Below are 70,343 nucleotides of genomic sequence, written 5' to 3' on the forward strand. Positions count from 1 at the left end.
CTTAGTCAACTAGAAAATTTATATTTTTTTCCGTAAAGAGGGATATGCTTTCATGTTATTAAGTTTTCTTATCAAATGTTGAGCATATATTTTTCATTCATAAAATCCAGTAATTCATGATAATTAAAAAACTATAAATAATGGTTTTATGTGGCTAAGATGTGACTTAACAAGGGGGAGAATTAGGTTCTTTTCGTATTTACTAACTATAATAAAGGTAAGTTAATGAGTTATAGAATGTTTTTAGGGTTTTTGCATCACTGATCTAATTTATAATTAAGAAAAAAATTCCACTTACCCTTATATACTATATAGGGTAAGAGAGGGGTGGATCCACAGGGAGGCGTAAATTCAATTTCAGAATTTTTCTAAGCTTGGAATGAAATGAGTTCACAAGTTAAAATATATTTTTTAATTTTATTTGGATTTTAGAGTCTAAAAATTAGCCTGAAAATATATTCAGGTGGAAGTGTTTAAATATAAAAGAATGGTGAGATGGGATTTTCAAATTATGGACCACCAAAAAACTTATAGATTAAAAAAATGAATATTTTAGTCATTAAAAAATAAAACATATCAGCAAAGGTGAAATCCATTAAATTAAAGATAAAAATATGAGTCAAAACAGGTATGCATAGAAAATATGGCGAAATTTAAAAATGATAGGAAAAAATTCGTTCAGTCATAATTATGATTTATCCAAGTACCTTTAACTCCCCATAAGATAAAGTCTATAATTACAGTTATCCATGAATTAAAATTAAAAATTATAAGCTAAAAAATGAAACTTCTAGCATTACTTTTTGGCCAGTCTCCAGGTGGATGATAAGCTGTGTCCAATATTTAAGTAGATTTATCCCATATGTGCATGAAAAGAATGATACAACAAACTAAATGAGACACAATAAGGAATTGATAAATTTAGATGAGACCATGGAGCTATCAAGATGATAAGCGCACTACATGGATATTTTTTAATTTTAGCCAGTCTCCAGGTGGATGATAAGCTGTGTCCAATATTTAAGTAGATTTATCCCATATGTGCATGAAAAGAATGATACAACAAACTAAATGAGACACAATAAGGAATTGATAAATTTAGATGAGACCATGGAGCTATCAAGATGATAAGCGCACTACATGAGAAAATATAAGGATTCGGTTTGTCTTAGATCTGTAAAAATATAATTTAACTAAAATGAAATAAATAAAGGCGAGAGGCCCATCTTTCATGTCACCTGAAAGGTGAGAATTGGGCATTAAATGTTATTCTAAGGTTGAAAGTCAAATTTTTATTGGTCAATTGTTTAAGTTCATTAGACACCATTTGGTTAGCGAAACACGATGGCAAACCTTGAGTTATTGGCCTATCTTACATATTTATATCTGAACTAATGGATTATTTTATAAGAGCATATAATATATATATATATATAGATAGATAGATATAAATATATATATATATATAGATATATATATATATCGATGGATTTGTGTTGTTTAAAAGAAGATGATTTCATATACCTAAAAAAGTAAATGATATTTTTATGTTAAATTCAATGAGTAAATGCAATTATTGGTTTTACATTTTATGGCTTATGAAATGATTGGAAAATTCATAATTATGTCACTTCAAAATTGGAGCAGGTATTTTGTCCTATTTTATCTCTCATATTAAATACACTTGATTGTTGGCTTTATAAAAATTACATACTTTCCCATTTTACTCTCAAAGCCATATGTGCATATTTAGCCATAATATCACATAATTTCTTCTCTATCAATAAAAAATGTAGTACAAAAATAAAGCATCAGATGTGGACTGATGTAAATATTTACAGGATATTTTGAGGAATTTTTGAACCCAAATTTATTTACAAAATCATCTCATATCCATAAGATTGAGAATTGTATTTTTTGGTGCAGGAGTGTAGAATTTTTAATGAGAACAAGATTGTGCCCCAGAATTCACCCCTTAGTGAATTATTTGTTGGAAAAAAAATGTAACATCTGTTGGAAAAAAATTGAATTATTTTTTAAGTTTTATCAGAAAATTGAAACATTTATACTGTTACTCAAGATTCACGCTGTAAGTAACCTTGTCATGAAGGCCATCCTTTATATATTTTTGGTAACTATTTATGGATTTTATTGAAAGCAAACTTTATTTCTAACATTCATAGAATTTCATATCATCTAAGTGTGCCACTTGATGTGGTATTGAAGAAGGTACACAGGAACAAAGGAAATCATTATGAAATTCAGTAGAGAAGGAAATACCCAAATTTCAGGATGGATCAGCATTTCCATCAATAGTTATTGCAGTTTATGATTGCAAAAAAATGTCATTATGGTGATTCCAAGGTGAGTAGTTTTTATGTGTTGGGTCATTTCGGCAATAGAAAAAATATGCGATTTAAATCATGATAAATGTGATTTTCCTGTGATAAATTTCTTGCAACTCAAAGTATTGCTAAAAAATATGTCATTGAGTCTTTGCTGAAAAGGATAACCATGTTGACATAGCACTCGCGACATGCATTGTGATGACTACGGACTCATTCTGTCAATCATGAAAATTATATTTTAACTTTGACAATAATGTGGTCTCATATGATTTGATAAAAAGAAAATTTGTAGATGTGGAATTCAATGACACAATGCCGCATCAAGCATTTCATATTTATTTTTCTTATACACATATCTCATTTTGCACTGGAAGGGGGGGATTTTCCGAGCCATAGTTTGAGGACACTAAAAATATGACCCAATCATTTCCAAATTATCTTCAGATAAGCTAATGCCATTTAACTCTAAAAATGATACAGCAGAGGCACAAACAAGGAGAGAGAATATTTTATTTAAATCAAGCCCCCAGATTCCACAAAATTTAAACCTTGATACAAATGATCTTGATGAACGATTGAGCTTAAATTTTAGGGAACCTTCATACATATCCCCTTTTTCCATCCATGCCCTCATATCTATAAGATGATGAGCCAATATTTTAAAGATCATCTTTAAAATTGCTTCCTACATCTGTAGGCAGTTGAAAGATATTGAGTTGATAGATCCATCAAGTTTTCTTCTTGGTGTCTTGGATGATTGAGAAGAAGAAAGAGAGAAGAGGAGCTCACTTGCATCTGCAAATTGTAATACTTACCGAAAAACATAAGGAATGAGGGTAGTATGCTTATGTTACAACATTATTTCAAATTCAGCATCTCAACTAGGTTAGCTCCAGCTCCATTTCCATATCATCATTTCTCCTGACATTTATCACTTCTTAAACCTTTCATATCAACTTGTAATACTTATCGATGAAGATAAGGAACTAGGGTTAGTATGCTATTGTTACATTATTTCATTTTCATCATCATTATTAGTTTAGCTCCATCTCCATTTTCCATGCATCGTTTTCCCTCACATTCATCACTTATTAAACCTTTCCAGATCACTTACCCATCTCCTTTCCACCTTCTCATCCCCATCATCACCTCTTCACTCTATCATCCTCCTCTCTATTTCTCATTCTCTCTCACATCAATATTTACTTTATTATATATACTTCATATTCATCATCTTAGTATATAAAAATATCAATTACATTCTTCCCACCTTAAAATCTAATATATTGAACTACACAACTCATATTTTTCATCACAATGTAAAGAGTATGAAATCGATAATGATCATTCCTTATGTAGAAAAATAGTAGGGGTAGAGAGTAAATATGTGCTCCTAGCTGGCTTTCATGGTAATACGAGCTATCATAGAGAGAACTCATCCAACCATATTATTTGAAAAGAGGTTGCCGATCATCTCACATTCTCTTTTCACAGATGATGTTATTATTTTTCTTAATGGATCTAAAAAATCCATTAAGGGGCTTATGTGTGTACTCAGTGCATACGAGCAAGCCTCCAGCTAGCTTGTCAATGCCTCAAATAGTAGTTTTATGGTCAGACCATCCACTACCATAAAGCGCTCACATATCGTCTAACAATATACTCGATACTCACGAGGATGCCTTCCTTTCGATTATCTATGATGTCCCATATTTCTCGGCCCCGCACGACATCACTATTTTGATGCTGATTGCGCACGCCATCGAGGATCGTCATCAACGTCATCCGCGCCACGCGCCCGCGATGTTGAAGACCGGGTGATCTTGCTTCGGTTATCTTTCCCGCTTTTCGTCTATCTTTCTCTCCTGTTTTGCTTTTATCCCCTTTTTGTCCGTCTAGTTTTCATTGTGTTTTGTTGCGCTCGCGACGTTCATCCGTCTGTGTTTTAGTCGGCAAGGGGGAGGGCGGTCCTATGACCCTCTCCCCTTGCCTGTCCCCCTTTCCCTCCCTTTTCTTCCCCCTTAATTTCCCTTTGTTAAGTGTTTTTTCTTTTGTTTTGTAATGGGGGAGCCCATTTATAAGGACTCCCCAAAAGGACCCCGTTTGGCCCATTAGGGGCCCATCCTTCCCCCCTTATAAGGGAAAGGGTGGGCGCCCTAATTCCTTAGACCTGTTTTTTTCATTGAGGCATTTTCTCGAGCAGAATACAGGTCTCCTTCCTCGTTTGAGAAGAACAGAAAGAGAAGGAAGAAGAGGAGAAGAAGAAGGAGAAGGGAAGAGGAAGAAGGAGAGAAAGAGGGAAGGGAGGAAGAAGGAAATCCGCCGCCGACGCCGTTGAGCCGGCCGCCGCCGCCGATCGGGCTGCCAACCACCGCGCCGGCCGACCACCGTCGCCCGCGAGCCTGCGCTGCCGCACTGCCGTCTACCGTGGCAAACACCCGCCGCGACAGGGCTTCCACGCCCGTGCCGCTGCACCCGCGCCGCTGCGCTGCGCCGCGCAAATTGCCCGCGCAACTGCCGCCGCAGCGCTGCCGCCAACCGCGGTAGTCGCCCGCCGTACCCGCGCTGCGCCTCACCTTGCCTCGCTCGCATTGCCCGTGCCGCGCGCCTCGCCCGTGCTCCTGCACTGCGACGCCACCGCGCCGCCCGCGCCGCCCGCGCGCTTGCGCCGCGCGCGCCGCCGCGCACGCGTCGCCGACAACCTCCCTCACTGTGCCGCGTGCTCCGCCCACGCGCCAGCCGCCTGAAGCCGCTGCTGCCCGCGCAGCCACTCTGCCCGCCTCCGCGACGCCACCGCGTAGGCTCGGGACGTCTGAGACGCCCACCGTTGTTTGAGATTGCCGCTCCAAGACGTTTTTGTCGTGCCCCCGAGTGTTGTACCATCGGGCTGCTCGAAACGTCCCCTACGACCGAGTCCTTAACGTCCGATTTTTAAGAAATGCTCCGGCACCATCTGCTGCACGTCGAGCCGTCGTGATCTCTCCGACGCCCTTCATCAAAACCGCTCCGACGCCGACCATCGACGAAGCACCGCACTACGAGCCACGCCGACAAGGTACGACGTACTCACCGTCGCTTGTTTATTTACTCCTTGTAGTGTATTTTCGTTCCGACTCCACTGTGCTCGGGCTAGGTAGGTGAGTGAGGTCAAACGAGAGAAGAACTACGTCTTTGAGTGTCTTACCGATATGGATGAGTACGTCCATTACGTGCAAGTCCAATGGATTGAGTTCGTTCGGCCGTAGACGCCCTTGTCGCTCCGATGAGGTTTGAGAGGCCCCTGCCGCCGTCACCCGGTGACTCCCGTCCAAGCTTGGAGCTCGACGCCTCCCTCGAGTCAGAGCCTGCATGTACGACACATAGGGCATTTCACTGCATCGTAGTTACATAGCCGTTAGGGCTAACCGTTGGACGACGACACCGCCGTTATCCAATACTTTATCATTTATCGGTACCGAGCCATAATACTCGGTGCCGACCGGACAACGCTCTCGACGTCGTCCTGCATCAGATGCCTTGTTGGCCAAGATGAGAAAGAAACTAGATGGATGGAAACTTCACTTTTTATCCCCTTGGTGGCGCATCCAAGTCATACAACACGTCCTCATGAGCATCATATTGCATACCCTAGCACTATAATCATCATTGATCTCTGTTCTTCACTTTGTGGAGAGCCTATGTGCTCATTTCTTATGGTCCGGTCACCTTGAGGAAAGGCATAGACACCATTGGGTCTCTTGGCAAAAAGCATGTTGACCGACATATGAGGGGGGTCTATGGATTGGGGACCCTCAACACGTCCAAGACATGGTTCAAAAGAAGCTTATGTGGCATATGCATAACACAAGCTCCCTGTTAGGAGCTTCATATCGCCCGAGTACGGCGAGTGGGCTCGTAGGGAGTTGAATATCAATGCCCAAAAAAGGTGGCACAATTGGAAACGCCATTGACTAGATATACCTAATGTGACATGTCGACACATTAGACATGGCACAATCAGCACTTGGTATGATACTTGTCTCGCTGATATACCCTTAGCTTGCCACCCTAACTTTGTCTACCATAGCCAATGGTTGTTATGACATAGTTACTTACCGGGAACATCCTGTGGGAGCAACATGGCCTTCAGTTAGATTCCTTACTACAGGCTATGGATACTGCAATAGGGACCTCCCTAGATCACCCTATCTAAACACTTATACTTGAAAGGAATTTCTCATGTCATTCCTATTGGGATCACTTTCGAGATAGATTCCCTACACAGATTTGGGGCAGATGCATCTAGCATCCAATGATTATTACTCGCGTCTCATTCTTCTTTTTGAGATTCACGCTCCGTGGCCTCCATATTGATGATTAGGTGACCCATATTGGTCACTCACTTAGTTCAAATTGCCATTGTTGCCCAATATCTCCTCAGGTTGAGACTGTGGAACACCTTTTCTTCCATAATGAGATTGCTATAGACTACTGGCCAATTTACTCACCATTGGTGTCCTCACTTACGCACAATGAGCGCACTGGACGTCACGCAATGCGTCAAGCAATGGCTATGGAGAACACACCATCTTGTATCGCCCATTGTCAGTCCTCCCCACTTACAGACAATTTACCTGGGGAATCCTGACGGCCTTGACTTCCATCACAACTCGATTGCAGATTGTCCACCAGCATCCACCGTCAGTATGCTTTCTAAAGTTCAATGTGGATGGTGCGGCCAAAGGAGCCCGGACCCAACAGGTGGAGATGGTATCCTACAAGACCCCACAGGGAGTACCATTTTTGCTTTCTCATCTTTCTATAGAATTTAGAGTAATACAACAGTTGAAACTATGGTGATACGTGATGGCTTGCTCCTCTACGAGCAGTGAAACCTTCACAGGATTATCCTAGAATCAAACTCTCAATTGTTTCTCAACATGCCCTGTGGACGCTCATACTCCCAGTGGCGTCTCTAGAGAGTTTGGCAAGACATCATGCGATGTTGCCCAAGCTTGGCCAACATTCGTCATCGATTACATGAGGGGAATCACACAACGTATGCCTTTGCCAACTATGTATGCTCTCACACCCCCTAACTATTCATCACTTAGCAGGACCTTCATCAGATGGCTTGCGGCTGCCATCGCATTGAGTGTCTTGGCGTCATCTCAGGTGGCTTTCTCGCTCACTGCACACATTGCATCCTATTAAATGATAGCGCTCTTGAGTGACGTATTACATGGAGCACTAGAGGCGGGAGTGTGCAACCTCTCGTCTAAGTGTTGACCCTTTACGCACCTCCACAATGATATCTAATGATGGCGTTGGACCGCTTATACTCCATGCATCACCACCTCCATGGGACCTGTGCATGCTATGGGCTCTCGCAGCCTTCTCTAGGAGCTGCACCGGTATCACCTTTGTATCCTTTTCTTTTTTGCAACATGGGCGTGGGCGAGTAGGATCTGGATATAATTGGGATGTTTACGCTCACTCCACACCTATAAACACTTATAAGCACTTCACTTAATATATAAAATCTCCCAAGGTGGCGTCCAAGGCATGGTTGGATCGAGCTACGGCCGTGTCCGGCACCTTGTTTTTTGCCAATAAAAAATATGAGAGGGGGATAGAGTTGACAGAAAGAATGAGAAAAGCAAGAGGTGATTAAGGGAACTCAATTATTTCTCATTAGGGTATTGAAAAGCTCAAACTTAGGGTTTAATTCATTATTAGTATTTTTTATTTTAATAAATAAAAAATATGAACCTGTTTCACTTATATAAATTAGTTAGTGATGAATAAAGATCGTCTCCACAAGGTACGATGACTAAGGATGTAATATTCTACCATTGTGATTCTAATCTCCATCATCGTTTTTTCTCTCTCATCATCATCGATGTCGAAACTTCCTCGTTTTCCATTGGCAATTGAGATATCATTGTCAGTCATTTAATAATTGGAGCAATCTCAATGTCTTTCACAATCGCACACTTTGAGAATTCCATGTGGTTAGAATTCCATCGTGTTTCACTTAGGGTTTAATTTCTAATTTCCCGTATCATCTCATGCATCAATAGGTTGTCATTGAAATCGATATAATGTGTGTTGACATTCATTAGTTCTTGAACAAATAAGTCATAAAATAATGTCATGTTTTAAAATTTTAGTAAGAAAATAAATTATTTTAGTCTAATAGATAATTTCAGTCTTTTCAATATTACCAAATGCAGAAATAGGTAGGTTACTAAATTAGTCCAATAAGTGAATGATTGTGCCGCATCAAGCGTTATATTATATTCTACAAAACATGTCTGTATATAGTCAATCAAGCGCTGGATTTCATGAATTTTAGATTTGGAGTTTCTTGACATTTAGTTTTTCTTCATTTTGCTGAATCTTCAGATAATTTTCACTTAATGTCTACATATTTTCCATAACCTTTTAGATTATTAACATCACGATTGAATAGTTTAGTAACTGTTCAAATATGTGTTGAGAATGATATATTTCTGAAAACAAAAACCAAAATAGGCGAGTTACCTTAGGCGACTATGATAACCTAATCAGCTAGCTCAGCCTAGATCACAACAGCTAACATGGTACATGGGCCAAAGGGAGAGTGAAACACCAGGCATATTTTAATCTGTACCTTTTATGAGAACCATAGTTAATGTATGCAATCATGTTCACATTATTTGTGCCTTATTGGTCAAATGAGCAAATGAATCCCATAAATTTTCCAACAATATTAGTACTCAATGATGCACAAAGACCTGACCCCTACTTGAATTTGAAGGATTTCAGCTTTGTTATTGTATGCTTCTAATCATGAAGTTTTGGAATTACCTCATCTTGATGGTTCTCATCCAATACTCATCGAAATAATTAAATAAAAAACATTTAAACGCTTTTTGATATCATCATTAGCATCATCTTTAATTCCCTCAATGAAGGGTACCAATTAAATCTAACACTTAAATAAATGAGCCGCTGATACCTCTGGTATGGTTCATATCCATGATGAAGACGGATTAAATTTTAATGGGTACCCAAAATTCCTTGATACACGCCTTGATACCCATGCCACTTTTTTTTTCTGGTCATTCCGCTATATCAGAGTCTGTTTACTTCGTAACGCTCCTAATGTCGTGCCTGCTTCCATTTAGATTCTCCTAAAGTGGAACCTTGTGAGGGGATTAAACATGATGCTGATGATGGAGATTGATGAAGGTGTCTGATTAGTCATAATCAGTGGCTGTAACTTGTAAGCAAGATCTGGAGGATAAATAAAAGGGTTAATAGCACAAAATATCCCGAATTTTTTCAAAAATCTGAGATATAACCTAAACTTTTTTTTGGCACGGTATATCCCAAATTCTCTAAGTCGACGCCGACATATCCCATATCCCGGTGATGACGTGGAATCCATCGTGGCTGCCAGGTGGATTTTCAGCCAGATTTTGACCTGGCGGAATCCACCTGGCAGCCACGATGGATTCCACGTCATAACGGGGATTCCACCTGCCAGGTATTTTCTGATAAGAGAGAGAGAGGCATACTAGAGAAAGAGAGAAGGAGAGAGAGAGAGAGGCATTCTGGAGAGAGAAAGAGAGGCGTTCTAGAGAGAGAGACATTCTAGAGAGAGAGAGAAAAGGGAGAGAGAGGCATTCTAGAGAGAGAAAGAGAGGCGTTCTATAGAGAGAGAGAGAGGCATTCTAGAGAGAGAAAGAGAGGCGCTCTATAGAGAGAGAGGCATTCTAGAGAGAGAGAAGAGAAGAAGGGAACGAGCAGGGAAATGAGAGAAAACTCACAGAATCGGACATGAAAGCGCGGTCGGGGTCGTCGATGATGGGCGAGAGCGTGCCATCGTAGTCAAGGAACAAGGCCACTCTCTCCCTTTCTCTCTCTCTCTCTCTAATGCGCCTCTCTTTCTCTCTCTAGAATGCCTCTCTTTCCATTTCTCTCTCTCTCTCTAGAATGCCTCTCTTTCTCTCTAGAACACCTCTCTCTCCTTGTCTCTCTCTCTAGAATGCCTCTCTCTCTCTCTCTTATCGGAAAATACCTGGCAGGTGGAATCCCCGTTATGACGTGGAATTCATCGTGGCTGCCAGGTGGATTCGGCCAGGTCAAAATCTGGCCGAAAATCCACCTGGCAGCCACGATGGATTCCACGTCATCACCGGGATATGGGATATGTCGGCGTCGACTTAGAGAATTTGGGATGTACCGTGCCAAAAAAAAGTTTAGGTTATATCTCAGATTTTTGACCCTAAAAATTGGGATATTTCGCGCTATTAACCCTAAATAAAAAGAAAAGTGTAGTAGTGGGCCAAGGGGCAGCCCAGATGGGGTCTAATATCTTTGGCGGGTCCTTTAAAAAGGGCGCCGATTCCGACATCTCGAGGGGCAATGGCCATGGCGTCGACCAACAGAGCTTAAAGCGCCCCGTCGGAGTTTCCAAAGGTCCCTCTCTGACCCCTTTGCCCGTCCCCCTTCATCAGTTCTTCTTGCAGGCGCCGAGCTCAAATTCCCAATTTCTACACCGCTGGAGGAGGCAAAGATTGAAGTTTTTACCGCCCAGAATGGCCCTCTCCTGCCCTAAATCTCGTCTGTCTCCGTCTCCTTGTTACCCTCCCCTTCGCCGCACCCAATTCGCTTCTTCTTCCTCTTTTAATTCCTTTGGAGAACGGGACTGGCCGAGGAATCGAGCCCGCTGCTCTTCCCTCGTTCGCATGCAAGAAGGTGATTTCTTTGATTATTGAGGGAGAATTGGGCTTGAATTCTGCTTTTTTTGGGGGGTTTTTTGGTTTGATATGCTGAAAGGGTTGCTTCTGGGATGTGGCAGCTGCTACTGTGCCCGCACCGTCGCCGAAGAGAGCTCCTTCCAAGAAATTTGAAAATGGGTCGTTATTGTCGTCGAAGGAGAACTACGAGATGGCTGGAGGAGATTCTGACTCGGGTGGAAGCGAGTCTACCATTAGCATCACTGTTATTGGAGCATCCGGGGATCTTGCCAGGAAAAAGATTTTCCCTGCAATTTTCGCCCTTTATTACGAGGGCTGCCTTCCAAAGGTGCATCCAACTCCCTTGGATTTTATAATTTAATGGTTGTTCTTCAGTCTAGCTGAGGAGTTTACCCGTTTGATCTGCATGTTTGCAGCACTTCACTATCTACGGTTACGCTCGAAGTAAGATGACTGACGCTGAGCTGAGGAATCTTGTCGGTCAAACTCTCACCTGCAGAATCGATAAAAGGTAGGATAGAAATTGATTCATACGTGAATTCATTCGATTTTTTAATCCACGGTATAACAAGTCGCTCACAAAGCGTAGGAACTCTACCAAAAAAAGCAATGAAGATTTAGTGCTTGATTGAATTGAGGAAACGAGAAATAAGTAATTGTCGAGTAATTGGACGGAATTTCATTGAAGTAAAATCGTAGGTCCTCCATCTTTTTCTCTACTTTTTGGTAGTCTAAGTAAGAAATGTAGTAATGCCAACTAAAAATTAAAATATGAAACGTGACAATGTTTTTTAATGTATTCGACATCGAGTTAGTTTTTTTACATTTATTTTCTTGAGCAGGGAGAATTGCGGAGATAAAATGGAAGAATTTCTGAAAAGATGCTTTTACCATTCGGGCCAGTACGACTCCGAAGAGAATTTTGCCGAGCTGGATAAGAAACTCAAGGGGCATGAGGTGAGCACACAGAGTTCTTGATACGAGCCCTCAGCGAGCTGAGATAACCAGCTTACCCCTATTAGAGTATGGGGATCGTATCAGGTCTTAGGCTCTGTAGACAGACCCTTTCTTCTATATTGTGCCTTCATTTGATCTGTATGAGGCCATATTGAGTTACCTGAAATCTCTGATAAGAAGATCCCCATAAAATATGATTTGTTAGTTTCATATGTTTTCAAAAATAAAAATTATTTGTTAGTTTCATAATCGGATTCGTTTGTAAGCAGGCCCATTCAACTCTATAGACGTATGGTAATTGTTTCTGCAGGCTGGGAAGGTAGCGAACCGCCTCTACTACCTCTCAATTCCACCTAATGTGTTCATTGACGTGGTGAGGTGTGCCAGCACATCTGCATCTTCTTCTAATGGCTGGACGAGGGTTATAGTGGAAAAACCTTTTGGAAGAGACTCAGAGTCCTCCGCCGCGTTAACCAGAGGCCTGAAACATTACTTGGTAGAGGATCAGATCTTCAGGTGACCTTCCTTTCTTGTATATTTTTTTCAGGATTGAATGTTTTTTGCCTTAATTGTTTCCTTTGCAATCGCTGCTACCGACCGCAGGATTGATCACTACCTGGGGAAGGAGCTGGTTGAAAATCTCTCAGTTCTTCGCTTCTCGAATCTTGTATTTGAGCCACTTTGGTCCAGGCAGTATATAAGAAATGTGCAGCTCATTTTCTCAGAAGACTTTGGCACAGAAGGGCGGGGAGGGTGTGTATGTTTCTTTTCGAAAAATATATATGTGTGTATCTATATATAAATGCCTGACAGTGTCTAACTGCGGCTTCCTTGATCTGGCCAGATACTTTGACAGCTATGGGATCATCAGGGACATAATGCAAAATCATCTTCTTCAGATTCTTGCATTGTTTGCTATGGAAACCCCAGTCAGCATGGACGCAGAGGATATAAGGAATGAGAAGGTTGGAGTTGGATTAACTCAACCTTAGACCATTAAAATTTAATTACAAATAGAATAAAAAACAACAAATCATCAACGTATTGCTGCTATTTTCTTTTTCAGGTGAAGGTGTTGCGTTCTATGAAGCCGTTGCAGCTAGAGAACGTGGTGGTAGGACAGTACAAAAGCCACAGCAAGGGTGGCATCAAGTATCCGGCGTATACGGACGATGTGACTGTTCCAAAGGACAGCGTGACGCCGACGTTTGCTGCGGCAGCGCTCTTCATAAACAATGCTAGATGGGACGGGGTGCCCTTCCTCATGAAAGCCGGCAAAGCTTTGCACACCAAAAGGTAGCTATTTGATAACAATCTTATGGGGAAAGCTATATTTTTTTATGGGTTTTCTTGTTCAGGGCGGAAATCAGAGTACAGTTCAGGCATGTTCCTGGTAATCTATACAAGCGCAGCTTTGGCACTGATTTGGACCGTGCCACGAACGAGCTCGTGATACGGGTACAGCCCGATGAGGCTATATATCTCAAAATAAACAACAAAATTCCAGGCCTTGGCATGAGACTCGACCGCAGCAATCTCAATCTTCATTATGCAGCAAGGTATGAGGGCTACTAGTACTATTGTCTGCAGCTTGATATTTTTTTTTTTGAAAACAAATTTGCAGCTTGAGTTTAGCAGGCAAATAACAATGACAATTTCGCCATGCCTCTCATCATTTGACTTTAACAGAACAGGAGTGACAAGAGACTATGCCAAGAAAAAAATGTCATTGCCATCCTATCTGTGGACAAGAGAATATATTGGGGAGCATGAACGATGGGAACAATGACTGGTCACTGATTGTCATTGGTGCATACAATCTCTTACCAATGTTCTCTTTTCACTCTTGTCTTTTGAGTGAGGTTAACTTAGAGAGCAAAAAGAGGCAATGGCAAGAAACGATGATGATGATATCGCCGTCCTTTCAGGGGACGATAGACTATGAAGATATTGTCATCTTCGTCATTGTGGCGAGGATGAATGATGGGGACAATGACTGCTCATCACCTTCATTGGTGGCTTAGATCATCGTAGTTTACCAAAGGCATTATGAAACACCATAGTGCACATGAATATTTCACTGATATCTGCTCCTTGTCATCAGATATTCCAAGGAAATACCTGACGCCTATGAGAGGCTACTACTGGATGCAATCGAAGGGGAGAGGCGGCTGTTCATTCGATCAGACGAGCTGGATGCTGCATGGGAGCTCTTCACACCATTATTAAGAGATCTGGAGGAGAAGAAGATTGCACCAGAGCTCTACCCATATGGGAGCCGTGGGCCGGTGGGTGCCCACTACCTTGCCGCCAAGTACAACGTGCGGTGGGGCGACCTCAGCGCCGATGAACCCCACTGACGGAAGACGATGTTCATGTATCTGCGCTTTGATGTGTACCCAACCAGGTGAGTAAATAAAACGCATCAAGTTGATATACTTAGCTTAGAAAGCAAGGCTCGTGAGTTTCCTCCGGATTTTGATGCAATTTAGATGACTTTATCACATAACTATGCTGAGAAGTTGATGGAATTTTCATCTCAAGCAACGTCTTTACCGCTTCCTGTTGTTGGCTTATGATTGGATATTACCATGGATGAAGCCCATAATGTGGTTGTGCATTATCATCTACTCTCATCTCAGAGGCAGAGAAGCAGCGAATGTTTTCAATCGTGCGAGTAGTGGCCATGCATAAGACGAAGAAAAACCCTGGTTCATCTCGACTGCCAAAGGGGTTGTCTGGCCTTGTCCCATCTCCAAAACCATAGTTCCCTGGCATTGAATTTTCCTAAACTATAAGACAATAAAATTTGAGCGAACCCAAGACAAGAGTTTGAATGAATACCTCGAATTTCATCAAGAAAAGCTGGAATCCTTTCATGACATCTCTCATTTTTGAGGAGATTGTTTTGTCAGGAGAAGAAAGAGCAGCGGTGACAGCCCCTGGAGAGTGGCCAATCTCCTTCTCTACTACCTGATGCAAAGTTTTCTAGCTTTCATTCACGAAAAATATGAAACAGTGGCGGGCTTTGCCAATGAGAAATTTACTCGGTGATCAATGAAGATCTCGGAAATGAGGCTTCCATCATCAACATAGACTCGAAGCTCGTAGGAGCTCCGATGCTTGAAATTAAAACTTTTTACCCCCGTCAAGAAGCACTGCACAAGAATTAATTACCAAGAAACACTCAATGAGCAAAAGACTCCAATAAAAAAGAGGGCCGTCAGAAGTAAATTCAAGTTAGCCGTTTGCATTTCAAGCTCTTAGTCTTAGATGGGGATTTTTCGGCATGGATATGGAATTCCCAAACAAAAAAAAAGTAAAATAATAATGCCTCAAGGAAAGAGTAATGCCATAAACCTTGATTTTCCCCCGGACAAACGATAAGTTATCGCCCTTCGCCGCCCTCTTTGCCAAGAAACAGGCCATGTAAGTAAAAGGAGTTTCTCTCTCTTCACTTAAAATAAGAGGATGACCAGCGTCAACAACCACATCAACTCCATCCATGCCAGAATGATCATTTGAACTTAGATTCTGCACAGAATCAGTGTTATCTCCTGCAACAGTGCTCGGGGAGCGATTAACTCTCTGATAATCGCCCGTCAAGGAGTTCCCATCCACAGCTGCTGCATGAAGCTGATCCACGTTCCTTGTATTGACAGAAGCACGCTCTTCTGAACTGGTCACCCTGATGCATGGAACAGAAGCATGCCCGTCCATCTGGGTGATGCCAGTACCTCCACTTGGGGTGGCGAAAGTAGCTGATAAATTAGTATAAAATTTAGATGAGAGTGCCAAAACATAAGATGAGACAAAAGCAAACCAAACATGAGGGCATAAATATCAATTACATGTTATTGTCTTTCCGAGGGAAGAGTGAATTATCAGGAGATTCGAAGTCTACTTCAAGTGGAATAAATAATTTTCAGGAGACACATGCCCATATTATATGTCTCCTGTTCAAAATAATCTTCGGAGATGTATTATATTTTTAATTATCGTTTTAGAACAACTCACGTATCTGGTGTCGTTTCTTTATAACTCACCATTTGAGAAAGCTATCCACATTGGGAACTAGGTTTCAGAAAATGGCCCCTAGTATCCTTCATTTGACTCTTGTAAGACAGGTATTTTCTTAGAGGACATTTTAGATGTGCCAGACCAGTCTGACACACCTTTTATCAGAGTTTGCTACTGTCTGACTAGCAAGAACTGCCAACATTGCAAAAACACATTCTCTATGATCGTTTGGGTGAAAGGGACGTTCCTTTTAGTCTAATTCTGCTCATTTTGAGTTTCTTCTTCTGGGAGGTTATATAAAACATAAAGTGTATCTGTTAAGGCAGACTTGATTAACTTTCTTCCGTTTGAGAGATTTCTTCTCTTTGAGTTCTCTTTCATTATGACAGAGTTCTCTTGTGCTTTGGGACCCCAGTTCAGGTCTATGGCAAGCGTGAGTTGGACCAGGCAGGTGCAGAAATAGGCCACCATTCGTCATTCCTGGCCCAACATGTCGGGCCATGTTGATACACCAGCAGAGTTTGCATAGCCAGAAAGAGAATCTTACGTGAGTAGCCTTCTTCATCCACGCTATTTTATCTCCCTTTCAGTTTCCCTCTTTATCTCTGCTGAATCACAAGAACATTTCCTTTTGAAATGTTAAGATATTTCATGCCACAAGCATGTTGGGGCTGGGGATCCTATCAATGCCTAGCTTAGACACCATCTATTGGAAGATAGAACTAGGAAATCTATCTGTGAATGAGATAAACGTTCGTTGAAAACTTACCAAAAGAAGAAAAGAAAGGTCGGGACCCTGGCACATGCGAACTAATCCCACGTGCGGGATGGTTTGAAATAAGGTGGGAAACGGGCAACTCAGATGAGGAGGACACAAGGCTATAAATAAGAGGAGAATTCAAGATGAAGGCATCAAGAAAGTGGTACCTGACTTCGTCGACGGAGATTCTCCATCGCGCAGGTGCTGGACCGATCCGGTCAGAACAGTCCCCTCGTCACAGGGAGATCTATCCCCTTTCTCTGCGGATTTCTCTCCGTTCTCTGTTTCTTACACAGTTATCCTGCCCGTGGTTATCCACACCGTGGATCGTGGGAATTTCAATCGTATTATTGTATTGGAGTCCTAGAGACTCTTTGAGGATATTCTCAGCTTGAATTCTCTAGTTGGATCGAATTACATTTTTACTAGATCTATCTCGACACGATACTCAAGGAGATTTCTTCAGTATCCTAACAGAATGTCAGCAATTTTCAGAAATGTTGTTTCAGTACAGCTTAATGTTACGATCCACTCCGTCTAATAAGCCCACGAGGGGCATTATCGCCTAATAAGAACGTCATGAAGACTTACCAAAGAAAGAACAAGAGAAGGGTCGTCACACGTGCAGCTCAATAAAGTCACGTAGGAAGATTTGAATAAAAAGAGCAGGAAAGGGAGCTATAAATAAGGGCCGAAGCCAAGAAAGGGAGGAAGAAAGTTGAAGTCGCTTGGGCGAGAAGGCTGGCGGGAGATCCTCCTGGCTAGTGGAGCAAGAACCAAACCAGTCTTGCTCTGGTTTACTCTTTTCTTGTTTCAGTTCTCTCTCTACTTCCACCTCTGTTCTAGACATTTACCCCTCATTCTTCTATCATTCTTCCACTGGATCCAATTGTTCTTACTAGAACGATATATTTTTGGTGATCTTTGGTTATTCTACCTGCTACGCCAGCGGGATCTTATCCTCTTTAGCATTCCCTCTGCATTTCCCTTTAAATATGTATCCCCCTCGTTGGAGGCAGGACATGAGTTGCTAAGTTGTAATTTCCTTTCGGTAGTCTCTCTCTCTCTCTCTCTCTCTCTCTCTCTCTCTCTCTCTCTCTCTCGATGATGTCCACTCTGTCGAGGCCCGTTCTCTTCGGCGACGCCCACTCCGCCGCTTCCCGCCCACTCTCGTCCCCTCGGCATCGTCCACTCCGCCAGGGTCAACACATTCTCGATACGATCTCGGCTGGGATCCAATCACTTAACACTCTCTGGAAGAGAATTCTTGAAGTCTTAAAGGACATCCATGGTCCAGAAACCCTCCCAAATACATCGGGTCATTGATAAAAACCCCTTCCTCTGCTGTGTTCCTCCGGGTTATGTCGTTCCCTCCAATAAAAAAGAAATAGCCTCATGTCTAATAGCATTCAGCAACAGATCTTGATTAGTCAGCAATAGTGAATACTGTCATTGAATTACCTCCTCTTTCCGTATAAATATATATATACATATTCATATTCCACTTTAGACATCGCACGGGCTAATATAGGGTGGGCCCTGTAGCTCAGAGGATTAGTTCACATGGCTACGAACCACGATGTTGTGGGCTCAAATCCCTCCTTGCCCACAACTGACGCAAAAGGGGAGGGCTTTTCCATTACCTGTGGGGTAGCAAAATCATGATTGCGATAGTGGACACAAAACTATGGAACTTGGGTAAGGGTAGCACCAGCTCAAGATGATATGGATCAACTAGACATATGCCAAACCATGCGAGCGGATCGCGCTCGTGCGGTTGGCCGCATGTGCGAAGCGTTTGTGCGATCTTTCGCACACAAGTTTCGCACACCGCACCGTCCGTCGCACAGGGGTCAGTGCGGTGCGAAAATTTTGCGTTATGCGAAAATTTTGAAGCCCCCTCCACTGGCCCGCCGCACCGCCGCCCCCCTCCCCCCCCCCTGCCCCGCCTCGCGCGCCCGCCCCAACCCCACCAAGCGTCTGCCGGTCTGCCCCTCCGGTCGTTCGGCTTCCCATCCCCTTCCCCCGCCCCTCCTCCTCCCCTGCCCCCACCTGCCCCACCCCACACCTGTCCCCGCTGCCCCTGCCCCGTCTACCGGTCGGCCGCCCGCCCCCCTCTAGCCTGCGCCCCCTCCGACCGCCCCCGGCCGTCTCCGCCCCTCTCCACCCCCCTGGCCCGCCGCACACGCCCCCCACCCCCCACCCGCCGCGCCGACCCTCCCCCTCCCATGCCCCGCCGCAGCCCCCTCTTCCCCTCCCGTCCCCGCCGCGCCCCCCACCACCCCGCCACCTGCCCCCCCCTTTCTCCGGCCGCCCGCGCCCACCCTACCCTCTCCCCGCGTGCGCCCCCTCCAACCCCCCACCCTCTTCAACAGTGTGCGAATAAGTGCGGTGCGCTATTGCGCACAAAAGCGCACCGCACAGCCCAATTTGTGCGTGCGAAAATTCACACACTCGCTGCGAATTTTTGCACCACACCGCACGACCATGTCTAGGATCAACCCGTTCGTATTGCACCAAAGATCTACCATTTCCAAAGGAACTGTAGCTAAATGTATTTTCAATACTTTATGGGTCGCCTGGAGATGTCTCCTCGGCTCATTCATTACTTGGCTGAGTACTGTTTACACAAACGAGATAATGATTCAGGTAGATCAACATCCCAATAAGACACTGTGACATGAACCCCCCCACCTAAAAAAGCTCCAACACATCTTTGCAAGGAGGAAGAGAGGCACCATGTGAGACTCACTTCGAAGGTGAAATATTATAGAAAAATATGCCACCAGCTGTTTGAGGACAAGAAAATCAAGAACCAGGATTTGAATTCTGGCAACAACTTTGAGAAGATTATTTCATGTCCCCCTGAAAATCCAATCTGGAGCCTCAGGCCTCAAATTCTTCCAAATAGTGTGACATTTCCATGGATTTTGAAATAACCAAGCGCCTCGTACAATGAGAGAACCCCTGAAGCCAAGCCTGAGGTGGGTCCTGAGACCAAACGATCCCTTCTTTAGCCTGCCTAATAATCCTTGGTCTGAAAAATTGTAGCCTTGGAGTGTAGACACGGTCACTTTCTTTTCTGAGTCTCTGAGGAAGACCTTCTTTACATCAAACAGGTAAAATTACCACACTTGACCAGAAACTAGTGAAAATAGAATTGGTTGCACTTCAAGACATTGTTACAAGTTCTTCAAGGATCTTTGAGTACAAGTTGGACTTAACAGTATAGTATTTAACTCAGAAACTGATGGCAATCTCTATAAATAATCTGTCATAAGTTTCAGGTGAGATTGAGTATACCTCTACCCTGTACCCATTTTCCGCCCACCAGTTTCTCACCAGATTGTAGTAGTACTACATCGCGTGTACTGTTTCAGAGTGGCTTGACAGCTAATAAACATGGTTTGTATCCTTTTCACTGTAGCTTCCCCGTTATACTTGAGAGTATATACTGTGCCTCCCTGTCACTATAAGACCTTGTAATAACAATAATTTGAACTTGTTTTGGCTGGATTGATGCCAGATACTGGGGATTTCCACAAGAGATGAAACTTCCGGATGCAAGCGAGAATATCCTTTGAAGCAGAAACTCAGTTTCGATATGAGACCCCTTCACTTTCCTTGTGAAGCTGAATGATTGTGTTAGAACCATCATAATCATTTCCTTGTATCTTCGTTTATAAAGTCCCTATTACAAGGAAAATAATGAAAGTGCAAAGAATATCAACAACTTTTTGGAGACTTGAGATTTGAATTGAAAAAGAGCAAATGAACTAACAAAGAGTGAAGGGTGTACTCATGGTATTGACTCAGCCCGTCTTGCACATGGCATGTAATGAGTAGCAAAAAAGGTCACTGCTAAAGGAGAATTATCCCCTCCAAGGAAATATTATAGAAACTAAAAAGAGAGAGAAATTCTTCATTTACTAAATGGAGAAAAAGACCAACCTATACATGAAAAAGGATAAGAAAAGGAAATTCAACGAGAAAGATTCACGCAGAATATGACTAATGTGCATTTCACCATTACACAGCCTCAAGTCTTAGAGCGCAGCATGGTACGTGCCAAGTCCGGCAATATAAGATAAAACAAAGTCAGAGAGAAAAAAAAAAAAATAGTACACGGAAGATAAAGTTGCATCATACATATATTATTCTGCATTTCAAGAGTTCCCATGTCAACACGATCATCAACAGCAGATGGCCAAGCTGCAAGAGAAGCTCTTTTACTTAGGGGAAGAGTGGGTTCTTTCCTGCAAGAAGAGTAATTGAAGAAAAGACAGAAAATGAATGATTTCAGAACAAACGAATATTCTCACATTTAAAGTGTCCAAAACAAGATTTAAAGGATTTTTTTAGCTATTTCAAAAAACTATTAATGATTATTTCAGCAAGTTCTTTAGAAAATGAGAGAGCACCTTCTCCCTCTAGGAGGTTTACTAATTTCGTGCATGAATCTTCCACGTGCCGCCTCTAACTCTTCAGCCATACCTCCCAAAACTTCAACAGCTTCAGGAACAAGCATCAAAAGTCCATGGCGTATGTGTACATTACGTAAGGCAATCTAGAGGACAAATCACTTGAATACTTAGACTCGTATTTCGATGAGTTAAAAACCATTATCAAAGAATAAAATAGCCATAAATGACCTTGAATGCTACAAAAGTATAATCAACACAATGCCTAAATTTGAATGCTTGAATGTCTTTACTCCGATACTTGACGGGATTTTAGCATCTACCATAAAACATGACTAAAACTGTAGTCCACTAACTCTGTTAACAAAAGATATATATGGTAATCGGGAATACATGTCATGGGATTGTTCCCATGTAGCACACTATTTGATGTACTAGCCGTTGGGTTAGCCATTGTAAGCTCATATTGGCTATGTTTAATTCAGCCCAATACCCCTTTGTATATATGACTCAACCTAAACGGAAGACATGCACGTCTATTTTCTTTGTTGTTTCTTCTGACTATCCCTTCTTCTGCCTCTTCGATCCTCTCTGTTCAAGGCCAAACATTGACAATCTTTAACATCTTAGGATTTGGTTCATCCTTCTTTAACAATATGGCTTTCATCAATGCCCATAAGCACTTGAACGTGGAGACAAAGCTTACATACGATAGATAAAATGCAACAATCTCTATGGGGCATAAGGCAACTTTTAGAAGAGCACTTTTTTTTCCACAGCCATATCTGAAGACAGCAGGAAAATTGAACATACGATGGAAGACAGCAGGAAAATTCAACCAGCTTCCATGCCACCGCAAGGTTTTTGATATCCCTCCACCTACCCCTCTAGATCAGTGAGTCATGTGATTCGCTCATCACTGAAGTAAGATCTTTCAACTATTCACACACTTGGAAGGCTGTGATGGAGCAGTTGGTGAACAAGATGGCGAGCCTCTTCTCCAGAATAACACTGGTCATCAGCAAGGACAAAGGATGATAATGTTTTTGTGAATTATGGAGTTCTCAACCAAGTCACAGTTTCAGAAAAAGTCATCATGAGGTTGATGTTATTGTGGAAAATACATCTATCAAATCCCATCATTTCAAAATCGATAACCCATACGGCTGAAGCACTCGATCACGTGTCATTTTACAATATCAATATCACATTTTTCAAGATCAAACTAGCTACGAATAAAAGAGCAACGAAATGAATATCATGTTGAGAAAAGGAGACAATAAGAAACCTTTAAGCCGGAAGAAGCAAGAACTTTGATCTGGCTGACTGGCCTATACTCCATGCCATAAACTCTCTGAACCCCATCAGTCAGCGAGAGTTTAAGGCAGCGTTTTAAGCCTGCATGCGTTTCATTATACCTCTCTCGGAGCGGAGCGCTAATGTTCACAATTTCATCAACCTGACCACAAGCCAAGAAGAAAATTCCTTTAAACGAAATATCCAAAAATCATTAAAACGGTTGAACCCAACCCATAATCCACGAATTTTATCTCAGTTTCAGTCAATACAATTTTTCCTCTGGTCGAAAGTGATTTGACACAAACACCTGAAACATATGAAAGCTTAAGAATGAACTAAAAGCTAGTTCCTTAGCAAAATCTAGGTATTTTTACCAAATTATCATTCTCATATGTTTCAGGGATGTGGGATTCCCCTCTCCTTGGTTTGGATGCCTAGGTCGATGAAAAGGGCAAGACTGAAATGGAGATAGAAAAGATAGAAATAATTCTGACTTATGATCCACCTATCAAGATGATGTTCTTTGGTTATTGTTTGCCAGAATGATCAAGACATTTAAACCGCAGGGAGAACCCAATGTAGCAAAGAATCAGGCAAAACCACAATACTCGTCGATAATTAGAGATGGAAACCTGCAAGACGAAGGGCCCCTCCAAGACTATCCCATGCATTTCGCCAACGTTTCCCGGAAGCCCGCCACCGCCCGAGAAGTTCATATCTGAGAAGAGGAACTGCTCGAAACAGAGCTTCGCCTTTGCGGAATCTTCCATGGCAAGAAACCCAGGTCGAGATCCCAACAGAGAGGCGATACAAGAGTCCAGCCACTCTCTACGCAGCTTGAGGCCGAGGTTTCGGAGAAGAAGATCGATCCGACCATTGGCGCTTTGGGCGTCCACATCTGCTGACATTGTCCGCGGCGATTCGCGAAGATTATCGTGGATTCTCTCCGCCGGGGGAGAGAAGGCGTCTGGAACATCGACGAACACCTCGTCTTCGCCATCTGAGATTTCGAGAGGTTCTTCATGGCGAGATGGAGCTGGACAAGAGCGGATTAGGGTTTCGACCGGCAGATCGTCCTCGTCCTCGTCCTCGTCGGCGTTGTGAAGTAGAACGCGTCTCCTTCCCATCTTCCCGGAAGAACTGAGCTCGAACCCTGTAGAGAAGTTGTAACGGCTATAGTGCAGGGACGCGGACGGACGGTTTTTTCGTCCCATGAAGAAAAAAACGTCCCGTCCGCGAGATTTGGGCGAAACCGGAACGGAAATTCGTCTCGGGACGAACTCACGGGACGGTTTTCCTGTCTGACGAAAAAACCGTCCCGCCCGGAGGTCTCAGACGATGGACGGTAAGAGGACGAAAATCCGTCCGATTCGTTTCGACGGTTGAAATATTATTCATTGATTGACTTAATCAATTCTTTGACATTTTGCATCAAAGTCCGTGCTTTCTTCCGCCCTAAAGTAATTGTAAATATGTCCCTATGCTTTCTCTATCCTCCATATTTTCCTAAAAAAATTAGAAAAGTATATTAAAATTTTAAAACATGTTTTTTTTCATCCGTGACGAGGGACTGGACGCTTTTCTCCGGACAGGACGAAATTAACAAAGTCGGGACGATTTTTTTCTTAAATTGGATGAATCCCTGGACGGGACGAGTTGAACAGAGTTGAAATATCCTGACGTCGGACGGGATGATCTTCGTCCGGTCCCGTCCATCATCCACGCCCCGGACGGTCCGAAACTATAGTAACGGCTACTGAACTTAAAAAGTCAGTCAATGAATAATATTTCAAGTGAACATTATAGAACGTAATAAGTCAAGTAATAAGAAATATGATGTTTCCATTTACAAGCGACTCCGACTTGGCTTGCAATTGCTGCACTTAGAGAATAATGTAACTCTAAATAAGAGAATGTGATGTTTCCCTTTATTTTGATTACACTGAAAGTGGTCTCCCTCTCTCGTATTTGTTCGCCTTTACTCCACTTGGTCGTCTCATCGCATCTAATTAGACTTCATTTGAATGTTCCCTCGCATGCTAAGTAGTGTTTTGTCTTGTGTACCCAAGAGAAGCAACCGTCTTCATCGTGATTGAAAACATAAATAATAATGCTTTAAAGTAGAATACAACTTCCAAACAAAAAGTAGGGAGGGCACGAGATAGTGAGGGAGTGATAATTTGAGAGAATAATAGAGGGAGAGAGTGAGAGGGAGAAGGGGGGGAGTGTGGGAGTGATAATAGAAGTGATAAGAGTGAGAGAGTGAAAGTGAGAGAGAGAGAGAGTTTGAGAATGAGAGAGTGACTGAGTGAGAGAGTAGGAAAAAATCAGAGACCTAGAGAGTGAGAAGAGTGCGAGAATAAAAGAGGGAGAGAGTGTGAATGAATAAGGAGAGAATGTGAATGCAAGAGTGAGAGAATGAGAGAGTGAGAAAGAAAGTGAGAAGAATGAGAGAATGTGTTAAGGAGAGAGTGTGAATTAATGTGTGGGAGATAACTAGAGAGTTGGACAGGGAGAGTGATGGAGCGCACCAGGCCATCGACAGCCACGCCGGCTCACGTCCGACAAGACCGGCACGCCAAGGGGCAAGTGAAGACACTCGGGATCAAATACCTCGGGTAAAGCACGTCCGTATTTTTTCCGTTTTGATTTTCGTTGGAACGTACTCGTTTGGTTCATCATTTTATCATGTTCGCACATTTGTGTTCTTCGTATCGTGTTCGTGTCCGTCACGTGTCTTTCCGTGTTTTCGTAGTGTCGCGTTTCGTGTCGTCAATGTACTAGTCAAACATGTATTTTTATTTGTGTTAAAGGGGGGTCCTATGTATATGACCCACCCCCCCCACTTAGTAAGGGCACAAGTACCCTTACTAAAGGCTCCCTTGCCCTTAATAAGGGCCATCGTGCCCCTATATAAGGGGAATGATGGTGCGCTAGCCAATCAGACCAGATTATCGATTTTTGAAGCTTTTGTTCAGAGTTTGGTCTCACCGAGAAGAAGGGAGAGGGAGGAGAGGCGAGAAAGAAGAGAGAGAAGAAAGAGGAGAAAGGAGAAACGAGGGTGAAGGGGGAAAACAACATGCGCCTTCGACCTTGAGTTGCATCACGCGTACAGCCGATGTCGTCTTCCATACTGGTGCTTCCGGGACATCTTTGATTGCCGGTTTCACCCTGCTGTGTGGCTGGCACCTCACGCGGTCGGTGTAAACCTCATAGCTGCACCGTGAGGTCCTCTCCACTTCTGTATTTCGCGGGCGTGATTATCCCAACGTTTGTTGAGCCATCGTCGATGGGCCCAACTGGTGACGTTGTGCTATCGTTCTTCGCGCGGCCGGTGCAAGTCTCCGGCTACGCCATGAGGTCCTTTCGCGCCTGCGCCTCGCGGGCGTATCTCGCTCAATGTCTATTGAGCCATCGACGATGGGCCCAACCGGCTACGCTGCCCTACTGCTCTCGCACAGTCGTGCACCTGGACTCTCACCACTGCCGCGTGCGTTTTGGCACCCCACCGTAGTGTTACACCAATTGAAGTTCAGCCAGCCCGGCGACCGTTGACCCGTATTCAGTGCCCCGGCTAACCACAATGCCCACAAGATAGTGCAGCGGGACGTGTCCTCTGCCAGTGCACCTGAGACTCCAACCCGCCGTTGGTTGTGCGCGGCACCGTGTGCGCCACGCTGCCCAACTCATGCAGGTCATTACCGACGTTTGACCCATGCACCGCGACCCCGCAACTGTCGCTGCTGACACTCGCGCCAGCACTATGCCCTGCGTCCCGCAACCCGCACTATGCCTTGCGCCGACCGCCGCTAACACTGACATCGCTAGAAGCCGCCACTATAGTCGGACTTGTCTAGCCCGTGCGCCACCTGCTGGGTCACGCGCCTCACTGAGCCTCCTCATTACCCGTCGGCCGTAGAACGGACTTGACCCTGCCGTCATGCCGCATGTCGTTGTTTGCAACCGGTGCCTATCTCCTCTTGCGCCGCCTCATCGTTAGGGCGCGCCCGCCGAGCCCAGGCGTACGCTTGAGCTGACTTGCCGTTGCTTTCTCTCTTCCTCACCTCTGTTCTCCGACATCACGCTCCTGCGCCGCATCATCGCCGCCAGTCAAGACAAGCCGTACCTGACACTGGCACACCTCCGCCGACCTGCCTGCATTGGCCCGTACCCGATGAAGATTTCGACAACGAACGTCGCCACCGATGAGGTACGTCGTTCCCCTTCGCTCGTCAGTTACATTACTTTCTTCAGTATATTTTTGGCTGCACTGCACCGCGCTCAGGTTAGATTAGGTGAGAGTTCATATCTTGAAAACTACGATTTGAGTGATTTCCCAGGTACAAGTCGAGCCCGTCCGTTATGTGTGAGCACCAACGGAATCATTTCGTTCGATGCCGTAGTCATTGTTGTCGCTCTGACGAGGCTCAGAAGGTCACTGTCATCATCACTGGTCACCCGCTCCAGAGCTTGGAGTTTGGTGAATCCCCACGAGTCGGGGCCTACACGTACATCCGCCTATGACACTGCATTCACATAGTTCCATAATCCCTTAGGGAGTTATCCGTTGGACAAAGTCATTGACGACGTCCGACATCATCTTGATATCAGAGCAACGTCTCGATACCCGATCAGACGACGTCCCTGACGATGTTCGGCATCAGAGAGAGTGAGAAAGAGAGAGAATGATAAGGAATGAGAAAGTGATAAGGAAGAGAGTGGGAGACTTGAGAGAGTAAGAGAGTGACAAAGTAAGAGAGGGGGAGAGTGAGAAGTGAGAGAATGAGAGAGTAGATGAGTGAGAGAGTGAGAAGTGAGAGAATGAGAGAGTAGATAAGTGAGAGAGTGAGAAAGAAGGAGAGTGGGAGAGTGGGAGAGTGAGAGAGTGAGTAGAAACAAAAGTGTGAGAGAGCGAGATAGAGAGAGAGAGTGAGTGTGAAAATGAATGAGAGGGTCAGATTGAAGGGGTGAGAGAAATAGGAAGTGAGAGAACTAGAAATTGAGAGCGAAAGAAAGCAAGGAACGAGAGATTGAGAGAGAGAGAGTCTCATATGTTCTTTTCAAGAAAATACCAAATAAGGCACAAGAAGCTAGCCGATCAACGGCCCGTTGACCGCACGACCTGACCAAGGGGGCAAACCCCTATAAATAAGACGGGAGACATTGGGAAAGGTATCGTTTCTTCTTGAAGATAGCGAAGACTAGAGCAGCTGGACCCAGGCCGCTGATCTAGAGGAGGAACTACGCCGAGGAGGAAGGAGGAGCCGTCCCGATCGACCGTCTCCCAAATCGTTTTTCTATATTCTTTCTATATTCTATATTGGGTGGATTATTGTGAATTATTGGATTCTATTTGGAAATAGTTCATTGATAACACATTGGTGTATCAATCTGGTATCAGAGCAGCGATCTGTTCGGGAGGGAGCTAGGGCAAAATTGGTAGTTTTGATCGCCATGGGAGATCAATAAGATAGAGGAAATCAAGAAGCGATGATATTCCTGTTCCAGCTGAAGTATTATCTGGAATTCTACAGCAACTCCAAGCTATGAATTCCAAGCAAGAAGCTAATCCCTACTCCACATTGAGAGCTGTCCAAAGGGATAGGACAAGATATGGCCGCATTCAAATGAATCAATATTCATTATCCGAACAGAAGGTTTTCTTTTGCAAGGGAGACTTGCCTTATTTCAATGGATCGAATGCACAAATGTGGCTGAATTGTGTATAATGATTTTTTAGAATCAAGAGACTGACACATGAAGAAAAGTTGTAGTTGGTTTCTCTACAAATGGAGGGGCCAGCCCAAGGTTGGTTCATATACACCGAAGAGAATTTTGGGTTTGACCATTGGCTGGTTTTTCGTCAACATTTCAAAAAGAAGTACAATTTCTCTTCACGGTCCTTGTGTACTCAGCTTATGAACCTTAAACAAACGGGAACAGTGTCAGATTATCGATAGGAGTTTGAAGATCTGGACGATTTCCTTTCACATTTACCATCAGATATACAAGAAACTGCATATCTAAGGGGATTACAGCCAGAGGTCAGACTAGAGTTGAATAAATATAGACTTTATGGTATACAAGAAATTATGGATTACTCCGTAGAAGGTCAAATCAACTTAGCAATTCTTGAAGAGCAGGATCAGCAGGCTCTTACGGTAGTAGGAACTCCAAGGGTTGTCAACAACAATCATCAGAGGACCATCTATTAGAATCAGTAGAAGAGGGGAGGGTCATTGTTAGAATCAGTAGACCAGAATCACTCAGAATACTGTCAGAAATGAGATACCACAAAGGAGAAACACGAAGTAGATCACTCTACTATCAATTGAGGAATTTTTGCAAAGAAAAGGGCTTAGGTTATAATTGTAATGAAAGGTACACACCTGTTCATAGATGCCAAAAGAAGTTAAATATCTACATGCTTGAAGAAGATGTAGATGAAGAAGACCAGCCGATTACAGAGGAAGATTTAATGTAATTGGATGAAGGACCTCTTTATAGCGGGGAATTCATGTCCATCCAAGGGACAACACCATTCACATGTCCCAAGCATGGATCCTTCAGGTAATGGGGAATACTTTTTTACCACAGGGTAAGGATTTTAAATGATGGGGATGCCACCCATAATTTTATCAGTCCACAAGTGATCCATACGCTTAACATTCAGATTCATCCATATCACAAATTCAGCATTATTATAGGTGATGGATTTTGCAGACAAACCGGACGAATTTGTCTTAATATTCCTACAACCTTCCAAGTACTTGCTTTCAAGCTAAATTTTATCCCTTTTTCATTGGGCAGTTGTCATGATTTTGGGAATTCCTTGGCTGAAGACCCTAGGATGGTTCCACTGCAATTATCATCATTTAATGCTCAAGATTTATTGGGAAAATCAGATCCATACTATACAAGCTGATTCAAACCTAAATTCCTTGAGATTTTATAATTGATATCGACCAAGCACACCAAGAGTGGAAGGAGTCTATTCAACATATCGATATTATCAATGGGCAGCAGACTACCAATCCTCATGAGGTACATGTTCTTTCACTTGATCATTGCCTTCATTGGAGAAAAAGAAACTACCCTCTTGTCTTTGAGCAAACCAATACACTGCCTCCCATCAGAGATTGTGATCACCAGATACATTTGATCCCAGTGTCAAAACCTGTCAACAAGAGACCTTACAAGTACTCCCATATACACAAAAACATCCTTGAAGAACTTGTTCAGGAATTGTTGGAATTAAATGTTATTCAATATTCCAATAATTCTTTTCAAGTCCACCCCTGTTTGTCAAAAAGAAGGATGTCGGCTTTCGACTTTGCATTGATTATAGAGCTCTAAATCAAATGACAGTTCCAAACAGATTTCCAATACCTATGGTTGATGAAATTTTAAAAGAATTACATGGGATGACTATTTTTTCCAAAGTTGACTTGAAATCAAGGTATTATCAAGTGCGAATGCACCCCATGAGACTGCATTAAAACACATTATGGTCATTTTGAATTCAAAGTTATGCCTTTTGGACTGTCAAATGCTCCTGAAACCTTTCAGGCTCTTATGAACTCAATTTTCTGTCAACATCTTTGCAAATTTTTACTGGTGTTTTTTGATGACATATCGATATATAGCCGAAATCCTCAATACCATAAACAACATCTTGATGTGGTAGTTGAATTACTTTAAAAAAATCATCTTCATATCAATCCCAAGAAATGCAAATTTGGCTGCACGTATATTGATTTCCTGGGAATGTTATCTCTACTGATGGAGTTTCGACTGATCCATCTAAAATTGATGCCATCACCCAATGGAAGACCCCCACTACACTTAAAGAATTGAGAGGATTTTTGGGGTTGAATGGGGATTATAGAAAATTTGTATCCAATTATGATGCCATTGCCCAACCACTGATAGAACTCTTTTATATGGGAAGATGAAGTTGAAGTATCATTTAACAAATTAAAGCAACCACTGTCAGAGACTCCAATCCTCAGCCTACCTAATTTCTCTCTACCTTTCAGCACTGAGACAAACACATCTGAACTAGCAATAGCAGCAGTACTGCTACAGGAGAACCACCCAATAGCCTACTTCAACAAAGCATTTCATTGTCATACACAATTCAAATTAGCATATGAATGGGAGCTTATGACAGTAGTATGGGCTGTTCACAAGTGGGAACACTACCTGATGTTCAACAAACTCACCATCTACACAGATGAATTTATCATACGCTTCCTATCAGATCAGAAAGAGGTACCAATCCAATATCACCGATGGGTGTCAAAACTCCAAGGATATGATTTTAATATATAATATAAGGCTGGGAAGAAGAATGTGGGGGCTCACGCCTTGTCCAGGTATCTGCAAATTATCCAAAGGGAGTACAATTCAATTTCAGTAACACACTGGTTGGACAAAATAAAAATAATTCAAGATGTCCGAAATGACCCTAAACTAGGAATGATAATAAGAGATATAGAGTGTGATAGTGGGAAACACCTTGACTACACTATCTATCAAGGTCTCCTACTCTATAAAGGGTGCATTATTTTACCATCAAATTTGTCCTTAATCCAAAAAATTGACAGGAATTTCATGACTCAACAATAGATGGACATGGAGGATTTCATAGAACGTTCAAAAGAATCTCTCAACAGGTCACCTGGCCCAGTATGATAAAAATTATCAAGATATATGTAAATCAATGTCCTATCTGCCAGCAGAAAAAATCTTGGACTCTCTCGCCAACCAGGTTAATACAAACCTTACCTATACCCAACCAGATTTGGGAAGATGTTACCATGGATTTTATTGAAGGATTTCTTAAATCAGAAGGATTTGATTCAATCATGGTGGTCGTGGATCGCTTGAGCAAATACAGCCTCTACATTGAAACTTGTTCTTAGCAGATACTATAGCAGACATATTTAACAAGGAAATCTTCTAACTTCATCGCATTCCCAACTCAATCATTTCAGACAGAGGCAATCTCTTTCCAAGCCATTTCGGTAACGAACTACATCATCTTCAAGGCACATGTCTAAAATTCAGTTAATCTTATCATCCTGAAACCGATGGACAGTCAGAAGTCACAATCAGAGTTTTGGAATGTTACTTAAGATGCTACACTTCTGAGAATCCAAAAAGATGGAAAAATTGGCTTCACTGGGCAGAATCCAATTACAACACCTCCTATCATACTTCTTTCAAGGCAACACCTTTCAAAGCTGTGTATGGTAGAGATCCCCCATCCATGATTCGCTATGGATCAGCACCATCACCTTTTGATTCCATTGATAAACACCTAATTGAAAGGGAAAGCATTCTTATTACCGTGAAACAGCATTTGGCACAGGCCCAATCTCGAATGAAAGCTCAAGCAGATAAGCACAGAAGAGACTAAGAATATAAGGAAGGCGAATAGGTCAACTTGAAATTGAGACCCTACAGGATGAAGTCTTGATCCAGAAAGACGTGAAAAACTTGGTCCAAAATTTTTTGGACCTTACAAAATACTCCAAAAAATAGGGGCTACAGGGCTTACCGCTTGGATCCACCCCCCCAATCCACCCTACACCCAGTTTTCCATGCATCTCTCCTTAGAAAAGCAATGGGCAATCATCACCAGCTTATTCAGCCGCTTCCCTTGTGCCTAACTTATGAATATGAATGGTAGGTGTACCCTAAAGACATCCTTAAATTCAGACGAACACCCAATGCCGCAGAAGTACTGGTCAAGTGGACTCGTCTCCCTACCACTAAAGCAACATGGGAACATGCACACCGTTTTCGCAAAGAGTTTCGTTATTTTTAGCTTGAGGACAAGCTGAGACTTCAAGGGGAAGGATCAATACGTCCTTTTCAAGAAAATACCAATGAACGCACATGAAGCTAGCCGGTCAAAGGTCATCGACCGTCTCCCAAATCGTCTTTCTATATTCTTTCCTGTTCGAGTTCAGACCCGCATTGGGTGGATTCTAGTGAATTCTTGGATTCTATTTGGAAATAGTTCATTGATACTACATTGGTGTATCAGAGTCAGAGATTGAGAGATAGAAAGTGAGAGAGCGAGAAAGACAGTGAGCGAGAAGACGAGAGATTGAAAGAGCGACAGAGATAGAGAGTGGGGCGAGAGACTGAGATTGAGATGGAGAGTAAGAGATAGAGAGAGATCGATAGCGAGAGAATGAGAGATTGAGAGAGGTAGAAAACGAGAACAAGAGATTGACAGAGGTAGAAAACAAGAGAACAAGAGATTGAGAGAGTTAGAAAGTGAGAGAACGAGAGATTGAGAGAGATATAAAGTGAGAGAATGAGAGATTGAAAGATTGAGAGAGCGAGTGAGAGAGAGAGAGAGACGTGAGGATGAGAGGAAATATGAGAGATTGATAGAGTGGGAGCTCGAATTAGCGGATGCAAGAACGAGAGAGTGAGAGTGCATAAATGAGAGATCGAGAGAGTCCTTACAGACTCAGGCGGAGGTGGTGGCATGGCTTGAGACTGGTTGCGGCAGCGGCGGCGATCAAATGTAGTTTTTCTCTCATGGTGTAGCAGGCGAGGGAGAGACAGAGATTGAGAATGAGTTCACGAGAAATTGAGAGAGCGAGAGAGCAAGAGATTGAGAGAGGAAGAGAGATAGAGAGTAAGAGATTGAGAGTGAGAGAGATGGAGAGAGAGAAATTGAGAGAGTAAGAGAGATAGAGAGTAAGAGATTGAGAGTGAGAGAGATGGAGAGAGAGAAATTGAGAGAGTAAGAGAGATAGAGAGTGAGAGATTGAGAGTGAGAGAGATGGAGAGAGAGAAATTGAGAGAGATAGAGAGTGAGACAACGAGAGATTGACAGAGGTAGAGGATTGGAAAATCCTCTCAGAGCAGAAGATTTGAAACTTATGCGGTAGAATTTGTCCACCCATCGCTGAATGCTATGCTGAGCTGAACCATAATAGACTTTTATGGAATTCGGGGCCGAGGAGATGTTTTCTTGTCCATCGCACCACAATTTTGGGCAGGGCTGTGTTTTGCGTTCTTGAATGGCATTTTGGGTTGTCAACTGTCACGAAGTAGTGCAGCTTAGTTCCATTTCCATTGAGGGGCTGGACAGAATGGACAACGAAACAAAGAGACGGTGGTTTGTATACATAGAGGCAATCACAGGCCGCAATTAATGAAAAAACGAGAGGCACGAAAGCTTTCGTTCCATTTTCTGTTTCTTTATCAAGACAGACAACTGGGGAGTGTAACTTTGTAAGGGAAGGAACAGATGATGGATGTGAGAAAATCGTAGGATGAGGACGATGACAGTGCTTGTGTAATGAGGAGTTGCAGCTTAATGGCTACCCGTATTGTTCTCCCGTCCCAAATGCTGACACCTGATAACTATTGTTAAACCACTAATATATGATAATGATATCTGCATATGCATGTCTCTTGAGGTTTTGATGCTGATACTGGGTATTGGTCGTTACAATTAGCGTGTCTGTCAGAAATCGATACAATTTCAGATATCTGATGTCTGATGAATATCGAATATCTGCCGGATATTGCATTTTGGGATGGTTATCGTAGGGCTCAGGACATGGTGGATGCCAGTACTGGATAGTGGATATCAAAACTTGTACCAAAAATATATGTATCCAAGATCTAAATATTTATTTCGATTTTTTAAGGACGTATTGTCACATATGACAGAAAAAAGAAATACGAAAGCACCACGTAACCTCTCCCACAAAGGCATAGTAAAAACAAAGGTCGGATAGGGATAATAAATAACCCATGTGTTTCTTCAGTGTGATTTCACCCGTTCTCTTAAGTTTTCAATACTGTTTACTTATTTTAACAATAATTAATATTATTCACACAGAGAAGAAACACATGTCCAAAAGCTCAATGACATTTTTATATATTTCACAGAAAGACGACTAGTTATTTGGATTACGTTTCGACTGATAAGTCGCATATAAACAAAACCGATACCCGACATCGTTATCGAACTTGTGAGGCAAAGAAGTCAGCTGATATTGGGACGTGGGTACTGTAGCAACTCATATCCAGTATTAATAGAAATATACGAGACGGATATTCGCATCTGCCGTAGTCCGAAGGTTTGGATACGGACATTAGACATCAATTGTTACAATACCAATAAAATTGCTATTCCGCTTGAATGATTAAAACTCAGCGGCGGCGCCGATGGTTCTCTGAGAAGAAACGAGAGGGAGAAACAGGATAGAATCGAACAATGTACGGCGTGGGGTGACTGTGCGTACGGAGAATCAGGTCAATCAATCATAAGGCCTAGAGCGCCGTCAACCGCGCATTGAATTGCGGCGGCCCTGCTGCCGGCGAGAAGCTTTTGCCCAAGATCTCTGATCTCTCTTTCGCCGGATATTTCCCCTCTTCTCGGCGGAGTAAGCACGCCACGCGCCTCACCATTACGTTCCTCGGTTTTACCCCTCTCCCCAGATAAGATTTCTTGTCAAAAAAACAGATTTTGACAGGGTAAAGGACTACCTTTTCCCCATTATAAATACCCACTTCTATCGTCCTCTCCGCTGCCGATATCCTCTCTCTATCTCTATCGCTCCGGACTGCAATACCCACCTCTTCCTCTCCACTCTCGATATCTCTCTATCGCTCCGGACTGCAATACCCACTTCTCTCTTCCTCTCCACTCTCGATATCTCTCTATCGCTCTCGATTGCAATACCCACTTCTCTCTTCCTCTCCGCTCTCGATATCCCTTTCTCTATCGCTCTCGATATTTCTTTCTCTATCGCTCTCGATTGCAATACCCACTTCTCTCTTCCTCTCCACTATCGATATCCTCTCTCTATCTCTATCGCTCCGGACTGCAATATCCACTTCTCTCTTCCTCTCACTCTCAGCATCTCTCTCTCTATCGTTCTGGATTGCAATACCCACTTCTCTCTTCCTCGCCACTCTCAAGATCTCTCTCAAAAGCTCTGGATTGCAATACCCAGTTCTCTCTTCCTCTCCGCTCTCAAGATCTCTCTCTATCTCCCTCTAAGGCTCTGGATTGCAGGTTACAGACAGGGAACTGGGACATGGAGGACGAGTACGAGAAGCTCGTCATCCGAATGAACCCGCCGAGGTGATCTAACGCAATCAATTTCCATAAAACAACTCCGGACCGAGCTTCTCCACCAAAGGACTTTGATTTTTTTTTGTTCAGGGTCTCGGTGGACAACGCCGCGAGCAGTACTTCTACTCTAATCAAGGTTCTCTTCCGGAGCTCGGCAATGGCGTCTTCACCTTCTTCTCTCCTCTCACTTCCGCGTAAACCTTGGTGAAACAGGTGGATAGCACGAACAAGCACGGAAGCCTGCTGGAGGTCGTTCAAGTCCTCACCGACCTCAATCTCACCGTCACCCGCGCATACATCTCATCCGATGGCGAATGGTTCATGGACGGTTCGTCTCAGGCGATGGATCTTCCCTTCCCTTATCGTCATCGTCATCATCTTCTTCTTCTTCTGCGCAGTCTTCCATGTCGTGGACCAGGACGGGAAGAAGCTCTGCGATGACGCCGTTATCGGGCGGATCAAGCAGGTGAGGTTTAGACTAAGTCTGGAGAGCCGGCTCGAGCCGAAACTGACGTTGTTTGAATTGGGTGCGAGCCAGTCGCTGGGACCGCGGTCGGCGCGCGGGTCCGTGGGGGTGCAGACGGCGGCGGACCGGACCTCGATCGAGCTGACCGGCCTGGACCGGCCCGGGCTCCTGTCCGAGATCTTCGCCGTGCTGGCGGAGCTCCGCTGCAACGTGGTGGCGGCCGAGATCTGGACCCATAACTCGCGCATGGCCTCGGTCGTGCACATCACGGACCGAGCCACGGGCCAGCCCATCGGCGACGGGCCGCGGCTCGGGCAGCTGAAGCAGCGGCTCCGCCACGTCCTCCGCGGCGGCGGCGACTGGCGCGGGGCGGCCGCGGCCGCCGCGCCGCCCAGCGCCCACCTGGCCCGGCGGCTGCACCAGATGATGTACGCCGACCGCGACTTCGCGAGCCCGGGCTCGGACCAGGGCGAGCCGCTGGTCACGGTGGGGAGCTGCCCCGACAAGGGCTACACCGTGGTGACGGTCCGGTGCAGGGACCGGCCCAAGCTGCTGTTCGACGCGGTCTGCACGCTGACGGACATGGGCTACGTCGTCTACCACGGCACGGTCTTCGCCGAGGGCCCGGAGGCGCACCAGGTCTCATCTCTCTCTCTACCCTCGCTCATCTCTCTCTCCTCTCTGACGCGAACCTCGCAGGAGTTCTACATCCGTCACGTGGACGGGGCAGCGGCGAGCTCGGAGGGGGAGCGGCAGAGGCTGGCCCGCTGTCTGGAGGCGGCGATCCGACGGCGTAGCTGCGAGGTAGAAAACAATTCATGTTGCATGGATGGCATGGATGGTATGTCTCTCTCTAAAATGGGGGGATGTATCTCTCTAGCAGGGGATGAGGCTGGAGCTGAGGTGCGAGGACAGGGCGGGGCTGCTGTCGGACGTGACGAGGATATTCAGAGAGAACGGGCTGGCGGTGACGAGGGCGGAGGTGGCGACGAGGGGGTCGCAGGCGGCGAACGTGTTCTACGTGACGGACGCGGCGGGGAAGAGGGTGCGGGGAGAGATGGTCGAGGCGGTGCGAGCCGCCGTCGGTCGGGCGGTGCTGCGCGTGGTCGACGAGGGGCCGGGCGCGGCCGGCGAGACGGCGCTGTCGGGCCGGTTGTCGTCGCTGGGCAGCCTGGTGCGGTTGCGGTCCGGGAAGCTGCTGTACAGTCTTGGGCTTATCAGGTCTTGCTCTTGAGAAAGGGTGTAGTAGTCTCTTTTCTATCTCTCTCTCTAGATATCTCTCGATGTCGATATCACGATATGTCTCTCTTTCTCTGTGTCCGTGGTGGGGTTGCCGGCTTCACGTTGTGGAACAGGGGACCGGGAAGGGAGCTGCCAGGGGCTGGCTTATCAGTAGCCGTATCTTATCCGATTAGTTCACGTGCCCCCTCCCTCCCCCCCTTTCTCTCTCTTATCGTTCTTCCTCTCCCTCTCTTTCTCTCCTACCTCTCTTTCTTTCTCTCTCTCTCTCTCTCACTATCTCCCTCTCTCTAACTCTCTTTCTGTCTGCTAACTCACTCTCTCCCTCTCTCTCTCACTATCTCCCTCTCTCTAACTCTCTTTCTGTCTGCTAACTCACTCTCTCCCTCTTTCACTGTCTCCTATCTCACTCTCCCTCTCTCTCTCTCTCTCTGTGTCGTATCGCTCCCTCTCTCTGTCTCCTATCTCTCTCTCTCTCCTCTCTCTCTCTGTCTCCTATCTCTCTCTGTCCCTCCCTCTTTCTCTGTCTCCTATCTTTCTCTCTCCCTCCCTCTCTCTCTTCTACCTCCCTCTCTCTCCCCCTTCATTCTCTCTTCTCTCTCTCCCTCTTTCTCTGCCTCCTATAACTCTCTCTCCCCTTCATTCTCTCTTCTATCTCTCCCTCTTTCTCTGCCTCCTATAACTCTCTCTCCCCTTCATTCTCTCTTCTCTCTCTCCCTCTTTTTCTGCCTCCTTTAACTTTCTCTCTCTCTCATTCTCTCTCTTCTATCTCTCCCTCTTTCTCTGCCTCCTATAACTCTCTCTCCCCTTCATTCTCTCTTCTATCTCTCCCTCTTTCTCTGCCTCCTTTATCTCTCTCTCCCCCACTCTCTCTCCCCACTCTATCTCTCTCTCTCTCTCTCTCTCTCTCTCTCTCTTTCTCTCTCTCTCTCTCTCTCTCTCTCTCTCTCTCTCTCTTTCTGATTCTAGATCTCGCACAGTAGTGTCTCTCTTACTTCCCTCTACTCTCTAGAGTGTCACTATTCTCTCTCTGTTCGTTGCTCTCTCGCTCTTTCTCTCTCTACTGCGCGGGTATCCCCGCGGGGGCCGAGGATGATCCGAGCAGTCTGCCACGTGGCGGCTGCGGCGGAGGACTCATTGGATGTTTCGCCAGATGCGCCCGGATCGACCTTGTCGGCCGAGCTAGAGAGAGAAAACCAAAAGAGGCGTAAATAGAGAGATAGATACACACCACGATAGAGATACAGACATACACATACACAGAAAACGAAAGAGATAGATACATACTACAGAGGCAGATGGAGAGATAGAGATAAAGACAGGGACAGAGATAGAGATGGGTATAGGGATAGAGATGGAGATAGTGATAGAGATAAAGATGGAACTAGTGATAGAGATGGAGAAAATGATAGAGATAAAGATGGAGATCGTGATAGAGATGGAGATAGTGATAGAGATAAAGATGGACATAGTGTAAGAGATGGAGAAAATGATAGAAATAAAGATGGAGATAGTGATGGAGACGGAGAAAATGATAGAGATAAAGATGGAGATAGTGTTAGAGATGGAGAAAATGATAGAAATAAAGATGGAGATAGTGATGAAGATGGAGAAAATGATAGAGATAAAGATGGAGATAGTGATAAAGATAGAGATGGTCACAGGGATAAAGATGGAAATAGTGATAGAGATATAGATAGTGACAAAGATGGAGAAAATGATAGAGATAGAGATAGAGATAGAGATTGAGATGGAGATGGAGATAGAGATAGGGATAGTGATGAAGATAGAGATTGTCACAAAGATAAAGATGGAAATATGATAGAGATAGAGATAGGTGATAGAGATGGAGAAAATGATAGAGACAGAGATCGAGATGGAGATAGCGATAGAGATAGTGATAAAGATGTGGAAAATGATAGAGATGGAGGTAGAGATGGTGATAGCGATGGAGATAGAGATAGTGACAGAGATAATGATAGCGATGGAGATAGAGATAGTGACAGAGATAATGATGGAGATGGAGATAGAGATAGCGATGGAGGTAATGATAGAGATGGTGACAGAGATAATGATAGAGATGGAGATAGAGATAGCAACAGAGATAGTGATAGAGATAGAGATAGTGATAAAAATAGAGATTGAGATAGAGATAATGAGAGAAATAGAGAGAGAGAGAGACAGTCATAAGGATAGTGATAGAAATAGAGATAGATAGAGATAGTCATATGGATAGAGAGAGAAATAGAGATAGAGAGATAGTCATATGGATAGAGAGAGAAATAGAGATAGAGAGATAGTCATAGGGATAGAGAGAGAAATAGAGATAGAGATAGAGATAGTGAGAGAAATAGAGAGAGAGAGAGACAATCACAAGGATAGTGAGAGAAATAGAGATAGAGAGAGACAGTCATAGGGACAGTGAGAGAAATAGAGATAGAGAGAGATAGTCATAGGGATAGTGAGAGGAATAGAGATAGAGAGAGATAGTCATAGGGACAGTGAGAGAAATAGGGATAGAGAGAGAGAGAGTCATAGGGATAGAGAGAGAAATAGAGATAGAGAGACATAGTCATAGGGATAGTGAGAGAAATAGAGATAGAGAGATATAGTCATAGGGATAGTGAGAGGAATAGAGATAGAGAGAGATGGTCATAGGGATAGTGAGAGGAATAGAGATAGAGAGAGATGGTCATAGGGATAGCGAGAGGAATAGAGATAGAGAGAGACGGTCATAGGGATAGCGAGAGGAATAGAGATAGAGAGAGATAGTCATAGGGATAGCGAGAGGAATAGAGATAGAGAGAGACGGTCATAGGGATAGTGAGAGGAATAGAGATAGAGAGAGATATTCATAGGGATAGCGAGAGGAATAGAGATAGAGAGATAAAGTCATTGGGATAGTGAGAGAAATAGAGATAGAGAGAGATAGTCATAGAGATAGTGAGAAAAATAAAGATAGAGATAGAAATAGAGGAACAGTCAGGTTAACGAGCAGCTAAGTGAGGCCCACCAAAAATCCCTCACAGAACGGCCCAGCTCATCGGCGTGCTAGAGGATTTCTTAATGGATAGCCCATATGGCCCATTATAGAACCGTTATTATTAATACAGTATTTTGTCCTAATTACATCGTTTTAAATTCTCTAATTAACTGCGCTAGAAGTGGATATTGAGCAGAGTGCGGGAGGAGAGGATGGAAGCGGTACAGACCCTGTTTGAAGACCTTCGCGAGGAGTTTTCCGCACCCATTTTGCGACGCCACGCTCAGGTTTACTTTCTCTCTCTTGAGCTCTGAATGGGTTCTTTCACTTCTGGTCATCCATTCTGCACGCTTCCTCGTGAATCCGCCGGCATCCGTGAACTTTCCGAAATTTCAAACCTTTTTTCATCACGAATTTGTGGAGTTCTTTGGTGGGTTTTCAATTAGTCGATGAGTTTTCTTGCAATTTTTCTGGAGTTCTTTGGCGGGTCGTGTTTGTTACCACTTCATTAACACGTTCCTCAAGCTTGGATCCCCGGCCGAAGTAGAACATAATATAAATAGTCTTTTGGCAGTCTGTGGGAACAACTGCGGCCTTCTACTTCTCTATTTTAATGTCAATCTGCGTTCGTTGTAGAGTTTCAGTTATGTTTGGGGTCGAATTCTTCACTTTGGCAAAAGCATCTTATATTTTGTGTTCTTGATTTGTCTAGCTTTAGTTTATCCTGAATATTTTCCTATCCTAATGTCAGGCTGCCGTAAAATAAGTTTGAGGCACGTCTGTTGCAGTTGTCTCTTTTGCTATTACCTTTCAGACATCATAACGAAAGAAAGAAACAGTATGAGGCCGAGCTGAAGTATAGTCATATAGTCATAACAATACTTCATTGTTGCAACGGATCATAACTTGGAGTGATGCATATATTTTTTATGAAAGATTGGAATGATGAAGATATAAAATTCCTACGTTCTTGTCGATCTCTAATTTTGTTTAAAAGTTGAGCTATTCCGCTTGTTTTGATCTCTCTCGTTTCTTATTCTTCATTGTGATCAGGAATCTCCCGAGAGAAAAAATGGGGTTTCAGCTTTTTTCTATGAGCAAATTCTCGTACCACCATCCTGCTACCATCCCACAAGCCCAAGGTTTGAGGATAAACGGGTCTTCTCTCTATCTTTCTCTTCGGGTAAGAATCACCTTTCTAGGGAAAAAAAAAGTTCTCTTACCCAATGATGAATGCTCTTATATTTTTATTTTTCTGCCATTTAGAACTCAAATGTTGGTTTTTTCTTGTGATATCAGAAGAAAAAGTATCAGGAGTCATGCGGGTGCCGCAGGGCTTCCAAGACTGTGGCGTTCTATGGCTTGACAACCCCCCCATATGAACTAGTGAGAGAATACTTTTATTGTTTCTGAATCTGATTTTGTTTAAATTAAGAGAATTCCCCTCTCACAAAAGCCGTTTATAGGATTCTCTGGAGCCACATATGAGCCGGAGGACGCTGGAAGTCCACTGGGGAAAGCATCATCGTGCTTACGTGGACAATTTGAACAAGCAGCTCGCCGACAGCTCGTTGTACGGGCTGACTCTGGAGGAACTGGTCAAGGTTACATACAACAATGGAAATCCACTGCCAGAATTTAACAATGCGGCCCAAGTAATGCATGCGACCTCATTCGTTCATCATCTTTTCATAGGAATTAAGCGATCTTCATTTAAGCGCATGGGGTTTTCATTGGATAACCGTAAGTCGAACCATTATATAACCTTAGCGATAATTATTCCTTTCATTCTCGAAGAACTTTGTGATAAACTTATTCTAGTATTTTTTTAAACTCCGTGACAGGCATCGCCTTCAAAACCTTCACTTAAAGGTTTATAGTTTAGAGTTTTGTGTTCAGAATTAGTGCTCAAAGTTTAGGGTTTAGGGTTTAAGGTTTTAGGTTAAAGATTTTAGGGTCCTGGGTTTAGGTTGAATGTTTATGGTTGTTGGTGTTTAGTGTTTAGAGTTTTGGTATTATGATTTGGGGTTTGGGGTTTAGGGTTTACGGTCTATTTATTAATTGTCTATCTGTATATCTAATCGAACCTTGTTACTATTTTTCTGGCCAGGTGTGGAACCACAATTTCTTCTGGGAGTCGATGCAACCAGATGGCGGTCACATGCCCCAAGATGGGCTCCTCCAACAGATTGAGAAGGACTTCGGTTCCTTTTTGAATTTCAGGGAGAATTTTGTGGGTGCTGCCATGTCACTCTTCGGATCAGGCTGGGTTTGGCTTGTCTGTAAGCATATGATACCATCCTTAACCCCCTAAGGGTATCTTTGGCATTTTAGCCCATAAAGGGCATTCTGGTCTTCTCTTGCTAGTTTGGTTTTCCTCTTTCATTTAAAAAAATTTGCCTTCCCTTTAGATTGCCGGTCAAGAATGAAGAGGCAAGTCATAACTTGGATCGGCCACTTCCCCTTGACTCTGAACAATCCCTCCTCTACTCTCTTTCTTCTCAGGGATTTAAATCAAGTTTCTTATCAGTTATACATTTTCTTCTTAACGCCTTAAATGAAATGGAATTCTACTTTCTGTTTATCTTAATCCTCCAGTGAAAAGAGAGGAGAAGAAGCTAGCGGTCGTCAGATCATCAAATGCTGTGAATCCATTAGTCCGGGGTGACATTGTTAGTAGAAATGAGTCATTTGCTTGATTGATCCCTCCTTTCTTCAGAATGTTCAACTTACCATTCTACTCTTCTTCTTTCCCTTTGCAGCCCATCATCGCCTTGGACGTGTGGGAGGTGAGCCCATCATCCTCTAATCTTCTCCAATTTACAATTATTCTGTTGTACTGACGGTTTTATTTTTTTTTTGGTTGTGTTCTTGCCGACGACCAACTTAAAACCACCCAGCATTCTTACTACTTGGATACCCGGGTATGTTAAAATCTACATTTGTTGCATTCCTGTTAATTTTTTCCCTAATGTAGAAACTTATAAGTATTTATTTATGGGGCAGAATGATAGAGGAAAGTATGTGAATACATTCATGGACCACCTTGTCTCTTGGCACACGGCAACCGCTCGATTGGCACGTGCGGAGGCCTTCGTCAACTTGGGGGAACCTAAGATTCCTGTGGCTTAACTTGCCATGGCGCCAATTTTTGTAGATTCTAGGTTACCCATCTTTATTTTATTTTCCTACTTTTTATAAGTTGGATGCATGAACGGCTCAAAGAGTACGGCGTTGCTGTCAGCCCAAAGAGAACATAAACCTTTTTTTATTTATTTTTGCTCGTTGTTTTCTGTAACATGGGTAATTGCAGCAAGAATCAAAGCAGAAAGGAGTAGATGATGATGGTGCTGATGAAGAAGAAGATAATGAACGAAATATCCACAGAGGAAAAATAGGATGATGATGCTGCTGATAATGATGAAGAGAATGAAAATGTACGAAATATTCAAAAAGGAGAAGATGATGATGATAATGAATGAAAAAAGGAAGAAAGGTCATACTAGAATCTACAGAAATTGGTCATGATGGTGCGGATTACGACGGAGAATATGATGATGAACGAAATATTCAAGAAGGAGGCGGAGGAAAAAGAAAGGTCAACCTAGAAGAGGAAGAAGATGATGATGATGATGATGATGAATGAAAATGGGAAGAAAGGTGAAACTAGAATAACAAAAATTGGTGATGATGATACTGTCGATGAAGAAGAATATGATAATGAACGAAATATTAAAAAAAGGGGGAGGAGAGAAGACAAAGGGAAGAGGGAAGCCAATGACGATGATAATGGTGGCGGTGGTGATAGCGATGGTTATTATGATGATGAATAACATAATGAGGAACAAAAGGAATTACAGATCGAGGAAAGAAGAGGATGATAATGATGATGAAGATGACGGTGATGGAGCCGAAGATGGAATTAATGAATGAACGTATGAATAAATGAATGAATGAGAAAGGTCACGGGCCCTTCGTTTTGGAGATGGTTTCGGCAGTTTCCCAGGGGCCGCCTCCGCATGGGCTAAGACACCTCACCCTTGGCCCTCCCATCAGCCTATATAAACCCACCACACATTGCAAATTTGTCACAGCATTCTTCAATCTTCAATCCCACCGCGATTCTCGCTCTCCCCCTTCAGAGTTCAGGCTTACGTTCACACATGTCGGCGCTCTCCATCCTCGCCTTTGCTCTCCTCCTCTTCATCCTCCCCCCAGGTATTATCTCTCTCTCCTCGCATAACCATCCCCTCTTCTCCCCATCCATCCTTTTCCTTCCCTTTCCATCCATGTTATCCATCGTTATCTCTTTCGCTCACATACTCTTCTCTCGTCTCCTCCATCCATATCTTTATCTCTCGCATACCCATCTCGTATCCTCCCTCCCATTTCTCCACCTTTCACATACCCATCTCTCTCATCTAACATCCATATCTTTATCTCTCGCATACCCATCTCTCTACTCTAACACCCATGTCTCTAACATCCACATCTCTCTCTCACAAGCCCATCTCTCTCCTTGTAATCCTTCCATGTGTCTTTCTCGCACATGTAATCCATCCATGTGTCTTTATCTCGCATACCCACCTCTCTCTTTGTTATCCATTTGTCTGTATCTCACATACCCATCTCTCTCCTTTTTCCTTAGCCATCCGTGCGTCTTTCCCTCACTTACCCATCTCTCTCTCTCCTTTTCCCTCCATGCTATCCATCCACATCTCTCTCTCACCTACTCATCTCTCTCCTATGTTATCCATCCACATCTCTATCTCTCACCTACCCATCTCTCTTCTTTGTTATCCATCCACATCTGTATCTCTCACCTACCCATCTCTCTCTCCTTTTCCCTCCGTGTTATCCATCCATGTCTCTCTCACCTACCCATCTCTCAGTCCTTGTTATCTCATCCATATCTCTCTCTCCATGCTTCTGATCACCTGGGTTTTTCTCTGCAGGGGCGCCAGCGGCTGGCTGCCGGCCAGAAACGATGGTGGTGAAGCAAGTAATGACGGGGAAGATAGTCGAAGGGAAGCCTCAGTACGAGGTTACGGTGAAAAACGGATGTCCATGTTCACAGGCCAAGGTTATGGTTCGCTGCTATGGCCTTAGCAGCGTCATGGTCGTTGACCCGCGAGCTATCAAGACCGTTGACGATACCCTCTGCCTCGTCAACGGCGGTCGTCCCCTCTCCCGCGGCGCCACCATCAAGTTCAGATACGCCTGGACTACTCCCCAGGACTTCCCCTTCGTCAGCTCCGAGATCAAATGCTAGAGAGAGATAGAGGAGATAGAGATCACCATGTATCTCTCTTCCTTTTGCGTGTATCTCTCTCTCTTGTTGTTCATGCGGACGGCGTGGGCCGCCGGGAACGGTGCCCCCCTCTGCTCTTGATTTCAGCTTGTTCTATCTTCGATGTAATCAGCGTTTGTGATGAAGATTTGGGAAAAGTATATACGCTTCTCTCTCTTGTTGTTCATGCCCCCCTTGGCTCTTGATTTTAGCTAGTTCTTTGGTCGGTGTGATCGACTTTTGTGATGAAGATTTGGAGAAGTTCAGATACGTCGGCCCTCGATCAAATGAGGGATAGATCTCTATCTCTAACGCCATCTCTGTCTCTATCTGTATCTTTATGTCTCTCTCTTGTTCTTTGTTAGATGGGAATGGGATCGGACGAAGATATGGAGAAGAGATGGGAGAGAAAGACAGGCTTCATCACTTTCTCTATCTTTATCTCTCTCTCTATCTCTCCCATCTCTTTTCCATATCTTCGTTGATTCCATTCCCATCTGACAAAGTACAAGAGAGAGATTAAGATAGAGATTGAGAGAAAAACAAGCTCTATCTCTGTCACTGTCGCTATCTCCATCTCTGTCTCAATCTCTCTCGCTATTCCTTCTTGTGTATCTCTCTCTCTTGTTCTTTGTATGATGGGAATGGGATGAACAAAGATATGGAGAAGAGATGTGCGAGAAAGACAGGCTTCATCATTTTCTCTATCTTTATCTCTCTCTCTATCGCTCCCATCTCTTTTCCATATCTTCGTTGATTCCCTTCCCATCTAACAAAGAACAAGAGAGATAATCTCTATCTCCATCTCTGTCTCAATCTCTCTCGCTATTCCTTCTTCTGTATCTCTCTCTCTTGTTCTTTGTTAGATGAGAGTGGGATGAACGAAGATATGGAGAATAGATGGGAGAGAAAGACAGGCTCCATCACTTTCTCTATCTTTATCTCTCTCTCTAGTCTCTATCTCTCCCATCTCTTTTCCATATCTTCGTTGATTTCCTTCCCATCTAACAAATAACAAGAGAGAGATAAGATAGAGATAAAGAGAAAGACAAGCTCTATCTCTGTCACTTTCTCCATCTCCATCTCTGTCTCAATCTCTCTCGCTATTCCTTCTCGTGTATCTCTCTCTCTTGTTCTTTGTATGATGGGAATGGGATGAACGAGGATATGAAGAAGAGATGGGAGAGAAAGACAAGCGTCTGGGAAAGATAATCTCGCCGCCTGGCTCGCCACATGCCATGTTGCCACGTTATTCTCTGCGGAAAGGCAGATTACTTTGTATTTATTGTTCATTAAAGCGGGTACGAAGTTTAAAGAATGTTAGAGATTGCAAATCTTCGTTTGATGAACAGCGTTGACTTGGGATTGAGCAGGAGAAATCGTAAATCATTTGAGGAAATCGAATCTGCCTGCAGCACATGGCGAGAACGTGGGCGGAGACTGTGATGTGGGTCTAAAGAAGAATCCCTCTTTCCAAGGGCACGTCTCTTTCTCTGTCTGTCTCTATCATCTCTCTCTCTCTCTACTTATCTCTCTACCCGCCAATTCCTATATTTACAGGCAAATATCAATAGTTCTGGTCGGATAAGAGCGTTGACTTTAAATGAATCACTTGGAAACAATGGCCAACAGTTCCATCCATCTCTCTATACTTATAAACAATTCTCTCCCCCACGCTCTAAATATACATCAATGCACCTAATGATGAACAGTTTTGAATAACTACAGGGGCCTAGAAATAGACACGGTTGTTCTGTTCTGTTCGTTTGAAACGAACAAAAAATTCACACAGAAGATACGCATAGGACCTTGTTCTTTGTTCTGTTCTCTTTTTTTTTTCAGAAGGAACAAAATTCGCACATTCGCACAAAAGTAGAACAAAATTCGCACAAAGCAAACAAAAGCACCGGACATGGGTCTGTGCGACGTTTTGTTCGAATTCGTTTTTGTTCTGTTTGAAAAACCGAACAGAACGAACAATTCGCACAAAAAGAACAGAACGACCACGTCTATTTAGAAATAATGATGAACAATTCTGGGAGATAACTGCATTAACTTTGCGGTTAAGTAAGACGCCCATGGTCATTGTGAGCTAATCAGTCTCAGGAGTTGGGAGGAACTCATGAGAAGATGTACAAAAAGTGATAAGAGGGAGAGATTTGGCATTGAGAGAAGAAAATTAGACAGCTTCTATGTATGAGGAGAGAGAGATGATCATCTGGAATTGAGATCAAGACCGCCAACTTCTCGCCACTGGTCATGCAACCCAGTCTCTCCATTCTCTCCCTCATTGCCATCATTCAGATAGTCATCCTCCTGCTCTTCCTCCTCCCTCCGATCGCCTTCGCCGCCGCCGCCGCCACCGCCAAACCATTCTCGGCTGCTGCCCTCGTCAGCAGCTGTCGCTGGCGCCGTGGTGTGAGCGATCATCTCCGCCTGGGCCATGGCGATCTGAATCTTTGCCGCCTCGGCCGCCTCCCTCTCTTTCTCTGACCTAAGCCTTAAGATGGCCAGCTTCTCCTCATACATCTGGGCCTGCTCTAGCATCAGCCGCTCCTCGGATCTGAACTCCCCCAATGATCGTTTCCTGGTCATTACATTGAAGGCCAGCACCTGCTTCTCCAAGGCGCCAACGAAATCCTGCAACCTACTCATGATGTTGTTGTCCCATTGCATCAGCCGTGACGGCGCCTGCCCCGTTGCGTCGCTCTCGAGCATTCTATCATCCTCCTCTGCTTCGTAGTCCGCCACCACGTGAAACGGCAGCAGTCTGGGTCAACCCGCCGGAGAAAACTAATCAGATTTCCAATTTATCGGAATCAAGAAGAAGGTATATGCTGAAAACATAGTTCAAAAGTAATTCCCGTGAAGCGGCAGCAATCTGGGTCAACCCACGGGAGGAAACTAATCAGATTTCCAATTTATTGGAATCAAGAAGAAAATATATACTGAAAACATAATTCAAAAGTAATTCCCGTGAAACGGCAGCAATCAGGGCCAACCCGCCGGAGGAAACTAATGAGATTTCCAATTTATCGGAATCAAGAAGAAGGTATATGCTGAAAACATAGTTCAAAAGTAATTCCCGTGAAGTGGCAGCAATCTGGGTCAAACCGCCGGAGAAAACTAATCAGATTTCCAATTTATCGGAATCAAGAAGAAAATATATACTGAAACCATAATTCAAAAGTAATTCCCGTGGAGCGGCAGCAATCTGGCCCAACCCGCCGGAGGAAACTAATCAGATTTCCAATTTATCGGAATCAAGAAGAAGGTATATGCTGAAAACATAGTTCAAAAGTAATTCCCGTGAAGCGGCAACAATCTGGGTCAAACCGCCGGAGAAAACTAATCAGATTTCCAATTTATCGGAATCAAGAAGAAAATATATACTGAAACCATAATTCAAAAGTAATTCCCGTGGAGCGGCAGCAATCTGGGTCAAACCGCCGGAGAAAACTAATCAGATTTCCAATTTATCGGAATCAAGAAGAAGGTATATGCTGAAAACATAGTTCAAAAGTAATTCCCGTGAAGCGGCAGCAATCTGGGTCAAACCGCCGGAGAAAACTAATCAGATTTCCAATTTATCGGAATCAAGAAGAAAATATATACTGAAACCATAATTCAAAAGTAATTCCCGTGGAGCGGCAGCAATCTGGCCCAAACCGCCGGAGGAAACTAATCAGATTTCCAATTTATCGGAATCAAGAAGAAGGTATATGCTGAAAACATAGTTCAAAAGTAATTCCCGTGAAGGGGCAGCAATCTGGGTCAAACCGCCGGAGAAAACTAATCAGATTTCCAATTTATCGGAATCAAGAAGAAAATATATACTGAAACCATAATTCAAAAGTAATTCCCGTGGAGCGGCAGCAATCTGGCCCAACCCGCCGGAGAAAACTAATCAGATTTCCAATTTATCGGAATCAAGAAGAAGGTATATGCTGAAAACATAGTTCAAAAGTAATTCCCGTGAAGCGGCAGCAATCTGGGTCAAACCGCCGGAGAAAACTAATCAGATTTCCAATTTATCGGAATCAAGAAGAAGGTATATGCTGAAAACATAGTTCAAAAGTAATTCCCGTGAAGCGGCAGCAATCTGGGTCAACCCACGGGAGGAAACTAATCAGATTTCCAATTTATTGGAATCAAGAAGAAAATATATACTGAAACCATAATTCAAAAGTAATTCCCGTGAAGCGGCAGCAATCTGGGTCAAACCGCCGGAGAAAACTAATCAGATTTCCAATTTATCGGAATCAAGAAGAAAATATATACTGAAAACATAATTCAAAAGTAATTCCCGTGAAGCGGCAGCAATCTGGGCCAACCCGCCGGAGAAAACTAATCAGATTTCCAATTTATCGGAATCAAGAAGAAGGTATATGCTGAAAACATAGTTCAAAAGTAATTCCCGTGAAGCGGCAGCAATCTGGGTCAAACCGCCGGAGAAAACTAATCAGATTTCCAATTTATCGGAATCAAGAAGAAAATATATACTGAAACCATAATTCAAAAGTAATTCCCGTGGAGCGGCAGCAATCTGGCCTAAACCGCCGGAGGAAACTAATCAGATTTCCAATTTATCGGAATCAAGAAGAAAATATATACTGAAAACATAATTCAAAAGTAATTCCCGTGAAGCAGCAGCAATCTGGGCCAACCCGCCGGAGAAAACTAATCAGATTTCCAATTTATCGGAATCAAGAAGAAGGTATATGCTGAAAACATAGTTCAAAAGTAATTCCTGTGAAGCGGCAGCAATCTGGGTCAAACCGCCGGAGAAAACTAATGAGATTTCCAATTTATCGGAATCAAGAAGAAAGTATATACCGAAAACATAATTCAAAAGTAACTCCCGTGAAGCGGCAGCAATCTGGGTCAACCCGCTGGAGAAAACTAATCAGATTTCCAATTTATCAGAATCAAGAAGAAAATCTATACTGAAAACATAATTCAAAAGTAATTCCCTTCACAATTGATTTGATCAATGTTTCAAAAAAAATCAATGATATGATTAAATGAGTAGATAATTTTCTTTAAAGAAAGAATGGATTAAAATATTGATGAATTAGTCTTCAAAGTTCCACAGAGGCTCACTCAGTTCGCATCAGTTTTGACGATTAAATTTATTACGCGAAAAACAAACTTTATAATTTTATTTAAATTTTTAAAATCATTTACAATGGAAATTAACCCGTTTGGGTCCACTAAGCAACGAAATCCTTCCTCAGCCCTGGATTTTTAAAATCATCCTGGATTTTCTCAATTTTCCAATTCAGGATGAAATATATCCAAACATGTGGATATATGGTTTTAGCTCATAAACGTCCATATATTGCCGCAGATAGTGGTCAGTACTTCATAAATAAAATTATCATCACAATTACACAGAACACTCCGAGACAGCACTGTTCCCATATCGAACACGGAAACAAAGTGGTGATTACAGTGACGTGCTGGAAAAAACTACCAGGCAAATTAATAGCTTTTGCGACAAAAAAATTCATAGTGAACAGAAGACTGGTGACAGAAATACAACATAAATAATTTTTTTCTTGGTTAAGCTCGCATGAAGGCGTACAACACCAGATGATACACCGGAAGCAGGAAGATCAGCCTCCAACAAAATGATCCTTCAAGGGCGAATATCTTGCGTTGATTTCACAACAATGATAACACGAGTGAAAAGGGAATTGTTTAGTGTCCCTTCAAGGCCTAATATAATATTGATGATTTCACAACAATTTTAACACGAATGAAAAGGGAATCGCATAATGCGGCAGAACAAACTCATAGTGCTCAGTCATCCGATGAGGGTCATGTGCATCAATTTGTCTTTAAAAGTAACTCCTTTGAAGGCATTTCAGAAAAGTTTTTCAGAGACATTCCGAATTAACAACTACACGAGGCTTACAAATACGTGAGAATAAATTATTTTGTTCACAGAAGAAAAAATAATGCCAGAAAATATTTCAATCCTACTCTTCAATAATTGTTTATCAATCTAATTTGGACTTCCAAAGCTGACAAGATGCCAAGGTATTACACGAATAATTGGCCAGACATTCTTAAACAAAAAAGAACGGAGATTTAATCCCGGCATTTAAACACCAATTAAATTGCAATTAGGGAGATGAAAACACATCACAACGGCATTAAGATATCTTAACGCACAGACGGCATAAGAAAAAGACGACCAGAGATCAACAAAATCCTTATTCTAGAGAAGCCAATGCGAGGGCCGCTCCGACATTCTACATCAAAAGTTTAGAACGAATGACTGAACAAGCTACACCAATGCGTCTCAGTTAATTTTCACAACAACACGAAGAAATCGCAAATGAAATGAGAGGAAATTGGAGATGGCAAGGGAGAGAAACCCTAGATTACCTAGAAACAGCGTCCTCAAGGCTGGAAAACGGGCGTTTGAAATCAGGGTTGCAGACCTTATACGCATCCTGCTGCGCCATATCCACATCCACCCGGTTTCCATGCCTCACCGCGACACTTGCACCCATTTTCGGCTGCTGCTGCGGATGCGATTGATGGACCGCGCGCTGCTGCGCAGACCCGCTATTCTGCTGCGATTTCAACTGCACTGGCGGCTGCGATTGCTGCTGAGTCTGCTGAAGATGAAGGGTCCGAAGCGCGGGCGATCGGAGATGAGGGTCAATGTTGGAAGGAAACCTTGAAATGGCGTGCTGTTGTTGCAAATGCTGGAGATTGAGTTGATTTTGTTGATTTTGCTGATGCTGTTGTTGTTGCTGCTGCAGTAAGAGCTGCTTCTGCTGCTGCTGTTGCAGTAGATGTTGCCGTTGTTGTTGTTGTTGGAATTGCTGCAAGAGTAGGAATTGCTGTTGTTGCTGCTGTTGTTGTTGTTGTTGCTGTTGATGAAGCATCTGTTGGTGTTGCGCCATTGCGTTGTTGGCGTCCTCCATCGCTCTCCCTTCTCGTTCGCGATGGAGGAAGAAGAAGAAGAAGCAGAGGGTTCTTAAGGATGAACCCTCGACCTCCAAGCCGGGAAAGAAAAAGGGCGAAAATAAAAATAAAAGAAAGATTTCGTTGCGGTAACTTCACTGCGCGGTGACGGGATTCTTCTGCCGATGATTTGATTGCGGCGATCCTGACCGTTGATTTTGTGGACCTTGGTGGTGCTTTGCAACTGGTAGTCCGGTTCGGCACGTCCAGGGACGGGACGTGGATGGACGGATGACGATGGACGAACTTGTGGCGTATAGTTCTGCAAACACCTCCCCTTGGTTTTAAGAAATTCCTGCACACTTCACCTGTTTTATTCCTGAATTTAGGGCTTTTAGGGATTTCCATCTCTCTCTCTCTATCTCTCTCTTGCTCTCTCTCTCTCTCTCCCTCCCTCTCTCTCTCTCTCTCACTCTCGCACTTTCTCTCTCTCTCTCTCTCTAGCTCTCTCCCTCTCTCTCTCTCCCACTCTCGCACTTTCTCTCTCTCTATCTCTCTCCCTCTCTCTCACTCTCGCACTTTCTCTCTCTCTAGCTCTCTCTCTCTCTAGTTCTCTCCCTCTCTCTAGCTCTCTCTCCCTCTCTCTCTCTCTCTCCCTCTCTCTCCATATCTCTCTCTCTCTCTCTCTTTCGCTCTCTCTCCCTCTCTCTCTCTAGCTCTTTCTCTCCCTAGAGAAAGAGCTAGAGAGATAATCATTAAATTCGTAAAGATAAGATTTTTCTAAGTCGAAATACATATTTTTTATATTTTAGGCCTTTATTTTACTTAATATGAATTTTAGAACATATTTTAATTGCTTTATTTTTTGCAACGCCACGTGTCGCCGTTCAATTTGTTGAATGGCTACCAACTAGAATTAGGGATAATCATTTATTCCAGTTAATGATTGGCGTCAACTAATCATTTAATTAAGCCGTTATGGCATCACGATTAGCGACGCTATAATGGAATTTAAGACTAATGACTTTCTTTTTACCTTTTACTAGCAAAGGGGATGTGGGCCAATAAAAAAGGGCTTTTTTTCTGTAATAAATACTGCACAAAGACCAAGGAGAGGATAAAAAAATTGGTTTTATTTCTTCTTTGACTGGTCAACAATGGTAGCCTCATGTACATGTGGTGTACACGTGCCTGATTCTTATTGGATTAAAAAGGAAAATGGCTGATGCGGCACGGTACGTCACCTATGAGCTAGATATTTAACAATATAGTTAATCCAATATTAATATACTGTTATTCTCTATTTTTGTTTTTCCAGGGTGATACGTGATGATACGAGAGCCGTCGATCACGGATAATGAGGAAGAATCTCAACTAATAATCACATTTCATGCCAGGATGAAAGCATCCTAAGTAGCTTAGTCCATCTTACTTACTACACGCTGTTATATCATGTATTTAATGGCCTTAATAAAATATCTATCTCTTTGGATAACAATATAGTTATCATCATTATTATGATAATCATAATAATTATTAGTACTTTATATATATTTTTAAAGACGTGAGTTTATGAGCAAGATCGTTTATGACCATAAGAGACGCATGACTTTAGGAGTGATGGAGATGGAAGATGATAAGCAGTAAATGAAGGCGCAACTTTAGGAGCAGAGTCAAGATGAATCTTCATGTTACGAAGACAATTCATCTAAATCTGAAGGTGCTTAGGAGCAGAGTCAAGTTGAATCTTCATGTTAGGAAGTCAATTCATCTTCATATTACTAGTCAATGAAGATTCAGCTTCAGAAAAAGTGTAGAAGTCAAACTCCACTCCCTCCCATTTAAGAGTGGAAATCCATCACGTCATAGGTTGTATGTCTTGTTGTTGAGCATGTAATCAAAGCCACACCACCAGTATCTGTATCGGTTAGGGCTCATGCAATTTTTTTCGAACAAGAGGTTGGACGCATCAAGTGGATTGATGTAGAATTATGGTTTATTGCAGAACCTTCCCTCAGAAAAAAAATACGGAACGACGATTGGGTCTAGGAGCCTGCAAAGCCACATTATCCCCCTCTTTTAATCAATTAGATAGAGGTTCTAATTTATAATAATTTGACTTTTATTTTTTAAGAAGTAAAATATAAATACACAAAGAAGGGGTGAAGCAAATAACTTAAGAATAATTCTTTAACAGTTCCCGGTAACAAAGCAGGCCCGATATTGAATGGATCATGATCAAGATGGGAACCATAGTTGTTTCCTTTGAAGTTGCACTTGTGATCTTGATTGGTACGAAGTAGTTTATTCTAGCGGAGAAGACCAAGAAAAGGAAGGATTAAGAACGTCATATATCTTAGGAGCTAAACCGAATGACTTGACGGTGCTGACGAGGACGAGGAGGGAAATCTTTCGATTAAATCAACGGCTAGGAATTGTCCAACTTCCAGGCTTTATATTTGACGATCCAGAAATTAGATTGAGCTGAAATTTTGAGGCTAGCTTTCTATTTATGTCCTCTATCCAACCATATGATTGGATCTATAAATTAAACCTCTAGTCTTTATAAAAAAACATCTTTAATCTCACTTCCTCCTAGAGAGGGTGTCTCTAGTACTTGGAGAAGTTCAAAAGAGAAGTGGGAAGGTTGATCTACATATGCCTTGATCCCAACAGAATATAGGGATCTAGGTTAGCCTCTTGCCTTACATTGAGTCTTCTCCACCACACTTAGGTAGTTCATTTATCATCATCATCCATCACTATCATTCATCCGCCTCCATCTTCACCTGTCATCTTCTCTATCCATCCGCATATATCATTCATTTCACGTGTCCCTACATAATGACAATCTCATGACCTATCTCTCACATTCCGTATAAGCAAACACATATCGCTACCTCTTCTATTCTAATCATCATTCTCATTCTCACCATCACTATCACCACATGTTACACGGTCAAATCCAGGCCTAAGAACAATCCTCAGATTAAACACGTGCGGGCCTCAACGCTTGGGCAAAAACGCTGAGCACCCTTTGCTTATGCGACAAAAGTCTCTTGGGATAGTTTTTGGATTGCGTGGAGGTTAAGGAGAGAAGGTAGGGCTAGACCCCATACATAGATCGGGTCATTGTGTTATAAGGAATGAGATTACATGGGCAAAGACGAGGGATGATACCGAAGTTACGAGACGAGGTGCAACATGCGCTTGGGTAGTGGCGCTCTCATGCTTTGAGGCCTACAGCCCCATGCATGTGCTTGCTGACACCGTTGCTACAAGCGTGCCCATGGGCGAGGTACCACACGCCTGTGGGATATGGATCCAGGCACACCGGCCAGTCTGCCCTAACCTTGACACTTCTCACGCCACTAGCAACCGTGCTGACACCTCCACTCTCAATCCACATTAGCACCAACATGTTAGGCGCCCCAAGCCTTGGCACCCCATGTCGCAGCACTGCTTGTAGGGGCACCATGCGCCCTGCAGCTGCCTCGATGCTCTCTACGCCAATACCTTAGTGTCCTGGCAGAATGCCTCCCGCCCCACACCCACACACACAACAAGCGCAACACGTGCGCATGATGCATAGCTCTCACTCTCGTGCAGTTTCCATGCCCAGCACCCACGCCTCTACCGTACAACCTACGTGGCCTGAGTGTGTACGTCCTCAATGGCCTGCACACGCATCGCCCATGGCTTGCACATGCGGCCTATTTTGATATGCTGCGCTTACGTACCGACGAGCGCAAGCACCTAACAGACCTAATAAATCAAGGTCAGGTGTTACCACCCGTGATGCGTGGTGTTCATGTGTACAAACTCAATCTCCACTTCTGAGTTCAAGTATATGTACATGTCCTCAACATTTAACACATAGGCCTCTATGCAGGAATACAACATATTTTGGGGCATTACACCACATCTTACATATCATCTTCATCCTTTCCCATCTCTCCATACTCTTACATATTATTATACCCTAAAGAAGTTGATTCTTATCATCTTGTCCTCACACTACCATTCACGTCCACCTTGATCTTCTCATCTTACCCAAAGACCCACTGCTAGTACTTACATGCTTCACGTCCTTCTTAAATTCCTCCAGCCTCTATCATAATCACTATCAGTACCCATTCAGTAGCTCGTACGCTATCCGTGACAGCTCTCATCTTCTTGACTTCACCTGATCGAAAAAGTCTTTCTTTAATATGCGTTCCCTATGGAGAAGACCCTTACTCATCATGAGCTAAGTAAATTATTTTACAATTATAGATTTTTTAAATATTATTGAATAAGCTCAATTTCACAACGATATAAATTTATCCTAATTTTGAGTTTTTCATATACCCCTGTGCGCCCAATCAGCATAGTTCATGTATATAGTTCCCTCTCTAATTGGTTCATCTAGAAAGCCCACCATCCTCCTTGGTGGCTGCCAATGAATAAGAGGCTGCCAAAAATAAAGTAATGCAAAAGAGAGAGATGAACCATCTAATCTCCTTATGAAGATCATACGATCGAGATTCAAATGTAATTTGAAAATTGGCTGGTTATGATGCGGGCTTAGGCCTAGGTTGGCTTGATCATGCGATCATATTTTGTAATTTTCTTAAGACTGTGGCCCATTGGGTAGTGATCCCCATAATTGTCTATTGGCGTGGCCTAATGCAGGGCTAAAAGGAAGGGGTTAGAACTTATCCCGTATTGATAATTTCAAAAAGCAAAACATGTATTTAAATTTTGACTAAGGATATCATTTGAATAAATGAAAAACTTCTCTTCTCCCGCGCATCATTGGGCCGTGTTCTTTGTTATGGGCTCTAGTAATGGGCTTGTGTGGGATCTCTTGGTGGCGTTTGCCTAGGCAAAGACACTTGTTGGGTGCTAGTGGCCTTGAGGGTTGTTGCACTAATCCACTTGTGGTTGGCTTGAATTGATGTTGTCACTCGCGCTTGACTTTCCTTAAGCAACATGTTTGTTTACTACATTCAGCCTTGTAATAAAATAACATAATAACGAGAAGAATTGAATCCATTAATATTAAAGTTGGAATATATCTCTCGTCTTCCCTTAATGGGCCCATTTTTGGCCCACATTCTATCTCTTTTATCTCCCCTTATATAGGTTGTATGAGGACGTCATATCTTATGATAGAACCCTAATTTTCTATTCACCGTTCTCTCTCTATCATTCTTTCTCTGTCTTCGCTCACTACATGGTATCAGAGCATCGAGAGGGCATCAGAGGCGCTTCTCCTTGACCGCGTCTTCTTTGGCGAAAAAGCTCCCTGTGGCGATTCCTCCTGCTGCATCCAACCATCATCCGGCGGTGCTTATTCCAGGCAGCACCTATCTTCATCAGGCGGTAGCCTTTCTCCAGCAGTCCCATTGTTAGTCGGCGATCTTCTCCAGGCGGCATCTCTATCCGGTGGCATCTTTATAGGTGGCGTTCCTATCTCCTCCAAAGCTGTCTCTATCACCTATCACCTCTCTCATGGCGGACGAAGCAGAATCTTCCGTCCAAATGGCTCCCCTTGGCCCAACTCCTGTGAGGCACTCGATCATGACGGCTCTCATGCGTCCGGCATATACGTTCGACGGAAAAAAATATAGTTCGTGGTCGACTCCATTCTTGGAATTCGTGAATGCTCATCGACTTCGACATCACCTAACGGATTCTCCACCGATTGAGTCAGATCCAACCAATGCCGAGTGGAGTTACATTAAATCAGCTGTGTGTACGTGGTTGTGTCAGAGTGTCGACAACAAGATCATGCAACCTATCAGTCAGACTCTCCCAACTTGTGCTTTATGGCAGCGACTAGCGACGATGTACGCCAACAAGAGTAATGCCAGTAAGATTGTTCATCTTTAAGAGGATATATTTGCATGCAAGCAGGGTTCACGCTCACTCCATGAATATTATGGCGCAATGGAGTCCATCATTACCGATATAGTAGTGTATCAGCCTCCGTCTATTGATTCCGACACATTGGCTCGATTCTGAGACAAGCTTCGGGCTAGTGCATTCCTGAGTGGGCTGAAGCCCGAGCTCATCCATATGATATGCGAACAAGTTCTTGCTGGTTCTCTGTGATGCCCATCGAGGATATCTTTTCTGTAGCACTCCCGGTTCATGATAGTGTGGCTACCTTGTCTCCTACACCTTCGCCTGACATCTCTGCCCTAGATGCATCTAGCGGATCTGGAGGTCCCCCGAAGCCCTTGGGCAAGGGGCCTACCTTCGGAAAGCCCCGAAATGCCTTCCCTCCATTTTGGGAAGCTGACGCATCCCTCTGAGAAGTGTTGGAAGGAATTTGGGAAACCCCCATGGGTACTCGTCGCCTATGGGGGCAAGTCCGCACCACCCGCATCCCCTTTATGATGTCCACTATGTCAGCTGTCGCCTCATTTGCTGCAGGCTACCAGATCTCGGTCTCACCTACATAGCTTGCATACCTCCAGGCTTCCCACGCATCCGCTTGGCACGCTCCACCAGGTGCATCGACTAGTGTGGCTTCTCTCACTACAAGTCTAGCTTCCTATGCCGGAGAAAGCTCATCCACTCCAGGTATGTCCGTCCTCTCAGCTTCTAATACGACTTGGATAATTGACTCAGGAGCTTTGTCTCATATGACGGGTACCTCCTCCATCTTTAACCCGTATTCCCTGACACCTCACACCCTGACGTCTACATCGCTGATGGTCGCTCATATCCTGTAAAGGGGTCAGGAACCACTCATGCAACATCTTCCATAGCACTCCACAATGTCCTTTACGTCCTCGGTATTCCCACAAACCTGCTTTCCATCAGTGCCATCACCGAAGCCCTTAACTATGTTGTTCTCTTCTATCCTTATCATTACATCTTCCAGGATCTTTGTACGGGTAGAGGATTGGACTAGGCCGTGAGAATGGACAAGGAATCTATGAGTTCATGCTTGCTTCGCCATCAGCTGGACTACTTGCTTTGTTTTTGTTGTCTGCTTCCCAATGTTCTTCCCAAAACTCCTTTTTATGGCATTGCCATTTGGGACATCCAAGTTTTGCAAAACTTAAAGAAGCTTTAACATGGATTAATGTGTGTTCCTTTAAATGTGAATCATGTGAACTAGGGAAACATCATCGATCATCATATCTTGCATGCACCGGCATACCTTCCGCTCGACCTTTTGATCTTGTGCATTGCGACATATGGGGCCTTGCACAACACACCTCACTTTTTGAGGGAAGAAACTACATTGTCTTCTTCGATGACTACACTCGATGCATCTGGACTTACATTCTTCAGAGCCAAAAACAAGTCCTAGACACGGTTCAACAATTTGTGATGGAGGTCATTACACAATACGCTACCACCCCGAAGGTACTTCATACGGATAATGCCCTAGAATTTGTACAACATTCTTTGGAGACCTTTTGTTTAGACAAAGGGATTATCCATCAAACGACTTGCCCTACACCTTCCAATAGAATGGAGTGGCTGAGCGGAAACATTAACATCTCCTGATTATGGTGCATACCATGTTGGTTGGTATGCATGTAACCACATATCTATGGTCTGATGCAGTCCTTACTGTCACATTCTTGGCAAATCGCCTTCCATCTGCTGCCTTAAGTGGGGCTGTTCCCAATCGGCGGCTTCATCCTAGTGCAGACTCATTCCCCTAACCTCCTCGAGTCTTTGGCTGCTCTACATTTGTTCAAGATCACACCCCTGGTTTATCCAAACTCGCTCTACATGCTCTAAAGGGTGTCTTCGTTGGTTATTCCAAGACTCAGAAAGGTTACCGGGTCTACTTTCCCTCTTCACGCCGCTACATCACATCTATCAATATCACTTTCCATGAGGATGTCCCATACTTCACACCATTACCCCTTGTTCCCTCATCCTTGTTTGTGACTTCTTAAGACACTCGAGGCCCTCTTCTCACTCCGCTTCCTACGGCTTTCATTCTCGATTCTGCTATTGCTCCCTCTTCTTCCACCACCCCAGCCGACTCTTCTTCTGATCCGGACTCTCCACCACTCACCACACATTCTCCTGCTCTTGAGCCCGTTGTGCCTACCTTTACCCTACATCCTCCTCCCCCACACTTCCATCACCCGCACCTGCTTCTCCTCCCTTGAACCTTGACCTTCCTATTTCCTTTTGAAAAGGCACACGTCAATGTACTCAACACCTTATTAGCCATCATGTTTCCTCTGCTCGTCTCTCCCCCTACTATCGCACCTTTGCCCTTCCCGTTATCACTGGGTCAATTCCCAAATCATATTTTGAAGCTTTGTAGGTACCAGAGTGGAAGGCGGCTATGGATGCAGAATATGCCACATTTCTTTAGCGAGACACATGGCAGCTGGTGCCCTGTCCATTCGACACCAACGTTGTCTCTTGTAAGTGGGTGTACTCCATCAAGTACAATCTTGATGGTACTATTGCCCGGTACACGACACGGCTTGTCGCTCACAGCTTCTCCCAAGCCTATGGTCTCGACTATACTGAGACTTTCTCTCCAGTGGCCCATCTCAGTTCCATTCGGGTCCTCTTCTCGGTGGCACTCAATCAGGCATGGTCTCTTCATCAGCTCAACATCTCAAATGCCTTCCATTATGGTGAGTTAGCGGAAAAAGTTTGTATGGAGCAACCTCTTGGGTATGTTGCTTAGGGGGAGTCTTCTATGTTATGTCTCTTGAAAAAGGCAATCTATGGCTTGAAGCAAGGCCCTCGTGCCTGGTTTCACAAGTTCTCCACGTTGCTGTTTGCTTATGGCTTCATCTCCACTGTCTCAGCTCCCATAGTTACGCGCAAGTGGACTCCTATGGGGTCCGTTGTGTTGGATGTCTATGCTGATGATATTATTCTCACTAGCAATGACAAGGCTGGAATTTCTACGACCAAGGCTTATCTTCGTCAGCATTTTGTGACGCGTGATCTCTCCCCACCAAGGTACTTCCTTGGCCTTGAAATTTCTTATCGCCCTGAACATATGTTTTTATGCCAGAGGATGTATGCTTTAGATCTCTTGGAAGAAACGGGTATGCTCGGTTGTAAGCCCGTGGCTTCTCCTATGGAGACAAACATCGATTGGTGGGATAAGGCAAGAACATTGTTGGAGGACCCGGGCCAGTATAGTCGTTTTGTAGGTAAGCTTCTCTATCTAATCGTGACACACCCTGATATTGCGTATGTAGTGAATATATCGAGTCAATTCATGCAAGCTCCTCGTGTGGTACATCTTGACGGTGTATCTCGTGTTCTCGCCTGCATTAAGCGAGCCCCCAAAAAAGGCCTATTGTACCAGAGGCATGGCCATCTACATGTTGAGGCTTATTCTGATGCAGGATACGCGGGCGATAGGGAGGATTGCAAGTCTCATGGTGGCTATGCCACTTAGGTTGGGGGTAATCTGGTCACATGGAGATCACAGAAACAATCTGTCGTTTCCCGTTCTAGTGCCGAGTTAGAGTACAGGGCCATGGCGGACACGAAATCGGAAATGCTCTAGTTGAGATCCCTTCTCACTGAACTCGGTTTTCCACCTCCCTTGCCTATGAAGATGTGTTGTGATAATGAAGCCGCCACCTTCATCGCCAGCAACAACACTTTTCACATGAGGACCAAGCATATCAAGATTGATTGCCACTTCATTCCACTGTACGTCATAGATGGTAATATCTGTACTCCTCATGTTGCTTATGCACATCAACTCATAGATATCCTTACGAAGGCGTTGGTCGGGATGGCATATGAGACTATTAGAGGCAAGCTGGGCATGTTTGATCTCCACGCTCCAGCTTGAGGGGGAGTGTTGGAATATATCTCTCTTCTTCCCTTAATGGGCCTATTCTTGGCCCACATTCTATCTCTTCTCTCTCCTCTTGAATAAGTTGTATGAGGACATCATATCTTATGATCAAACCCTAATTTTCTATTCACCATTCTCTCTCTATCGTTCTTTCTCTCTCTTTGCTCACTACAATTACAATGCTAAAATACAATTTGCATGAAAATAAAATGTGTTATTTAGCTCAATTGGGGTATGAATGATAAATTTGTTCTAAAATGAAGCTAATATCTATGGGATGATGCAAAACTTCTTTTAAGACATGTAAGGCTTCAGTTTGGATTAATCATGTATCAAGGGATGTTGATTGATTATTCAAAGGACATAGAGTAGATTGGTGAGCTAGATCAGTTTCCAATGTTTTGATGGAATTATATTCCATATTTTTAACATATTTTGAATCAATATCTCTCTATTTGCTATGAGTATGATTGCATACATCTGGTAGATATCCATGAGTGTCATGAGTATTATGAGTATCATGAAAAGATATTGGATGTGATCCAAGCAACCCAAGATTATCATTTTTAGGTGTACAATAATAGAGGAAAGTATTTTGATAGAAATCCTTAGCTGTAATGACTAAATATAACTTCTCCATCAAGATGTAATCCCAACCGTTGAACTATATCCCATCCAGATTTAATCATTATCGTCTATCTTTTGTCTAGCTATCTTTAAACTTATATTGAATCTTAGCCACTAATTCTCAGAATCAGTATAGGGTTTTACTCACTAGTCTTATTTTAAATCTTATTGGCCCATGTGATGCTTCGTGAGGTTGATTTTACTACTGATCATCCCTTAGTTGCTAATTCACTTAACATCCCCATGAAGCACAACAGTGGCTCAAAGACGTTGAGCTTGCCTTTGAGTACATTGAACCCAGATTTGGATAGCGACTTTGGTAGAGAGAGATAGAGAGAGGGAAATCAAGAGAGAAGGAAAGAGAGATGGAGAGAGGAAGGAGAGTGAGAGTGAGAGAAGGGGAAAGAGAGAGGGAGAGATGGCAGGAGAAAGAAGGAGAGGGAGAGAGAAGATGAGGGAAAGAAAGATCAACGGAGAGTGAGAGTGAGGAAAAGGAGAGCCAGAGAGAACGGGAGAGAGAGGGAGATGGAGAGAGTGAGGGTGAGGGCGAGTTAGTGCAAGGGAGATATATATAGGAAGAGGGAGAGTTTAAAGAATAGGTCCATAGAGTAAACCAAATTAATTCTTAGTAATTAATTTTTCTACTCAAATGCTTCTAGTTGTGTATTCCTCACTGCCTCCCTTCAAGCAACGGGGGAATGGAGATGTTGAGCTCTTCTTGTAGCACTGTGAATCAAGTCTTGGAGATCACCATCAGGGCTTCAACTAGCTAATTTTCACAGTTGATACAGCATATCTGAATATTATTTGCCGCAACTTGCTACCAACAAAAGTGGAAGTAGAACTTTTTATGTCTCAACCTTGCATCAAACACCAGATATGCGGCAAGACACGTAGCTCCAATGTTGTCACACAAGAGGATTGGAGGCAAATCAGCTTCAGTCTGATGTTCCTTAAACAAATATTGAATCCAGAGAAAAGAAATATTGGGTAAAGCCATCTTTTCAACTATTGTGCTGGGATTGAACAACTATGAGCTGCTTCTTTGAGCTCTAGGAGATGATTTTTTTAATGGAAATTAGAAATTCTTTGGAGTATCTTCTATCAGTGGAATCATTTGCCCAATCTGCATCACTAAAGGCATTCACAGTTAAATATGAATCTTGATGAATGAGTAAAATGTTGACAATGCTGTCTTTTAGATATCGAAGGAGATGTTTCAAAGCTTTCCCGTCCTTTTTGGTGGGAGAGTGCATCTACTGTACTAACTAAATGATCTCCATTACACATCAGTACTAACTAAATGGCGAATTAGGGATTGGCAGCTAATTATACTCTAAATTGTTCGAGAGTCTCAAAAAGTGAACAAAAGATTATACAAATGCCATAATTGATGTCGTCAAAGGTTCCATGAGAGATTTCAAACACTACTCTATACATTCTAGAGAATTTGGTGTAGCTTGACACCCCAAGGACTGGAAACTTGACCTATCGATTGGCTTAAAGCAATCATTGATTAATTAATATTTATGTTGTTATACTTAATTAATAATGTTGGACAATAAATGATAGTGTACCTTTCAATTTATTAACTAGATTTATATAGGCCTATAGGGTCACACATAAAAGATTAAAGGACGTTGGAAGTCATACATTACCAATAAGGACTTTATTACCAATAAGGACTTTTGTGAAATGTTCCTAATCATTATAAATAAAGGGATACCCATCTTTGGTGTCCATGCCAGCCACATCTAAGCCCCTTGTTTTCTTCTTTCTCTTATGATAAACTCATTCCACAAGTACTTCTTGATGGTGAGGAGATCAACATGGTCATCAAGAAGAGTTTGAGAAGAAGGAGATGATATACAATAGTCCTCTGATTATGTGATACTTCTAGAGGGCAGGAATGTGAACGGCTTCAAGACACTCTCTGGGAGCATGTAGAGGGTGGAACAAGTTTTCCACAAGGTATAAAAAGTTTTATAGATCAATTTTAAATTTATTTCAGCTTCAGCTTCCAAATTTGTTTTCTAAGCCTCCATTTATGCCCAAAAACAATAATCAGATCGTGGTATGCTGAACAACCAGACTAAAAGTTGTTTTTTAAATCATAACTCTCTTGTTGATTATACCCTTTTACATTTAGATGTGTGTTGTCTTTATCAATGTCACCCATTGGTTTATATTTTGATTTATACACCCATTTGCATACAAGGGAATGAAAATTTGTATTATGTGGAACCAAACTCCAAGTTTAATTATGAATTATTGCTTGAAAGTCAGAATTCATGGCTTGCATCAATTTTCTTATTTGCATGTAATGATGAGTGAATTAGGTACACTTATATCTATTTTGTCAACTGTATGAAACTGTGATATAGGGTGTTTTATTGTAGAGTGAGCTAATCTCATGTCAAACTTAGTAGAAGTTTTAGTTTGATGCGACTCAAGATTTACACCCTCCTAAAGATAGATATCTTGAGGAGGTTTTTTCTTGAAGATGACCCCTGGTTTAGGATAACAATCTAGAGTAGTCAATAAATTGTGTTGGTTTAAGTGAATGTACTTGGATCAAAGTGTGAGGAAGCTTCTTATGTATGAATAGCCTCTCAATGATCATAAAATGCATCATTTCAGGACTTAATAGTTGATAAACTCAATTTTTAAGTGTTTTAATTATATCATTGTTGTGATTTGAGTGTCATGCAATACATTTATAATCAGTTAGTCCAGTGTGTAAGCAAGGGTCGAGATCCTCAGGGAGCCTAGGTGATGAGACTATGTGATTTCAATGTGATGAGAGAGAAATATTATGACTATAAGAAGGTGATTTTAGGTGAGCAATGAGAACTTGTGGAAAGATGAGAGTATGGCAGAGAATATGGAGATATAGATATTATATCATTAGGTATAAGAGGTGGTGTTTTCAGGGTTTTTGAAGTGAGATTGATGATAGAAATGAGGAATCAAAGAGAAATGATGGAAGAAGAGATATGAGAGTGATTTTTGGATGTTCTTAGTTTATTTTGATTAAATCAAACTAAACTAAGAAATGAAAAACATCTAATGTGAGTATGGAAGAGATAACAAGCTTGAAAAGGGTCTGAATCTTCACACAAACCCAGTTGTCACATGCATGTCTTGGGTCAGGTGGTGCTAGACTTGTTACCACCACATTCCTTGCTTGAATATTCCATCCATGACACTCCCAGGAATTCAAAAATGGTGGGAATGGGCCTCGCACCTCTCCTTTCCCTTCTGGTAGCCTCCTGCTACGAGGGGAGCAAAAATCTTGATTTAGCTCCATGCTAAAATAGATGGCGTGTCAAGCCCTCGTCATTATAATTACTACCATAGTGCGATCTATTTATTATTCTCTTGCATACAAATACTCATCCAAAATGTGATAAATAAACCATTTAACTTTAGAGAAGTCAAATAGGGTTAGTATCCCAAAATAAACACACAAAATGCATAAAATGATGCATGATAAATTTACATCAGACCGAATGTTCGTGGATTTACATCCTCGTCATTATAATTACTTCCCAATTTGATTGAAAGCACTGAATCTTAGAGTTAAACTGATTTACTCGTCTTTGGAACTTTATAAATATGTTTGACAGGTTTTTTATTTTTAATTGGATAGATCCAAGTAAACTTACTGAAATAATATCAAAAAATAATAAGAATAACTCAAATGATATAAGGCATAGTTCACATAGTAACTCAAATGAATAACTAAAATAATGACTCAAACAAGATAGGTGCACTCCCCATAAATCAGACCGAATGTTTTCCAAGCATTATTGTGAAGTATGATTAGTTGAGTGAAGCCTAAGTTTTATGTGATTTAGAGGTACTAGATGAATAAAAACCAGGCTTAAAAAACTTGGATTTGAAGTCAAATGATGTGTTGATCTGTTATCTAGAAACCAGGCTTGCTGCTTGGCAGAATTAATGAGGTTTGATTAAGGTGTTGAATTATTTGAATATCTATAGTGATTGTTATCAGTGGCATTCTGTTAAATTTGAACATTTGTTGAAAAAATATCCAGATACACCCTCGTTAAACCTCCAAATTGAGAAAAAAAAATTGATATCAGGCCTGAAATCATTATTTCTACCTCTTCCTCATCCTTGATAACGGCCCCTACCATAATTGTATTCCCTTCTATGGGAGTATTTTGATGGTTGGTATCTCTGATTTTGAAGGTTGTTGTCAGTGACACATCAGGTGCACATTATTGGCTTCTAGGTTGATCACAATTTCATCAATTTTCAGATGATTGATGATATCTTTGATGTTAACAATGAATAGTTCATTCTCGGTTCCTAGACCTCCCAAGAAGGTGAAGAGATTCAATGACATGATCTCAAATGCTTAACATATTCATCAGTGGTCATCATACCTTTATCCATACTATGGAATTTTCAATGGATTTTAAGAATCTAGATAGATTCTTTCTCAAGAATGTACTTTCCAATTTCTTCTGTATCTCTCTTGATGATTTTAGCTTTGCTAATGCAAGGAATCACAGCTTTAGAGAGAATTGAATGCAATATTTGCAGCTGCCCTTTGCTAAGTTCTCCACCAAATCTTGAATGTAGGATTTTCAGTTATATTTTCTTGTGGACATGCGATGGAATTTGGTGAAGGGATACCTACTGTAAAATATAGCAGGTAATGCCTGTCTAGAAGAGGCAGAAATGAACTTCTCCATAATTTGTAGTTGTCGCATTGAGGTTCAAAGAGACCATGGCTCCTATTGGAAGTATCGCTAGGACTTGTCTAGCTGTAGTCACACGAACTTGACTCGATGAACTTGCTGATAACAATCACTATAGATTTGCATAATTTTCTGTGGCCATCTTGATCATTGATGGCTCTAATACCATGTTAAGAATCTACCAAGCTTTGAAAGGACAAGAAGAAAAAAGTGAGATAGAAAGTGGGGGGAGAGAGAGAGAAACACTGTTAGAAGATCATTATATCTTGAAAAATTATTTCAAAACAAGTATGTTTACATTTATACTAAAATACAATCAATGTTATAATGGAAGGTTTTCATGTTCTTGTCCTAGATGTTATAATGTTCCATAACATGTAGTTCTATATTAAATCCTAGCTATCGACACATTTGTATCTGGATTTAATATTGGCCACAAACACACACACTTAATCCTAACTATCTTTGTTCATAGATTGACTCCTAACCACTAAGTCTCATGATGAGTACAAGGTGCATGTTCATTTCTTTCTAGCTATTCTTTTAACATAAATCCTATTGATTGATGGAGTCAATGATAAAGTTTCTGACATTTCTTGGAGCTGCTGACTCCTAGATAGATAGTGTCACATACGGAGTGGTGCTCATGAAAACCTAACAGGGAAAACAACATATTCTCTTACTTAAAAAATGAGGTTTCCCTACTTATTGTGTAGGGTTACCATGTGGGCCATTGAGTAAGTGGTCCTTACTAGGCCTTCTGAGAAGACCTTACATGCAACTCTCATAAGGGTATATAACCAAATAGGTGAAATACTTGGTATGGGAAGACAACCCCCTCAAGCTGATGCGTATATACTTCTAATGCTCAGCTTATCACTGTGCCAAGATAGTAATGTTCTAGGTAGCCCTTTAGCCAACTTATATGGCACCTAGTCTATCGGCTTTACATGCTACAGCTAGATGATTCCTTGATCATTTTTTTCTCTTAAAAAATGCCCATCGATTTCAACATGCTTGTTTCTATCATGACGCTCTAGATATATGTGATATCAATTTCTGCCTTGCTATCACAATACATAGTAGCTAGGCTAGTGAGATAGATTCCAACTTCTTCAATCAGATTCCTGATCAGTATATCTTCACACATTATTTTTTAATAACTGATCTATACTCTGCTTCTACAATTGAACATACGACTGCAACTTGCTTTTTACTCCTTGAGTTGAATAAATTCTCACCAAGGAAAGCACAATAACCCGTAGTAAATTGTCAATCAACCACATATCCTCCATTATCTACATCCACGAATAACTCCAAATAGGTTCATCCACCTCTATATAAGAAGAGTCCATGGTTTGTACTTCATTTCAGGTATGAAAGAACCTTAAACACTTCTTGCCAATGTGTCTCTCAGGGACTATGCACGAACTGACCTAGATACTCAAAAACAAATGTTATGTCCGGTTGTGTATCATTCAGGTAGATGAGGCTGTCAACTAACCTCTGATATTTTTCTCTGTTTATTGGTGAGTATTCTTAAAAAAAAACCCACTTTTGTATTGGGATTGATTAGTACATATGATGGCTTGCACTTGACCATCTTCATCTCGCTCAGCAAATCAAGCATATACTTATGTTGGTTCACAGGTATAAAATAAAAGGCCGGTTCATTTTGTAAGTGAAAGCAAGAGCGGTTACATTTGTTATTATTATTATTTATTATCATAACCTTATTCATTCCTTCTGCACTTCACATCCCATGACAGGCATTACGATTCAAAACTGATAAGAAAATATCAACTAGAGAAATAAAAATTCCACCATTTGAGTCAGAAATGTTTATGCCCACAAATGATCTCAGTCATCCTTAGGACTTTCTCTTAAATGTCTATTACAACTTAACATTTGGTCGGTGATTCTAAAATTCATCTCTCAAATGTCTAATTTGTCGTCTACAAACATAATAACTATGGAAACATTTCTTGCCTTTGAATTCTTCACAAACATTGTATGATCAGCAGTACCTTCACAGTATCCCATGTTTCTCATAATGTAAAAACACATACCAAACCAGGCACATGGTGACTGCTTTAGGCTATACAATGCCTTCTTCAGCTTACTCACCTTGTGTCCAGATTCTTGTTCATAATATCCAGGTGGCAGCTCTATGTTAATTTATTCATCAAGATCTCCATGGAGAAGGAATTCTGAACATCAGACTGATACAGCTTCTTATCCAAACTAATGGCCAAGATGAGTAAGATATGCATGGTGTTGATCTTTGCAACTGTTTCAAATGTTTTCTTCATAGGATTATGTGTAACACTTAGCTACAAGCCATTCCCTGTATCTCTCCAATGATTCATTTGCATGATACTTCACTGTATATACCTATCTAAATCCCACATACTTTTTACCCTAGGGAGTAGTCACAATCTCCCATGTAACATTCTTCAGCAATGCCTCCATCTCTTCATCCATAGCTCTCCTTCAATTCTCATATTTTATGGCACACTGTCACAATTTGGCATTCACATAGAGTTTAGTGCCACTAAAAATAAACAATAACTCTGGTGTAACATTTTGGTATGTTCTGAAATTTGACATGGAATA

At 42.8% G+C, this 70,343-nt stretch overlaps 6 protein-coding genes across 8 annotated transcripts; 4 read left to right on the forward strand and 2 right to left on the reverse strand.

Moving 5' to 3' along the window:
- The first annotated feature begins 10,663 nt into the window (after positions 1-10,663).
- Positions 10,664-14,513, forward strand: LOC144706143 (glucose-6-phosphate 1-dehydrogenase, chloroplastic-like). The gene is made up of 10 exons (XM_078579040.1): positions 10,664-11,075; positions 11,179-11,405; positions 11,494-11,588; positions 11,920-12,034; positions 12,345-12,550; positions 12,638-12,787; positions 12,879-12,999; positions 13,101-13,330; positions 13,393-13,593; positions 14,139-14,513. The coding sequence occupies exons 1-10, from the start codon at positions 10,679-10,681 to the stop codon at positions 14,392-14,394; spliced, it is 1,998 nt and encodes a 665-aa protein (XP_078435166.1). The 5' UTR covers positions 10,664-10,678; the 3' UTR covers positions 14,395-14,513.
- A 31-nt stretch (positions 14,514-14,544) lies between these two features.
- Positions 14,545-23,687, reverse strand: RMI1 (recQ-mediated instability protein (DUF1767)). Its single transcript, XM_078579041.1, has 8 exons — positions 23,167-23,687; positions 22,524-22,694; positions 21,236-21,381; positions 20,964-21,070; positions 15,395-15,795; positions 15,082-15,192; positions 14,879-15,007; positions 14,545-14,805 (listed from the first exon to the last, which is right to left on the reverse strand). The coding sequence occupies exons 1-8, from the start codon at positions 23,659-23,661 to the stop codon at positions 14,668-14,670; spliced, it is 1,698 nt and encodes a 565-aa protein (XP_078435167.1). The 5' UTR covers positions 23,662-23,687; the 3' UTR covers positions 14,545-14,667.
- An 11,785-nt stretch (positions 23,688-35,472) lies between these two features.
- Positions 35,473-37,383, forward strand: LOC144705888 (ACT domain-containing protein ACR4-like). Of its 2 annotated transcripts, none has more exons than XM_078578742.1 (7): positions 35,473-35,666; positions 35,748-35,793; positions 35,871-35,985; positions 36,056-36,123; positions 36,196-36,762; positions 36,823-36,927; positions 37,004-37,383. In XM_078578742.1, the coding sequence occupies exons 1-7, from the start codon at positions 35,620-35,622 to the stop codon at positions 37,355-37,357; spliced, it is 1,302 nt and encodes a 433-aa protein (XP_078434868.1). In that variant the 5' UTR covers positions 35,473-35,619; the 3' UTR covers positions 37,358-37,383. The 2 variants fall into 2 exon arrangements, with proteins under 2 accessions (XP_078434868.1, XP_078434869.1); XM_078578743.1 differs by having other exon boundaries at positions 37,007-37,383.
- A 3,107-nt stretch (positions 37,384-40,490) lies between these two features.
- Positions 40,491-43,638, forward strand: FSD3 (Fe superoxide dismutase 3). The gene is made up of 9 exons (XM_078579136.1): positions 40,491-40,632; positions 41,399-41,528; positions 41,645-41,731; positions 41,812-42,000; positions 42,456-42,627; positions 42,944-43,017; positions 43,108-43,134; positions 43,246-43,269; positions 43,352-43,638. The coding sequence occupies exons 2-9, from the start codon at positions 41,418-41,420 to the stop codon at positions 43,475-43,477; spliced, it is 810 nt and encodes a 269-aa protein (XP_078435262.1). The 5' UTR covers positions 40,491-40,632; positions 41,399-41,417; the 3' UTR covers positions 43,478-43,638.
- A 760-nt stretch (positions 43,639-44,398) lies between these two features.
- LOC144706200 (protein TAPETUM DETERMINANT 1-like) lies at positions 44,399-45,820 on the forward strand. The gene is made up of 2 exons (XM_078579137.1): positions 44,399-44,563; positions 45,301-45,820. The coding sequence occupies exons 1-2, from the start codon at positions 44,509-44,511 to the stop codon at positions 45,615-45,617; spliced, it is 372 nt and encodes a 123-aa protein (XP_078435263.1). The 5' UTR covers positions 44,399-44,508; the 3' UTR covers positions 45,618-45,820.
- Positions 45,821-47,674: 1,854 nt separating this feature from the next.
- Positions 47,675-52,671, reverse strand: LOC144706197 (uncharacterized). Of its 2 annotated transcripts, XM_078579134.1 has the most exons (3): positions 52,032-52,671; positions 50,472-50,537; positions 47,675-48,405 (listed from the first exon to the last, which is right to left on the reverse strand). In XM_078579134.1, the coding sequence occupies exons 1-3, from the start codon at positions 52,577-52,579 to the stop codon at positions 47,850-47,852; spliced, it is 1,170 nt and encodes a 389-aa protein (XP_078435260.1). In that variant the 5' UTR covers positions 52,580-52,671; the 3' UTR covers positions 47,675-47,849. The 2 variants fall into 2 exon arrangements, with proteins under 2 accessions (XP_078435260.1, XP_078435261.1); XM_078579135.1 differs by lacking the exon at positions 50,472-50,537 and having other exon boundaries at positions 52,032-52,669.
- Between the last annotated feature and the right edge of the window lie 17,672 nt (positions 52,672-70,343).

The sequence above is a fragment of the Wolffia australiana genome, chromosome 7, assembly GCF_029677425.1.
Source record: "Wolffia australiana isolate 7733 chromosome 7, ASM2967742v1".
Taxonomy (NCBI): Eukaryota; Viridiplantae; Streptophyta; class Magnoliopsida; order Alismatales; family Araceae; genus Wolffia; species Wolffia australiana.

Bases quoted from the DNA above. Each gene is read 5' to 3' on its own strand.
- LOC144706200 (XM_078579137.1), top strand. From the start codon at position 44,509: ATGTCGGCGCTCTCCATCCTCGCCTTTGCTCTCCTCCTCTTCATCCTC. The intron at 44,564-45,300 runs GTATTATCTCTC...TTTTCTCTGCAG, and splicing joins CCTCTTCATCCTCCCCCCAG to GGGCGCCAGCGGCTGGCTGC.
- LOC144706143 (XM_078579040.1), top strand. From the start codon at position 10,679: ATGGGGTCTAATATCTTTGGCGGGTCCTTTAAAAAGGGCGCCGATTCC. The intron at 11,076-11,178 runs GTGATTTCTTTG...GGGATGTGGCAG, and splicing joins CCTCGTTCGCATGCAAGAAG to CTGCTACTGTGCCCGCACCG. The intron at 13,331-13,392 runs GTAGCTATTTGA...TTTCTTGTTCAG, and splicing joins AAAGCTTTGCACACCAAAAG to GGCGGAAATCAGAGTACAGT.
- LOC144705888 (XM_078578742.1), top strand. From the start codon at position 35,620: ATGGAGGACGAGTACGAGAAGCTCGTCATCCGAATGAACCCGCCGAG. The intron at 35,667-35,747 runs GTGATCTAACGC...TTTTTTGTTCAG, and splicing joins ATCCGAATGAACCCGCCGAG to GGTCTCGGTGGACAACGCCG. The intron at 36,124-36,195 runs GTGAGGTTTAGA...GGTGCGAGCCAG, and splicing joins TTATCGGGCGGATCAAGCAG to TCGCTGGGACCGCGGTCGGC.
- FSD3 (XM_078579136.1), top strand. From the start codon at position 41,418: ATGGGGTTTCAGCTTTTTTCTATGAGCAAATTCTCGTACCACCATCCT. The intron at 41,529-41,644 runs GTAAGAATCACC...TTGTGATATCAG, and splicing joins CTCTCTATCTTTCTCTTCGG to AAGAAAAAGTATCAGGAGTC. The intron at 41,732-41,811 runs GTGAGAGAATAC...AGCCGTTTATAG, and splicing joins CAACCCCCCCATATGAACTA to GATTCTCTGGAGCCACATAT.
- LOC144706197 (XM_078579134.1), bottom strand. From the start codon at position 52,579: ATGGAGGACGCCAACAACGCAATGGCGCAACACCAACAGATGCTTCAT. The intron at 50,538-52,031 runs GTAATCTAGGGT...AAATCTGATTAG, and splicing joins CTTGAGGACGCTGTTTCTAG to TTTTCTCCAGCGGGTTGACC. The intron at 48,406-50,471 runs GTATATACTTTC...GGGTTGACCCAG, and splicing joins ACTTTTGAATTATGTTTTCG to ACTGCTGCCGTTTCACGTGG.
- RMI1 (XM_078579041.1), bottom strand. From the start codon at position 23,661: ATGGGAAGGAGACGCGTTCTACTTCACAACGCCGACGAGGACGAGGAC. The intron at 22,695-23,166 runs GTTTCCATCTCT...GCTTGTGGTCAG, and splicing joins AGGGGCCCTTCGTCTTGCAG to GTTGATGAAATTGTGAACAT. The intron at 14,806-14,878 runs GTATTCATTCAA...ATTCAATGCCAG, and splicing joins TTTTCTTGATGAAATTCGAG to GGAACTATGGTTTTGGAGAT.